Below are 72,089 nucleotides of genomic sequence, written 5' to 3' on the forward strand. Positions count from 1 at the left end.
GGTTGAGCTACTGAGTACTTTGCATCTGTCTTCACTAAAGAAGATAATGTTGCTAATATAACAGTAAAAAGTTGTTAATGCAACAGTAAAGGTTGAGGTAATAGAGATATTCGGTAGGATAAAAATAGATAGAAGTATTTAAAAGATTGTGATCTTCAAAGTAGAAATGTGATCTGGTCCAGAAGGGATGCATCTAGGTTACTGAGGGAAGTAAGTGTGGAAATTGTGACGGCTGTGGCCACAATCTTCCAATCCTTTCTGAGGGTAGTGCCTCAAGACTGGAGGATTTCCAAAGATACGCCCCTGTTTTAAAATAAATTCATCAATTACATTCCTAGTCCATCTAATGACATTCATGGGGAAACTTTTAGAGTCAATAATCTGAAACAAAGTTAATTGTCATTTGGAAAAGTATGAGCTAATAATTGAAAGTCAGTGCAAATTTGATCATGGCAAATGATGTTTTACTAATGTGATTGAGTCTTTTGTTGAAGTACTGGAGAGTGTTTGTGAGGTTGCTGCTGTGCATACGGACTTTCGAAATGTATTTGACAAAGTTCCACATAATAGACTGAAGTGAAAATACTGTGGATGCTAGAAACCTGAAATAAAAACAAAGTGCTGGAAAATCTCAGCAGGTCTGGCAGCATCTGTGGAGAGAGAAAAAAAATAATGTTTCGAGTTCTGAAGAAGAGTCATATTTGACTCAAGACACTAACTTTGTTCCTCCCTGCACAGATTCTGCCAGACTTGCTGAGTTTTGCCAGCACTTTCTGTTTTCATTTCGCATAATAGACTTGTTAGCAAAACCATTGGGATTAAATGAACACAAATGGACAAAGGGACAGAAAATAGAGTGAAGGTTGTTTTTCAAACTGTTGGAGATGTACAGTGTTATTCCCCAGGGGTCATTATTTGAGCCACTACTCTTTTTGATATATATATTAACAAACTAGACTTGGGAGTATACAGTGAATACTGTTAATTTCAAGGTTTGAAGATGACACAAAAATTGGAAATATAGCAAACCATGAGGAGGATAGTAGCAGCATTCAAGAGGACATAGGCTGGTGAAATGATAGATGAAATTTAACACAAAGGTGTGAAATGATACACTTCGCTAGGAAGAATGAGGTGAAGCAATAGGAATTATCTTGTAAAATTTTAATGGGGATGCAAGGACAGAGAAACTTGGGGGCATATGTATACAAATCTTTGAAGGGGACAGACCTATTAAGATTAAAGGCTATTAAAGTAGCATATGGGCTCCTTGGCTGTATTCATAGAGGAATAGAGTACAAAAGCAAGGAAGTTTTATCACACTTTTATAAAGCATTGATTGAGGTCCAGCTGGAGTATTGAATTCAATTCTGGACACTACACTGTAGGAAGGATGTCAAGGCTTTGGCAAGGGTGCAATGGCCATTTACTAGAATGGTACCAGAGATGAGGGATTTCAAATATGTGGAGAAACTGAGGAAGCTGGGGTTGTTCTCCTTAGAACAGAGAAAGTTAAGAGTTGAGAGAGATGGTCAAATGGTTTTGATAGAGCAAATAAGGAGAAACAGCTTCCAGTGGCACAATAATCAGTCAGAGTACACAACTTTAAGGTGATTGGAGAGGTGATATGAGAAAACATTTTCTACACAGCGAGTTGCTGTGATCTGGAATGCATTGCCTGAAAGGGTGGTGGAAGCAGATTCACTAGTAGCGCTCAAAAGGGAATTACATAAATAATTGAAGAAGAAAAATTTACAGGGCTATAGAGGGTAGGATTGATTACATAACTCTGCCTAAGAACTGGCACAGGCAAAATGAGCTAAATGGCCTCCTGTGCTATGATTCAAAATGTGTGAGTGTTGCACTGCTCAGGCAGGAAACTATACCATTTGACAGTCAATTGGACACTCTCTGCAACATTTATTTTTGGCCCTGAAAAGTGTCCAGTCTACCTCAGATTAGCCTGGAAGGGCAAGGTCTCTCAAAAAATTGAGCAGCAGGTGAAGCTAGCTGTATTCACCACTAACAGGATGTTACCATCAAGCCAAAAAGACGTCCTGCCCATCACACACATGAGTAATGAGGTATGTGAATTTCAGTCCCAGTTTGATGTTAGGTATGTAGGCTGTAGGTCCCAAAGACTGGCAGATCGTATCAAGCTGCATGTCTCAGCTGCTGTTTGCAATAGGCCAGGTACAGGCCATACCCAACCAGCTCGTGCTTGCAAAACTCAAAACACAGTGTCCAACATTAGATTTGATTCTGCGATTGGACAACATTTGCTAAATAATCCTCAGTGCGCTAAGAATTACACTCATGACTGATTTAAGATTGTCAATCAGGCTCACAGTGTGGTGTATTTCCGTGTACTGGAAGCTACAAATATTAACACACAGGATCCTGTCCTTTGCAGACAAAACATATACACGCATTGTGCCTATTTCAGCTAAACAAAATAAGTGATGGCCATTCACTGGTTCATTCCCCAGGGCATTGCCTTGACCAATCAGAGCCAAGCTGCCTAGTTTAAATTTTGAACAATGCTTGGCAGTTAACAGTCAGTCACCATCAACTGGTGCATTCTCCATGGCACCCCCACTTGCCAACCAATCAGCACTATCTTCTCATACAGTATAAATGTGTTGTTTCCCCAATATTGGCATTTTCTTGCAAATTGCCCTGATGAGTGCGAGATGGAAAGCTTCGACAAAAAATGTCTCTTTCTTTCAGCAGTACTCGTTCTGTACTACCAAACAACTATTTGATCTCATACTTGTTCACATTAAAATCCATTTGTCACAGTTTTGCCCATTCACTTAATCAATCAATATCTCATTTTAATGTTACATTTACGCCTACACTGCTTGCTATCCCATCACCCAACTCATCAATAAATACACAGATCCTTGTGGGACACCAATCACGTTCTGCCAGTAAGAAGACCTACCTATTATGTCTAATCCGTCTCCTGTGCTCAACTAACTTCCAACCAGGTCAATAATTTTACTTCCGTTCTATGAGCTTCAACTATAGCTAGCAGTCCCTTAAGAGGGACTTTCTCAAATGCTTTCTTGAGGCCCCCATAAATGGCATCCATAGGCATTCGTTTGTCCAGTACTTCAATCAACCCTTCAAAATATTCAATCAGGTTCATCAGGCATGACTTATCCTTTGCAACACTGAAACGCCTGGCTCTATTCACATGAAACCTCATATGGAGTTTCCTGGTAAAGAAATTATGACCAGAGTCTTGACTTAGTCAAGTTCAGTTCTCAGACAGGCTTCAGATGTATCAGTTTTGAGTCATCCTATTATGCACATGGTCATTTGTATTTTTAGCTTTGCTGTATGCTAGGGCAGAATTTTGTCCTCGTCGGGCAGGCTTGGCGGGAGAAAGTGGGAGTGGTCAGGAAGACCACTGCCGCCCGCGATCGGGCCGTGACCACAATTTCACACTGGTGGGGGAATTAAGGCCCACCCAGCATGAACGCTGGCTGTGGAACACCCAAGAAGGGGCGGATGGAGGCAGGGGCCTGTTGCCCACCAGGTCCAATGGCGACCCGACAGCTGGTTCAAAAACGGCGCAGGCAGCCCCAGGGAGGCTGCCCGCGTCGGAGTTCCTTCAGCGATATGGCTGCAAACAAGGATACAGACACCTGGTGGGAGGTGAGGTCGGCTGGGCACTTGGCGCCCCATTTTTCCAATGAGTGCCTCGCCACCCTCCTGGAGGAGGTGGCTGCCGGAAAGGATATCCTTGCCACTGCACCTCACAAAGAGGGCGTGGGAGGAGGTGGCAGCCCAGGTGAGCAGCCACGACATGGTGCGGCACACATGGGTGCAGTGTGGGAAGGGCTTCAATGACCTGCTGCGCTCAGGAAGGGTGAGTACCATGTTGGCATGGGTCAGTGTGTTGAGTTGTTTTGGGCTGGCCATCACCCTGTGGAGCCTCAGGGGTGTTAGAGCCTGAGTGCCAACTGTCAATGATGTGAGTGCTGGCCAAGGGGCTGAGCCCTGGCTGCTTTGACTGAGAGCCTTGTGCCTCGAGGGCCACGACTTGGATGTGCCCTGCAAGATGCTCCTCAGGCGGGGTTGGCCAAGCTGCAATGGTGCTGCAGGTAGAGACTGGACTAATCAATACTGCTCTGTCCTTTCAGGAGAAGACATCCCACAACAATGCTGAGAGGTCGTGGACTGGTGGGGGACCCCCAAACCTCCTCATCCTGTCCAGGTACAAGCAGGAAGCCTTGGAGCTCAAGACGCACCCCATGCACCTCGATCAGCCGGCCGCGGTGAGGCTGGGGTGTCAGAAGAAGGTAAGAGTGCAGTGCACTGAGGTGAGAGTTTCAGATGCTGCAAACAATCTTGTGCAGTCTCTTAATTGATGGAGCCTCCAGACTGGATTCCTCATTGATCATTGAAAGATAAGGGCACCATGATGAAATCTCCATTGTCTCACCAGGGTGCCTGGCATGCACAGTGACAGTGTCATGGCTTAAACTAATGACATGTCCTTCTTCTCCCTTAGATCTGCCACCAAGTAGCCAAGCACAGGAGCTACCCCCAACCCCAGAGGACCACCATGCTCCCGAAGTACCTGCATCACACCCACCCTCTGAACCAGGCAGCAGTGCAGATACCAGCACCTCTGTGGGCATTAGTCTGGCAGCTAGTATCTCAGTGTACATTGGTGAGGGCACTTCACAATCAACTTGAGGTGCAGGCAAAGGCAGAGAGTGCCCAGGGCACCGGCAGTCAGAGGACTGCTGAAAACTATGATGATGCTCAGTCAAAGGCTGATGATGAGCTTCTGAAGTCGTCCATTAGGCAGCAGATGCTGGACGTCCAGTGGGATGTGCGGGAGGATCTGGCAGAGATACATGAGGGAATGCATACCATGGTCTCCGTCTCTATGGGTTCCTCTCAGGGCGCTGTGGATGATGGCAGCAGCTCCTCCGCCCTTCTGCCAGTGACCATGGCATCTGATGAGGCTTCGATGACTGCGGAGATGCCAGCCATGGCACTGGCCACTCCCTCCCAGCTGGGGCCAGCACAGGCTCCACAGGCCAGAGGACGACTGCCAAGGTCACCAAGGCCAACAGGACAGCAGAGTGAGGAGGCTGTCTCCAATGCCGCTGCCAGCAAGGGGGGAGCACCTACATGTAGCACCCGCAAAAATAAGCTTAAATCACCTTAAGCATAAGAGGGACTGGTCACAAGTGATCTTTTGTTCTCCCATTTTATTTTTATATTTTTAATGGTGTGACGATCAACACCGGATATTGTTCTGTTCAATAATCTGAGGTCTAACATTAAATTTCATTTGCTTTTGTATTATTAGCCTGACTGTGCTTCATTTGTTTTGTAGGTTCAGGGTACGCCAGTATGTAATGCTGGATGTGAGTGACTCAAAGTTTTATTGCACAGGCGATAAAGGGGGCAAAGGAAAGGGTTAGTTCTGCAATCCAGGATGGAGGTGGCAGCCATGACAAGAGGTGATAGCTCTTATTTGGCAGCCTAGCTGAAGGAGCGTTGGATCAAGGCATCCCTGGTGTCCCTGCCTCCCTGGAGGTGACTGAGGCCTGACTCCACGCTCTCAGCGTTCTCCTCACCGTGTTCCTCTTCCGACTCACTACTGGATTCATCAAATGAGCCCTGTGCAGCTGCCTCAAGATCCTCTTCCTCCAGTGGGTCTCCCCTTGCCAGTGCCAGATTGTGGAAAGGGCAACATGCAACCACTATCAGTGACACCTGCTCTGGGGGGTATTGCAGTGCGCCTCCTGATTGGTCCAGGCATCAGAAGCACATCTTGAGAAGACCGATGGTTCTCTCTGCCACCGCCCTTGTGGAGGCATGGCTCCTATTGTACTGCTGCTCTGTCTCTGTTTTTGGGTAGTGGAGAGGTGTCATGAGCCACCTTTTCAACAAATAACCCTTGCCACTTAGCAGCCATCTATCCAGTCAGGCTGGAGCACTGAAGAGCCTCAGCACCTGGGAGTATCTGAGGATGTAAGCGTCATGGGAGCTGCCTGGGTGCTTTGCATAGACTTGCAGAATCTGCACGTTCATGGAGTGGAAGCCCTTCCTGTTAATAAAGGCACCGGGCTCACCTGCTGGCACCTTGATGGCCACATGTGTGCAGTCAATTGCCCCCTGGACACAGGGGAAACCAGCAATCATGGCAAAGCCTCTGGCTCGCTCAGCCTGGCTGGCCTCATCCATACAGTAATGAATAAAATCAATACTCGCCTGAACAAAGCTTCTGTCACCAGTTTGATGCAACTGTGGACAGCTGATTTGGAGATTCCGCAAAGATCCCCCACTGACCTCTGGAAGAAGCCAGAGGCATAGAGGTTGAGGGCCACTGTGACTTTCAGAGCCACTGGTATGATGGGGTGTCCACCCACACAGCCTGATCTCAGGCCCAATCATCTGATAAACGAAGATCATGGACTCCCTGGAAAGGCGAAGCCTCCTTCGGCATTCCACCTCAGACATGTTGAGGTAACTGCATCACCACCTGTAAATACTCGCAGCAGGATAGTGGCGTCTTCTTCAGCTCCTTACGCCTTGGACTAACTGCTGGCCCTGCACCCCTTGTGCCTGTGCCTCTCCTCCCACAGGTCGCTACCTTGGAAGCTGCATTGGGACTACCTGGCCTCCTCTCCCTTCTGCCCCTCTCTTCCTCCTCAGAGGAGTTGCCTCCAGCGGAGACCACAATCCCCATTATCAGGGTAAGGGAAGGCTACCTGATAACTGGAAGGGTCCACACAGTTTGAATTCTTGGGCCCATGAAGACACCAATGAGTCCAGAAATGAAGCCTAGAAATACTAAGAATGAAGCCCCGAACAGAGATGAAGCTGCCAAGTACCAATAAGCAACCAGCAGCAAACTATCTCCAAAACTCCTCACCACTCACACTGGCAATGCTTCTGACTTTTTATCCTGACTGTGGATGAGGTTTTGCAAATTGTTGGCTACCCACCTGCCCGTTTTGCCTGTGCAACGAGTGGAAAATCACACAGGCTGCATTAACTCACCGTCAGTTGGGTTGTCAAGGGCCTTAACTGGCCTCTTAACTAATGACAGGTGCAGCTCTGACTTTTGTGCGTGCCCGCCGACTGAAATACACACGAGTACGTGATGGCGCGGGATATTCGCCCATCACCATCGCACATCATTTTACGTTCGCTCGGGTGGGGCGCGTGCCCGCCCAATGAGTAGAAAATTCTGCCCATAATGTTCACCATTACATTATCAATTATTGCCAAGTTTTACTCAGCATCAAGAGAATGCAGTGCCTGATTTAAAATTACTTTGAAAGAAATGTCATTGTAAGAGGGGATGTGAGAGTGAAAAAGCAATGTCCAAATGACCAGCATGTGATGAGAAACCTAGAAAAAGGGGAACCACTTGCACATTCTAAGTTCCTACTTCTTGAAAAGATATTCAGTTTTCCAATATTTTTGTCTTCATCTCATGAATAAGCAGAAAACACAGGATGAATTTCAATCATTATTCAGACATAAGGTTAATCGTAAGATTCTTTTGTTTGTTTGCATCAGCATTGGTGAAAATTTTCCACCAACAGCTTTCATATGAAAAAAAATGGGGACAAAGTTTACAAATGAAATTGTTGAAGTCAATATTGTTCTATTCCACTCTCACAGTGTCTTCATCTCCATTGCATCCATTCTGACAAGCCACCTTCCATTCCAGTATTTCTAACAAGTCTTCCTTTCTCCTCAACCAAGGATTTCCCTCCACCCTCATTGACATGGTCCTCAATTCTATCCATTCCATTTCCTGCACCTCTAATTTCACCCTTACCCCCTCCTCCCAGAACCACGATCAGGTTCCCCTTGTCCTCCCTTCCATCCCACCATTCTCACACTCAACAGACCATCCTTCACGACTTTCACCACTTCCAGCGTGATACCACCACCAACGCAACTTCTCATCTGCTTGCTTTTCAGTACTCCGAAGGGATCGTTCATTGCGCAGCACCCTTGTCCAATCCTCAAACACCCCCAACACACCATCCTCGAACCATGAGACCTCATACAGGCACAGGAGAAGGAATATCTGGCCTTTTTTTCTTGCATTCCCACTATCTAAGGCCCCAAACACTCCATCCAGGTGAAACAGCAATTTACTTGTACTTCTTTCAATTTAGTATAATGTATTCGCTGCTCATGATGCAGCCTCCCCTACAATTAGGAGACCAAACACAGATTAGGTAATCGCTTTGCACAACACCTCCGTTCAGTTTGCAAACATGACCCTGAGCTTCCTGACATTTTAATTCTCCGCCAACTTAAACCTCAACGTCCTACACGGTTCCATTGAATTTGAACATCAGCTCAAGCAGCACCTCGTCTTTCAATTGCACACTTTACAGCCTTCCAGACTCGACATTAAGTTCAACAACTTCAGATCATAACCTCTGCTTCCGTTTTTCTTTTGTGTTGCAACATCACCCCGTTTGTCACTTAATGCCTCCATTTTTCCATTAACTCATTGACTTTCCTTTTAGTTTTCTCCATAACACCTTTTCCTCCTCCTGTACTTATTTAAAACTTGTTACATTGCTAACTTTTTCCAGTTCTGATGAAAGGCTGTTGACCTGAATTTAGGGCTGATTTTAACTGGGACTGGAGCTAGGGATTTGTTGGTAGGGGGGTTGGGGGGGGATGGTGGTGGTGAGATGTCAGAGCATCAGTACCTACGACAACTGCGGCAGCCCAGCCAAGTGGTGTTGGAGCTGTGTACAGTGTCGGAGGAGCACTTGAGACCACTTGCATGTGATGGCCACCCATTGGCGTTGAGAGTCACCGCAATCCTCAACTTATCGTCTTGGCATCCTCTGGAATTTCCCAGTCAGTGGTCCCTCGCTGCATCAAACTAGTCACAGATAATGCAGACCAGAGGGCAGACCAGTACGCGTGCTTTCACACAGATCTGCCTGAGGGGGCTGCTGGATTCGGGGCAATCACTGGATTCCCTCAGGTGCAGAAAGTAATTGACTGCATACGTGCAGAGCAGCCAGGAACCTTCATCATTGGGAACGGTTTACACTCACTGCATACACACCTCATGTACAACCACCACAAACAGATCCTGCAGGTGTGCACAAGGCCCCCAGGAAGCTGTCGCAACTCTTACATCCTGACAGAGTCCCAGGTGTCTTAGCTTTTCAGGACACCCAAACGTTCCCATGGATGGATCCTGAGTAACAAGGGCTAAGCTTCTAAGATGTGGCTCTTTACACCTGTGCAGTATCCCGACACAGACAGAGTGCACATACACTTGATGCCAGTGCCGAGTGCTGGTCATAAACCAGCTGACTGCCGCCATGTTGTGGTACCAGCTGGTCACTTTGACCCTTCCCCTGGATTTTGTCAGAAAAGTCCAGAGAAAACTCATCGACTTCTCCTGGGACAAAGGACTGCACTGGGTCGCTGCTGATGTTCTGAGTCTCCTGCTTAGGGAGGGCGGTCAGGCGCTGATGTGCCTACGTACCCAGGTGGCGGCTTTCCGCCTTCAGGCCCTGTAGCGATACCTTTACGTTGAGCCCCCTCCGAGATGGTGTGCCCTGGTGACATATTTCTTCTGCCAGATGCACGGCCTGAATTATGATGAGCAGCTGCTGTTTGTAGACCTGAGAGGCCTTCGTGGCTCCTTGCAGGTGTTGCCCGTCTTTTACCAGACCTGATCAAAGTCTGGAACATGGTCACCCCGCAACTCAGCTCTCCGCCGTCAGGAGTAGCAGCTTTCGTCAGAGAGCCGCTGCTCAGGAATCTGCACCTCCTGCACTTTCATTGGCTGGCAGAGAGGAGAGCTGTGGCCGCTGGGGTGACCAGGATTGGGGACATGCTGGGTGGCAGAGGAGTGGGCTGGATGCTCCCGCAGGAGTTGGCGCATCGCGTGTTGGTGGAAGTCCAGCTCCCAGCCAATGCCGTTCAAGACCTTAGGAGGGCCATGCTCGGCCCAGACGTCATACTAGGGCTTGAAGTCGCACAGGTGCGCGGTGGTCTTCCATCCAAGCGTGCCCCTGTTCGGACAGAATTCCACATTGGTCCCAAATCCCGAACCCTCCCTCAGGAGCCAGAGCCCCACAACCTGAGTTGCCTCATGGAAATGCCCTCCATGTCCTTTAGCATGGCATAGAGGGGTTTCTTGTATGGGCTGCTGCAGCACACCCCTCACATTCTTGCCCTCGCACACTGCCCGGACATGCCTTGGCATGCCTTGTTGCCATCTGGCGGCGGATGTCCCAAGTGGGGAGCCTCGTCACAGGAGTCCTCTGCCTTTCCATCGGGGATCTGGGGTGGAGGGTGTTGCACGCAGCATTCCCAAACAACTGTAGGATGTTTCGGTTCACAGAGTCCCAAGATGTCTGCATTTTGAGGCCTTGTAGAGTCCATAGAACCTGCTTATATAGGTTGTTGCAGGCTGCACCCCATTTTCAGTTATTTGAAAAACTTTTTACAGTTGTTTTGTTTGCACTTCAGTCCAACGCCCCTGATCCACGGGCACCTGGTGCAGAGGGGGGCCAGGAGAGAGGAGGACCTCCTCGTGAACCTGCTCCTGGGCCTGGCCAAGTTGGCCATTAACAGGTCCAGGCAGCGGGCGATCAAGAGGATCGTCCGGCCTGACTGTCTGTCCCTCTTCCATGGCCACGTTCACGGCCGGGTGTCCCTGGAGACGGAGCATGTGCTGTCCGCCAACACCATTGAGGCTTTCCGAGCTCGGCGGGAGTCATGGCAACTGGGGTGTTTTATGGACCCTTTTGATCACATTTTGGTTTAATGGTTGCAAGTTTCCTTTAAATGTTAAGTTTTGTTTTCGCAGTTTCCCTTTAAAGGGCTGCCTTTGCTTTGTCCCTGATTTTGTTAATTTAGTTTGTTTGTAACCCGAAAGAGTTACACCTGATGCCACACAACCACAAGGGCCATCAATGAGAAGCCTACAGGCTTGCTGAAAATCAGGTTCCAGTACCTGGATAGATCTGGTAGAGCTCTGTAGCATCAAGAGTCTAGTGTATCATGGGGATATGCTACGCTCTGCACACCTTGATAGATGGGAGTAGCCTTGGACAATGAGGATCTGGAGGGAGCTGCAGACCAGGTGGACAATGGCAGCGCACCCGCAAGGCCAATGCTAATGGGCATTGACATGAGTGTCAGGGAGACATGAACAATAGATGCATTTCTTCTGAGCCTACCGTAAACATTTGTTTCCATCACACAAGCTTGTTGGCCTTTCCTTCAATGCCTTACCATTTCACTGGGCGGTCATGGCAGCACATCAAGACATGCACTCTTAATTGCTCTCATGCAGTGCAAACCTTCTCCTTACCTCCTTCTCAACAGCTCACAAGCTGGCACCACCCAATGCTACAGGAATGAACATTCAAGACCTTAGCTGAAGCAAACATCACCTTTCCTTTTACATACTGATCCAAATCTTAATCAGTACAGAATAAGCTATCACCCAGTGACACTCAAGCCCAACTAAGTAGTTTTGCTGTCCCACTACATGTAGCCAAAGTGGAGGTGGGCTGCTTGCTTTGCTGCTCTGCTGTTTTAGATGGCCACTTGTCCACTGGGTGGCTGAGGCCTTGAGGGCCCTGGCACCTGGGGAGGTAGATGGTTGCAGGGGGCAAGGAAAAGGAGCCCAGGATCTTCAAGGGTACCTGCATCTTTGAAGGACTACCTGTGTCATCACAGCTTTATGAATCATTGCTGTCACTGTGAAAGGGTCCAAGGAGCCATCATTGACACCAGCAGCACCAAGAGAGGATCTCCTAGGGGTTTCAGCCAGCCACTCCTCCACCCTTTCAGGGCCAAACTGTCCTTCTCTGTGCTCCTGGAGTGCTTGAGGCCCTGGAAAGGGCTCCATGTATCTCCAGTTCATCTCACCCACCACTGAGCTCATGGATGAGGCGATGGTATCTAGGTTGCTTGCTGCATGAGGCTCACCATGAGGGCAGCCGCTGTCTCACGGGAGGAAGCCATGTGCTCAAACTCCAAAGACATGGCACCACTCATGGCATGGATATTCTCCTCCATGGTCCGACCTTGGGAGTGAACAGCTTCTGAGAACTCGGACAAATTTTCAAACATTTCATGTCGCTGTTCCAGCAAATGCCACTGTGTTGATGATTCCAGAGGCTCATCATCTGTTTGAGGCTCAGCATCGCTGGGTCCTTCCTCAGTCATCCCATGGGGATTGGCCACAGAATTCACTGCCTCCATTTACTGCTCACACACTTCTGCAGCTGGTGCCAACATTTTTAACGTCGCATCAATGCCCACTGCTGTGCAAGTATCTGCAGCAGTGGAGGGTGCGTGAGAATGATGCGATGCTGCCTCTTCAGATGGTTGTTCCTCCTTTGAGATCTCGTGTGATTGCCTTGCACATTTTGTATCGTCTCCTGCAGGAGAGACAAGACATGTCAGGATGTCAGGACATTGCGCTTTCCACCAAATCCTCCTGCCCATCAGTCAGCTGGAGCTCTCTGTGTTCAACAATGGCCACAGGTACGCCATGGGTAGTGCATGTCATAAGGTTCAGTAAGCACTTCCATGAAGCAAATCAATCTTTGTGGCCTCCACATCACTTCATCGGCAGCAACAGGCTGACATGCTGAAACCCCTCCTAACTCCATTGTCTCCTCCTCCATCAATGTCAAAGCAGCGAGCAATGGAAATTCTCCTCTCCTCCTGTTCAATTCCGTTCCCTGCATTGTGAACTTACTTCTCCCGTAAACACAAACATGCACCCACAATGCTCATTATTCTGTTCCAATTTCAAGGTCCAGCATTGCTCGACGGGGTGGCCTGTAGCTAGGGGCAATGTAGTATTGGTAATGCAGCAATCAACATAGATGGACCAGGGACTTCTGCTGTGAGGCTATTATGCATCTGTCTGTGAACACTGGTGTCTGGTTTTGCCCAGAGCCAGGATTGCCAACTTTGTGTCACGTTCCATTGGTGCCTTTTGTGACAACCAGGGCTGAGAGCTTGTTATAATGAAGCCCATTCAACCTGCCAGACCTCAGCAGGTCATTGAATCACTTGAGGCACTGCAGCTATGTCTGTGTGACCATCCTCTGGCTGCTAACGTCATCTACAACCTCCAACCATGCCTGCTTGATGAGGCTTACTAGCCTCTTCCCCCTGTTGACTGAGAAAAGTACTCTCCATGCCCTAATTGCCTGGAAGAGCACTTCCAGGGAGGAGTCACTGAACTTGATAGCTGTTTTTCCTCTAACTGCAGACATTTCTTGAAAGCAACCCATGATCACTCAGTACTGTCTGTGTGATGCCTTTAAACTGAATGTGCTGTCCCTTTAAATACGGTGCCTACATTTCAGCTATTGGGCCTTTCTCCCACCCGTCAGTTGTTATTGGCCAGTTCCCCTACCTGCTGACCAATAATTGGACACGACTAGCAACATCTGTTTCTGCATCCCACCTACTGCCTGACCAGCCTTGCCACCCAATTTGTGCACCGACATTGGGACATCTCCTGTCCCATTAGGATCCTACCCGTTAACATTTTCTCTTTCCACAAATATTGTCTGACATACTGAATAGTTCCAGTATTTTCTGTTTTTACGTACATTCTGTTCCTACACATCCCCCATGTTGTTGTTATTCCTCCTCTACTTTTCTTGGCATCCTGTGGCTTATTGACGCTGTCTCAGAAATCACGGCTAGAAATTTCATCAGAGCTGTCCTTGCTCTGCTGCTGTAACTTCACCAGAAATGTTTCAGGAACTTAGTGCACAAGTTTAAACAAAGCTTGGTGCTATACATCTGCAGTAACTGAAGACATTCCCAACTATGTTGATATGAGACTGTGTGGCACAAGGAATCAGGACACTAACTTCTAACTTATGGAACAAGGCCAGGCAGATGTGCTCAAAAAATATACTATCTCTGATAAATGTTTTGAATGATAAATAACATGAGTTTAAGCAGATTTGTGAAAATTTCTGGCATCAGCTGGCGGATATGCATCAACAGCATAATATGGTCCAGAATTCAGCAGTTTCATTGAGCCAGAATGCTGATTTAGGGTATTATAGGAGAACATCACCAGAACAAATGTAAATACTATCAAAGCCTGGAAGAAACTATACTTATTGGAGATAATGCATGGAAACTAATGAATGGGATTGACAGACGTAACTAACAACATTAATACATGTTGTTATAAAAAGAGAAAATGCTGGACATATTCAACAGGTCAGGCAGCAACTATGGAGAGAGAAACAGCATTAATGGACTGGACTTTCCCCAAGTTCCAGATTGTCCTACTGCCAGGTCCCAAGCTCAAGTGGAAACAGTGGGACCCTGGGCAGAATATTACCTGGCATGGCTAATTAACAGGCTGCCCTCAGCACCACCATCCAATGAAGGATTTTGACCCCACCTCTGAGCCGCCACCCCCAATCTTAGGACCACTGGTAGAGGTGGCTGTTGCTGAGGCTGCAGGAAGAAGAAGAGGGTGCTTCCAAGTTGAGGCTCCCACAAAGGCTAGGGAATTTTTTTAATTTAGTGTGCCCATGGCCGGGCAGGCAGGCCCCTGCGATCAGAGGGGTGAACCATCCAACGGCAGCGTCGCAGCTTCAGAAGTAGCCATTGCTGCTAGGGGGGCCATCCTTTATGCAGCTATTAAGGAAGGCTGCCCCCCTGGGGACCCGCTGGGAGGCCTTCACAGTTTACCTGGTGGTCTTCCCATGTGGTGGGGACTGTCTAACTCCAGTGAAACGCCAGCGGAGGTGGAAGTGGCTGTTAATTAGCCAATTCATTGGTTAATTGGCTGCCTGCCTCTGGTTATTGGGCAGCCATGCTGCTGCTGTCCCATCATTCAGATTACCCCACAGTGACAATGAAACATTGGACTCTCTTCCTTCCGCCTTCCACTGCCATTTTATTACCCACAAGGGCATCTCCAGAGGGCTGGGAAAATCCAGCCCAATGTTTCAGGGAAATGAAGGGTAGTTCTGATGAAAGGTCATTGACCTGAAACTCCTCAAATGCTGCCAGATTTGTTCAGTATTTCCAGCAGTATCCACAGAATTTTGCTTTTTCATTCATGTTGTCACTAAGAAAAGGATTTTACACAATCTGACAGTTTCCCGGTTGTCTGAGCCCAACGGCTTTAAAAGCACAAAGCACAGGAACAAGGGTGGATATAGGGATTACACTAAGTGACCAGAAAAGCACCTTTATAAAATATTGCAAGTGTGGCAATTCAAATGAGCACTCTGTCAGAAAGAGGAGGAACCTTGCAATAAAGTATTATTGTGTAGGTTTTGGTTTATGATGCCAAAAGGAACAGGAAATAGTTGTTTTTCTGCTGTATGGGTGTTCTTTTCCTTCTAATTTTTGGCCTGTCCTGATTCGATTATGGTTGGATGCATTTTGCTGGGTGCTTCTTGTTATGCAGTATCTCACTTCAGTGGCCATCCTTCAGGTGAAAACAGGAATAATGGACATTGGCAGGCTAACTGACCATTTTAGGACATCACAGCCGAATGATCGAGCCCTCACCAAAACCCACATGCATGCACTTTCCAGCAGAAGTCACTGGATTGTGATCACGAGTGAGAACCTGGCTGATGTATTTAGCCACTCCCTAGCATAGGAATGCTGAGCTCAAATGTAAAATCTCTGTTGTTGCCCAGCAAAGACCAGCTAGCTCAGCAAAGATTAGGGATGAAACTGAAACTTCAGTTTTGTATGTTACACTTCCCTAGTAGATAGGGAATTTACCAATTGAGCCGGGGGGCAGGATTTTACATCCCGCAGGCAGGCGCGTGCCTGACCCGGTCAGGCGTACAAGAGTGCCCAATGACATCGAGCTAGCATCCCAATGTTATCACGCACTTGCGCAATATTTCGGCCTGTGGGCACACGCAAATGTCGGCAGTGCACCCACCGAAAATTAAGAGGCCTATTAAGGCCCTTAATCAATTAATTAAAAGCAATTTTTCGCTGCCCGTCCAACCTTATGGATGTTGGGAACTCAAAATTTCCCCTTCTTATGCGGAGCACCTGCAGACTGTATAGACTACTTTAATGTACAGAATGTACATCGGCCAGGCGGCCTTTGGATTTTTTATGAAACCTCATCCACGGGCAGGATGAGGTTTCCAACAGTAATTTATAAAGAAAGTAAAAATTTTTAGACATCTTTTTAATATGTCCCTGTTCATGTGACAGACACATATGTGGCGAAATGTTTCTCTCATTTTCGAAACTTTTGTTTCTGTTTCTACAAAACTTCAGCTTCCTGAGGCAGCTCCCTGCCTTCGGGGAGTTTTCAGTGTGTGCTCCTCCGCACATGTGCAGATCTCTGTGCTCGTACACCTCCCGCCCCTACCCCGGCAGTGCTGAGATTCTCAGCGCACGTTTCACGCTGGCTGGCTGTTAATTGGCCAGCCAGTGTGAAATCGCAGTCGTGAGCCGATCGTGCTTGGCGGACCATTTCCCGTCTGCTCCCAGGCCCGCCCACCATGCCCAGCCAACAACCAGAAAATCCTGCCCATGATGTTTAACAGTAAAAACAACACAAAATATACCACGACAAATAGCTCATTATTTTAGCAACTTTTTTATTTAGCAGTGCTTTTAATTTCAGAAACTGTGGCTTTGGAGTGTTTAGTACATGTATAATTTTCAAAAAGTTCCAATTTTCATCCAAGAAAGTGGTAAAGGTATGAATATATTTTAAAGCATTGGTTAACACACCTCTTTTAACAATCCAGGAATTTAATTTCAAATTCTAGTACAACTCATAAATATTGACTATAAAAAAATTTTCTGAATCTGTACTTATAAAAAAACTTGGGAATTTTAGGAATTTAAATTCAAATCTATACCCAGTCTATGATTCATTTCTCATTATTGTTCAGAAATCACAGCAGCTGGAACTGTACTTAACAGATTTTCAGTTGGTCTCACTGTAGCACAGGATAGGTGTCCAGGAGCTGCATCTAGCAAATGATTCACCTGCACCAACGCTATAATGTCAACTTTCAAATAAGGACTATCATAGCAATGAAAAATGTACTGCCTTCCATTTAATTATTTTGAGCATAGGGATCTCAAACTTGTGTTAGGCTGCTGGGTAATATGCTAGGGAACAAGACCACCTTCCCTGCACATAATTAGGTGAAAGATATTACTCTAATCGCCATGCTTGGTGAAATTTTTTTTCAACTATATTTTTAATTTTGCTTGAAGCAATGACCAGCGGAAACCCTCTTGAACGTAGTGATAATGTCAACATACATAGCAACCACTGCAATTCTCCCTCCCTGTGATTATCACCACCCAGATTCTAGTGGGTTAGATCAATACCTGAAAATTAATGATTTCTCATTTAAAAATTACTCATTTTCCAAATGCACTATGGAATTTAGTTTGAATGGAGTAATATGTCATAAAACAAAAACAGAAAATGTTGGAAAGACTCTGCAGGTCTGGCAGCATCTGTAGAGAGAGAAACAGAGTTAACATTTTAAGTCTGTATGACCCTTCTTCAGACTGAAACGTTAACTCTGTTTCTCTCTCCACAGATGCTGCTAGACCTGCTGAGTTTTTCCAGCATTTTCTGTTCTTGTTTCAGATTTCCAGCAGCTGCAGTATTTTGCTTTTATAATATGACATAAAAATGTCTCAAGCATTTTGGTTAAAAAGAAATCCATTTTGAAGGTATGGGAATCCACTTGTTCTATCTTTACATCAACATGAGAAAGAGCAGTGTTACAAATTGATATTAAACTCATTTGTTAGCTTAAGGTTTTCAACTCTAGCATAGCAATGTTCGCTGCAACATTCACATTTTCTGCACACCCAAAAACTCTCGGCAAATCACTCAGTTAATTCAGGATATCTTCTATGTTTAATATCAAGACGTAATTTAGTTGGGAATATTTATTGCTCCCTTTAAATTATAATATTTTTCATTTTTGGCGTATTAAACCACCCATTACTTTGAAAAACATTATTGGCACTTTAGCAAACATTTTTTTAATGATATTAGAACCAAGAAGGTAGAAGTCAAATATGCATATAAATGTTAAAACGATCATATACCCTTTACCAGATTTATGAAACCATGTTAAACGGTTAACCCAAATGACATCTCACTTGACATATTTCACTCTAGTTAAGATGAATACAAATCATGTAATATGTACATTTAAACCCGACACATAGTGGCACATTTCCCAGTTAGCTGTTCACTACTGAGACCGCAAATTAACCCCAGTGCGATAAAGGTCATGCCATAGAAGATACCTATTTCTGCTGTATTTGCAAACTTTTTCTTTCTATAGTAACAGAATATACAGAAACTAAGGAAAACCTGGCCATTGTAGGATTCTGTACATTACGTGTGATGTCTAAACTACTACAGAAGTAGATATCCTGAAAATATAAGCCTAATAGTTATAAAGCATATGTCAAAATGAGGGATATTTTTTCTAATTATTACTCAAGTGCTAACTGCCACACAGTCAGTTATTTTGTGATTGCTGGTCTGAATTGCTGGGTCTTTGGAGGTACATGCAAACAGCTGTCTTCCTAACAATTTGTATGCAAATCTGAAATACATCAAGTGCCCCATAGCAACAAAGGAAGTCGAAATGATTACAAGAACGCCAAATGCTTCTGGATTTGGAGCTAATATTACCATAATAAAATGCACCAGGTCTAGAAGATAATTCATAGAATCCTGTACGCCATTTATGATTCCCCGTTCTGATTCATCCACGTTTTCTTGAATGAGCTGTGTGACTGTTAAATCAAAGGACCAAAGCCCTGGGAAATAAACAAGAGTCACTATTAGTTTCATAAATTTAAAGAGGTGCTCAACTCTACATGAAGAAGTGCATCTGATAGAATAAGAAGAAGCCACACAACCTTTGATTATTTATTATACAAACAAGAATTTCCACAATGTATAATGCTTATATAATAGATCTCTTTCACACATTTCACATTCATTAGGTTCCTGTGGCTTTACCAATTTTTTGAGAACGCATCGTAATTCAGCATTGTGTGTTCATTTTGATGTTTTTCTCTTAGAAGTTTTAACTGTCCAAATAAAATTGTAATAAAAAATAAAATGCCTCCATTTGTATGTTAAGAGCATTCTTTTTCATTAGGCCTAAATTTGCCTCCCTTCATACTTTACCCAAGTCTTTCTTTCTTCACAGTAAAACCACCATTCCTTCTTTCTCCACAAACATTCCTAACGTCCCTCGAACTTATTTTTACAATGATTCCTATGATTAGATGACCAGAATCACATAAACTTCCATATGACCAGTACTTTATACAGAAACAATGCAACCTATTTTAATTTGCACTTTGTCCTTCTGTTAACACAACTTTTTTTTATTTAATTGTTGCTAACACTGTGCTGATAATTTCACAAAGTTATTCACTGTGACTTCTAGATCTTTATCACCTTAAAATTACATGGTGCTAAAATTTGTGTAAAATTAGCATTTATTTCAGCATTTCATCATTTCAGCAGACCTTAAACTGTTTGAAATAAAAGGACTAGCACATCATATTAAAATAGAACTTCATATTTTCACATGTCAAATGTTAGTATACTAATTAATGCATAGCAATTTCAAAAATTTTTTATCAATATTTTCTATCACTTTCAATGTATTATGCATTTGTTTTCCTGGGCCTTTGCTCTTGTATTAATTGCTTATAATTATTTTGTACATATTCACATTGCATGGGTATCCTAATGACACACTAGATCGAATGGTTGCACTGTTCTTCATTACTGTATTATATTGAGTTGAAGTACTGTCACAAACCAAGTGCATTATACATACTTATGTAATTATAAGGCCACAGTCAAGCAGCCTATCAATTCAGATATTCCTTGATTTCCGCCCATGAGTTTGAATTTTTGGGATGCTTCTTAATTGAACATGTTTGTTTCAAGTGGTTGAATTATCAATTCTCAACCAGTGTTAAATAAGACATTATATAGTAGAGACACACTCTGGTCACAAAATTCAGGTGTTGCTTGTCTCTAAAGTGGTAGTTGTGGTGCCTGCACACAGTTCTGGTGGTAGCCACATGGATGTCATTTTGGTGAGGGCATTAGCGCACACGTGCAGGGAGTATCTGCTGGAGGTGCAGACTAGATAGATCATGATGTCAATCAGTGTGTAAGGCTGATTTGCTGCTGATGTTGCCATTTTGGAGCACAATGCTTCAGCTAACTCCCTCTTTTAACCTTGTACAACTAAACCTGTGTTCAGGAGCAGGAAGTACTTCCTACCAATGTTATTTAAAGGGATCACCGATTTCTTTCAGGTCGTTAATAGCTTTTGCTGCATTGTGCAAGTGTTTGGTGATTTCTAGATTTCTCTAAAGCTGCTAACATCTACAGGGAGTGATGGCTCATGCAAAAGGACTACATCCTAGCTTCAAGGATCCTGCAGCAGCCACTTGCTCCCAGGCATAGCTGCAGTAGTTGGCACTCCTTTGGACTACAGCATGACCAGCTGCTGTAAGGGGAAGAAGGGCTCTTAGTAGCAGACTATGGGTGGTATTTAATGGAGACAACAAGGATCTCTTTTGCCAGCTGCAGAGCCAGCGAGAACCCCACATCAGCTGTTTAAGAGAAGGACTGCTGAATGAAGTGCCATTCAGGCATTTGACTGGATAGCGATATGCCTTCTCCGGGATCAAGCATTCCAGGCCACAAGTTCCGCCTGCTGAGAGCTGCCGGCCAGAGGCCAGCAGTTCTTCTAAATAGAAGTACCACCAGGGAGGAGGTGGTTGCTACTGGTACTACACTCACCCGAGGCCAAGTATCATTGCTGGATCCCAAGTGAGTGATGGTGGTATGGGGGTCACTCGGCGAAGGTGGGTGGGGGGGAACCAGGGAGGGCCAGCAGCAAGAGCCAGGGAGTGACTGTCAGCAGTGGAAGCTGAAATGCTGGCTATTAGACACTGCATCATGATTGGATCCACAAGTGTTTTGAAGCAGTTGGCCACCACTTCAATGACAGAGAAGTTGGGATCCAAATCTGCGCAAAGCTCTGTGCATGTTGGTGCTGGATTCCTCCATGCACCTTGACATTGACTGCAGGTTTTCTAGCAGGCCTGCCAATCACCAAGCGTTTCATTGTGCATACCCATCAACAATACTCTTTCTAAATTGGCCAGCAGCGTGGCAACCCTAAAGTATCAGCGCAGGCTATGCGGAAGTCAGCTCCTTTAAATTACCGTGGGTGCACAATCAAATACAAATATTTTAAGAGATTGTGCACCTAAACAAATCACACTCACACCCCAACAAAAAAAAAATTCAAGGATGTGTTGCCCATCAACCTTTTTCCATTTGTGTCCCATTGATGTCCTCATCTGGCTCCTTTGCGCTGGAAATCTTTAACATCTTCACTCTCTGGTGAGCTGGGACCTATCTTATCCTTGTTTCACATTCTGACTAAAGCTCACTGACACCCAGTGCCTCACCGCATGCAGATTCCGCCTCTAAGCTATCCAATGAACTGTACATTGTCAGTATCTGAGCTGGTGGCTGTGAATGTGAGATTAAGTGACCAGGTTTCTTCTTCAACAATGCCTTCCTCCTCTTCCATTTCTTACTCTTCCACCACTGTCTGAGCAGATTGCAGTTTATGTGTACCTGAAGGAGAAATGGCACAGGGATTGTGATGGGGGAGGAGGGAAAGCAAGAGGTGCAAACTTACACTCTCTGTAGCTTGTAAATCAGAAGAGATTTGGGATGAGGCGGAAGTGGGATGTGCAAAGGAGGATTAGGAATGACTATATTGTAACCTCATCTTTGATGGCTTCAGCCCTGCCACTGGTCATGGCCTGCATTGTGACTGCTCCAATGATGGTGACCACCTGCTCCTCCATGAGGTTAAGAACATATCGCCATGGTCCTGCTGCCAGAAGCTATGTGCCACTTTGTCCTACAAGAGAGAGGGAAGTGTGCCAGGCAGTGTGGTTTGCGTAATGTGCCTGTTATGATTGAATTGCTGGCAATTGATACAAGGTAGGGACTGTGTGTTTGAGGCTTGTAGCAGTGCTAAGTGGGTGAGGGTGAGGTGAAGCTATGAATATTATGTATGAGTTGTAGTTGATAGAGATTGTTGGTAGGTGAGAGATGGAAGTGTGCTGCATGGAGTAGTATATAGGAGGCTATTGGTACAGTTGGTGGGATTGGCATTTGAAGATGTATCCTTTGATCTTGAGCACCTATGTGAGGTCATTGAATTTCTTGAGACAATGTATGCATGTCCTCAGGGCTAGACTCCTGGCACTAACCTCCACAGCTCGCATTCTCATGTGCAAACAATTCCAACACCTGCTCCAGCCAGAATGCACCTCCTGTTTAAGCTAGTGTAAAGTCACATGAACCTGGTCCCCCTGCTGGGGCATGCAGCCACTAAGCAGTGCATTTAGTGAAGACTGCACACATCTATTATGGAAATCAACAGAGCACAAAATTTGTGTGCTGCCTGCATTAGAGGCAACATCTGCACCCATTTTTGGGCAGTGTCCAATTTTGTGACTTTTTTTCTCTAAAAGAAGTAAAAGCTGATCTAACTTATGTTGGTTTCTACTGTCGAATCCTGGCACAAATCCTGAAAAGTCCAGAGTTTAGAATTCACAATATCCTAAAGCAAAAGTTAAAAGGTAGAGGCAATGTGATATAAATAATTTAGGTTCAAGTTTGGGCCTTAGAAGTAAAGTTTTTGAAGTAAAGTTTGACTAACCTACACATCTCTATAGTTAATCTTTCAGTTAAGTTTCATACTTACCAACTCTTGCAGCAATGATACCAGCAAAGAGCAAGCTCACAGAGATGTAAGATTCTGGTTGAAATTGCTCATCTCTTGGGGATTCAGTTGTTGAGTTGGTAAATCCGACTGTAGTGACTAGCTGAGGTTCTGCAGTTGTTAGAGCAGGTTCCATCAAGGTATTCATATCCAAATATTTGCTGGCGAAGTTATCGAAAGGTGATACAGATAAATCTAAAGGGCTTCCAGGCATGAAGACGGAAACGACACACAAAAGCAGACATGAAAACTGAGCCACACCGGAGATGAAGCCTGTTTGGATCAGGCCACATTTTCGGCGAAACCATGTGAATGCTATAGTTCCCATGATTCCAGAGATAGCAGAGGCCCCCATCAGCAGACTAAGTAAAAATCCACTCAAACCTTGGGTGTAGGCATATCCAGTTGTGATACAGTCAAAACCAAGCACTGTCATGTAGAGGAATGCGAGGCCCAAGCCAGCCCAGAATACATTTTGGTTGTAATAGGCTACCCACCCATCCCTTAATGTGTAGAAAGGCTCAAGAACTTTATCACCACAACGTTGCTCTTTTTCTTGTTCCAGTGTCTTCACTTTCATCAGTTGAGCACCTTCTGGACAGACTAACCCTGATTTTTCATCTTGCTTTGTTTGGCCACACTCAATATCTGGAAACACATAACACCTCAATTAATAACCAGTGGCAATCTCAGAACAGCGTAGTTGAAAGTAGTGATCAAACTTTTCAGAACACACAGCAGTTTACAGATTTAAATTTCCTGAATTTATCCAGTTTACTAGGCTAAACAGGCTCTCCATCCAATATGCAAACAATTCCCCTAAGTTAGTAACATTTGCAAATTTAAAACTGAATGAACCTTTCCCCCCAAGTTACATGGATAAGGAGAGAATACTAAGTTTCTTAATGTGTATTTTTCAGCTGACAGTAATGGACGTCAAAATGTTTCTGATAATTCAGCTACAGTCTTTTAGTTACCAGAGCTCCATTGAATAGCAAATTATGTAACAAATCATTCATGGCTGAATTAAAAGAGTAATATCAAAATGAGGAACAATTAGAACTTACTTCATGCAAATAAGCCTCAGGTATTGATAAACGATTACCTTTGTCAGTATTGAATATAGTTACCTTCTCACATTTTGTAAATTATAACAGCAATGGACACTTACTCCCATGTTAAATCCAGCACAGGTTTAATGAAAGGCTCTCTCTGCTATGCCTCAACAAGGCCTCTTGATCCCAATCTCTTCACAAACCAGCCAATCTGGCAACTAATTTAGCGTCAGTCTGTGGCACATTATAGCCGTACACATTCGTTTCATGTGGAACTCTCACAGTCAACACAGAGAATATTATCATTTCACTCTGACTGAAACTGAAATTTCAGGAGTGCACTTAACAATTGGAATACTGTCCTTTTAATAACACAAACTATTTATACTTTAGAGGTTTTACAAGATAACATTGGAAGATATGACATATATATCTACTTCATTTTAAACAATGAAATATTATAAAAATGTGCACACAGGAATGAGGAGGAGGAATGAAAATTCAAGAGGTGGATTCCACAAATATTCAGCATCTGCAACATTTATGTCAATTTACTGTACAATTTATAGGGGTTGTGGGGCTTTTATGATATTACATTAGCTCACTAGAAATGCACAAAATGTGTTGATTGTAAATCTGATGGCTAAATATCATAATATTTTGCTTTGTATTATTTCATGTTTTAAATACCAGCATAATTCTATATTTATTTGGCTGATGTAATTAATAAAATGGTCAGACATGTAATTACAGTAACTCAAATCAAATGGAAAGACAAAAAAAGAATGGTATTGTGTTCCTAGGCATCTGCAACCCATGAAGTAAAAAATAAGTGTGATGATAAGTTGAATCTCCCTCAGATTCCATTTCTTTCATTTGGAGAGGTCCCACAACATAATCAAATCCCGCCACTTAAATCCCAGGAACAGCAGGCAGGCTGGGCACAGGATGGGAAGAAATTCCATCCTGGAAACTCACTGATGCACCAATAGACTGTTTATCATTTTATTGTTCCTAACCCTTCAGAGATCATGCTGATAATATTGGATATTTATTTTATAAACCAGAGTTTAAATCTCCTTTTAAAAAGTTCGTGATGTGGAATGTAATTGACTTAAACATGTTAGATTGGAAGAAGAGTTTTTGTTATATCTAGCTACAGAAGAAAGACTAGTACTCAACAACAAATTACAGCCTCCACAAACATGTTAGGGAAAGAGAATAGCTCACATTAACGAGTATCCTCTGTGCAGTTATAACAGAACTGTCTGACGTCTATCAACTTACTGCTCATTTGACATTGAGATGTATTGTGTACCTTTTTGTTTGTTCAGTGGTTTCATTTCCTGGTCAGCCACCTTCTGTCCTGCTTTGATGGCCAGTGCAGGTGTTCTTTGGTAAATTTTCCTTAACAGATAATATTCAAGGCACATGGAACAGAGATTCCAACCAGAGATAAAACCGCAGCCAATTACAGGGGAGCCAAAGGTCATTATTTGTCCAACTGCCATTGGAGCCAAAATATTTGTCACCTGGTCAATTCTGCGAACCGTAGCGTTCATATCTACAGGGGCAAAAAAAAGATTCAGGTGTTTGTATTATCTGGAATACAGTTTGTACATTTGACATCCTTTCATTAAGAACAAATGGGTACTCTTAATAATTAGAATTGTAAACTTCATTTTTGTTTTTATTTCACATGAAGTTATAAATGCATTCTTTAGTATTAACAATATTCAATAACTTGATTATAGTTTCTGTTAGGAAATAGAGATAGTTCAAGTAAGTTATATATGTATTTAGGTGTGTTAAGAATACGGTATAACTTTAATGTTTAATGTTTGATTTGTATTTCTGTATTTGTCGGTTAAGAAAAGGAAAAATTGAGTTTTAGTTTCACTCCAGAGAGAGCAGATTTCCCAGAAGAACTGAAAGGTCCCAAAGCCAAGGAGTGAGACATTAAGGAGGCATGCCAAAAAGACCTTCTAGTCAAAGGAAAAACAGGAGACTGGAAAAAGGTCCTGTTCTGTGGAATTGACAGTAAGGAGCAGAGAGGAAGGCTCCAAGCTTCAAGCCTAAAGGGAGAAAGCTACAAGAAGCAGATTTAAAGCGACATAGGTGTGTGAGAAGCAAGAAGGTCCAAGGGGGCAGCTGATAGTCTGTAACTCTTTACTATGGGCATGTGAAGTAGTGATGTACCGTTGACAGCTGAGTCAGTGAGTTTGCGTGTGGTAGAAAGCTTGAATACACTTGGTGATCCAGGGGAGAGGAACATCGGAAGGAGAGTTCAAAAAACTCTGGAGGTGGACCCTTGTGGAAGGCATCTGAGAGAAAGTATCATTTGGGAGAAGATTCTAAAGTGAGTTCTTCGATGTGGAAATTGGAAACCTTTGTGTGAAAGATGGAGTTCAGTGAGACTGGTTGGCTCATGCAGTGACAAGCGTCTGGGGGGACTTGATGAGAGATCCATGGCATCTGTTTGGTGTGGCATCTTTCACATGGTTTCAGGCTATGGTGCGTCTGACCACAGGTTTCCTATTGGTTTACACGGACTGTGTACTGATTATGAACATTAGACAATAAGATAGTTTTTGTAACTTGTTTTATCCTTACAGCTCTGTATATATCTCTAAATATATATTTGTGGGCGAAGGAGTTTTGTAATATAGTTCAACTTTTCTTGTTTAATAAGTGTTTTATTCTTTTGTTAAAAGTTTATCAGCTGACTCCTGTGACTCTGTTCAGTAGCCAACCTCCACGTATCCAAATAAAAAATAAAAGTTAGGATCTAGTTTCTGCCCTGAGATCTGGCTTGTCCATTCGTAACATCAGCTGGGATCATAACATTTATATGAATATTTTGATAAACGTATGAAAAAGTGTTTTATATTTCATAAGTGAAGGTCAATATGAAAGAGTTCTATTTAAAGTCAGTAAATGCAATTACTTTTTGTGACTTAAATATGAATCACCTTTTTATTATAACAACAGATAAGATGGTTGCTGCTGAGGAATAAATACCTAAAGTATTTAGGTCATTCCTAAAGTAATAAAGTTTATAACTATTGGAAAAGGCTTACTCATTGAAGGCCTTTATATAGATCAATAATTGCGTAGTCATTTTTAAGCAGTAAATAATCTCATTGGTGCTGATTCTTACTAAAGTTCGATCTCATCTACAGTTCTTCTTACTAATATATCAACACTTAAAAATTCCAGCAGTATGTTTACCCCAAAAGCCAGCCATATGCTAATCCTCTTTATCTAATCATAGCCACGAAAAGCCACCCATATATCTCAGTAGAACTCCTGTCCCTGAGTTAGAGGTTTGTGGGCTCAAATACCATTCCAGGATCTGTATGCATTAGATCAATCATTCAGGCCATCATCGTTGGAGGTTTTGTTATTCACACCCATTCAGGTAAGCGTAAAAGACCCTACAGCATTATTTAAAGAGTAAGAGGTTTCTATCAAGGATTTCTTCTTGAACCAAAATCATCAAAAAGCCTAACTGACCTGGTCATTCATCTCATTTACTGTTTGTGGGAATTTACCTGTGTTAAAATTGGCTGGATTTAGTTGCACAACAACGGCAGCTGTACTTCAAAATAATTCAACGATGCAAAGCTTTTAAGGATGTCCTGACAATATTTTAAGGTCCTATATAAATGCAGGTTCTTGAAAAAAAAAACAAGGAGTTGGAGCTAGCTGGATTGTTCCTGTTGGGTCAGAGTTATTGAAAGGTCACAAGCTGCCACATGAGGCATCAATGGTGGTACTGGGAGCTCAGGATCTGGGAGTCATTAACGGTGGTGTAGGGAAACAGATTTGACAGCATTATTGGACCAAAGGCTAAGGGAGGCTTGAATTAGCAGCGACAGGGTAGCAAGGGAAGTGAGGTGCTGTAAGGACAGGAACCAGAAGAGGATTGATAGAAAGCTGCAGGTCATAGAAATCATTGATGAGTTGAGAGCAAGGCAAGGCTGCAAGCAACACAGAATAGCCAGCACAAAATTTACGTGCACCCAACAGAATTAACTATGTAAATATACACAAAATTCCAGCCACAGCCTCAGCCAGTGAAGGAAGCTTATGCTCACCTTTACCTTGTTTAGAGGAGGTGGCTGTTGGAAGATTGTGTGATGCTTGATCTGCTAAGACTGATGCTTCAAAGGAATAAGCAAAGGAATAACCTCTCTGTGGGACACCACATTGGTGTGGCAAAGAAGCATATGTGCTCCAACAATCTCTTAAGCGATGCCGCCAAGAGCTCCTTGTTCCTGGTAGGGCCATCCATGGTGGCAAGGTCAGGGGGAGGAGCCAGACAAATTACAGACCAAAAATGCCCTCGGCTGCAGAACAGGTGAATAAAGACAGTGCGTCTCACCAGCTGTGAAGGCGGTAGAAAGTTGCAGCATGAAAGATGGTCCTGGTCATCATGATTCGACATGTCACTGAAATTTAACCACCAATTCGTCAAGGCTGTATGGACAATGACAGCATACCAATGCCCCCATGTTAAACAAAGTCACACACAGGCCAGGCTTCTACAGGGGTCCATTTGCCAAGCCCTGTGTCAATGGGGAATTGTAACTGGGACAGGGCAGTGGACTTGGGAGTCCCTAGTCAAGAATCTGCACATGGGCGATAAATGCCTGAAGGTTGTTGGACACCTGTGTTGGGACAGAGGTGTCTTTGGGCAACAACATCTTGACTGAACAGTCCCCTTCAGGATATCCTCTGCTCACTCCAAATGGGGAGGAGGCTAGAAAAGGTATCCTAAAAATAGACTGTCCCACTTCCCCTAGCTGGGGAACCACATCCTTCGGGATCACCATCTTTGTGGCCAAAGAAAGAAAACTTTAAATAAGTACGTACAGCTCACTATAAACTGCAATATCTTGTGTCAAACATTATGCAACTATTTTTGAACTTCGTCAGATTGCAACTTCCACAGGCCATTTTTTCTTGTGATGTCCTCGGCATTTGCTTAGTTTGATTATGCTTTAATCTAATTGTGAATTTAATAACTGCTCCCTCGAGTACTCTCCAATCAACCTTAAGCATTGAGAAACAGCAGAGAAACTTTTCCTATAGCCCACTATGTACTGCTCTCAAGATTGGAACTGAGTCAACCCTTAGTATGCTCTGATACCTGAGCAAGGCAGCTCTATAAGGATCCAGGGAACTGCTAACAATTGACTAACTAGCCTGATTTAATAATGGGATTTAGGGGAACTCAACTGTCACCATGGGACTTGTGTCCTTCCCACCCAGTTCCAGGTACCTCTATGAGCCAATTAAATAACAGATAGGCTAGGATTTTCACCCCGTTGGGGGGGAAGTTGAAGAGTGGGTGCACACAGACGCACTTCTGGTTGGCGCCCCCAATCGGGAGCTCTGCCCGCGTCACCGCGCATTATTTTATGCATCGGCGAGCAGGCCCCGCCGCCCCCCCACCAACCTCCCCCAGCCGAAGGGAAAATCTTGGCCATAGGGTTGCTAAACAAGCAGCTGGAAACTTACCAGCTGACTAAAATGCTTTAATATGCTTTAAATGTGGATCATTCTCAACAACAAATTTGAAGAAGCCTCACAGAACTAGTTGTTTGGTGAACACTTTTAGTCCATTTGCCTATGTCCCACTCTTTGACAGCAAACAATTCCAATGGTCAGAATTTTATGGCCCCATTGCGGCAGGGGCGGGGCCTTAAAACATGGTGAACCCTTCAAAGTCCATTGACTTCTGCAGGAATGTAAAATCTCTCCGGTGTAAGATTCCGCCCATGAGTTCACAATGAACTTCACTCCTTGTTAATTAAATTCCAGTGCCTGTAGTGTAAAGTGGTGTGCACATATCACCACAAGATTTTCACTGGGCATATTCCAAATTTTTATCAGTCATATGAGGACAAACTACAAGTTAGACAGGAAGACGTAACATTGCTCTTACTATGAAGTCTTACCTACTTCTTAGAAATGTTACCAATGATTGCTCAACTCCCAAAGGAGCAGACGAATCAGAAGAAATCCATGAAAATGCATATTGTACATGGGCTGTTGGGTGAAGTGGAACTGACAGGCTGATTAATCATTTCTCATTCCACATTTTTATATCCTTATTTGCAGAATTAAAAATATCATGGAACTTGTTTTTTAAGTGTGTCTTGGTACCTTTCTTCACAAAAGAATGAAGATCAGAAAGAGATTGTAAAAAGCATGAAATAAGTTCTCTTTACCTTCTAGTTTCAGTTCTTTTTACCCATGCAAGATGTTACTGTGCAGATGAAATTCAATTTCAGAAAATCAGGCTGGGTGTATTTTGTGCCTCCACCCAAATTGAACTTTATTCTCTGTGAGTCTGAAAATTAATTATGACTAAAAACCTGAGTCATTTTCTGCTACCTAATGCCTCTTTAAAAACTGCCTCACCCTCTCCCACTTAGATGTTTGAACCGTGAGCTTATTGTTCTTTCAATAATAATTCATATCAAGCCTCATCTTTCTCAACTACACTTCATACATTATTCTTCCATATGTAAAATCAAGTTTTTCTAATGCACAAAATGATAAAATGGCAATATTGAGCAACTCAGAATTCATGACCTAATCCAAGAAACAAAGACTGTAAGAAAAAATTTTATGCATTTGAATAGAATCCAAACAGTCCAGTTAAAACATATTGCGGCCTTGGCATATTCACTGAACTCATATCAAACAATGTCTATCTTAGAACTGTAGTAAGCTGATCTGACGCTATTTCTGCCATACAGTCCTACACTTAAAAGGACCGTACAAGAGCATTTAAATCTTACCTCATTTAAATAAATTAATATGGGATGTTTCATGAAGTTGGATATGTTGTAACTTTCAAACAATTTCCATATTACAACTGATTTGTCAATTGTTTTTCCTCTTCCAACATTCCTCTTTTCTGCAGTGCAGTTACATGGGACAAAGAGAAATGCCTCACAACCAAAATCCTGTCCTCATCTGACATCTGCATGAATGCGCTTTCCAGCAGGTTTCACAGCAGTATGCCCAAAAGCAGGAGTCATGCCTGATTTTGTGCTCTTTAGCTCTGGAGCAATAGGTCAATAGCTGCCATTTCTGCTATTAGATTACTCAGTTCCAGGAATCAAACTTGGCCTTTATGGCTACACTATATTCTGACTTTCCTAACTAAGTTGTTGTGCAGTGATGAAAATTGAAGTTTAAAAGAGGCTTCCTGCTCTCTAATTACCAGCTCACCTGCCAACTGCTTCACACATTGGCCTGAATTTTCAGGCAGAAGGAAAGGCTCGCACCCAGACCCAAACCCAGGTTCCACCATTTTTGCAGGGGGCAGGGGAATGGGAGCAGGTTCTAAATTGCATAACCATGTTTCCTGGAGGCACTTGACTATATAAATCAGCAGCTGCCTCCACTCATGTGTTATTTTGGTGCGGTAGATGCCTGAAACTCAAAGTGTGAAGATTAGACATGGTAGGAGCAGGTCAGGACCTTGTGAATTTGTTTGAATAGCCAGAGTACCCTTTTGGATAGATAAGACACCCCTTTGGATATGGTCTCAGAACACCTTTGGGAGAGGGCAGGTGCCCTTTGATGGAGGTAAGGCACTCTTTGGGATTGTTAAAAGTAGGCATCAACGTACATAAAAAGCTCATAAATATATCAGAACTGTCAAAGCTATCAAAGAACTGTCAAAGCTGTCAGAGAAATGTCAAGCCATCAAATAAGTGTCATAATTCATTTTAATTGTCAAAGCTCATTAGAACTGTTAAAACTGTCAAGGGATTTTACTCTGCTGGACTTTAATTTAAAAAAAAATCTGGTGTTTAAAAGAAAATCAATGCTTCCTATTTCACTCTGTTTGTTAATATAGGCCTGAAGATTATCATTACAAAATTTGTGCTGCACAGCTGATTTACAACCAAACATCAACAGTGGAGTGCCTAAGATTGCAGTTTTATTGACAGCTCCAAGTGCTTATAGGATAGAATAGATTAAGTGAAATGTTTGTTTTCATAAGAGATTAGTTGAAGGAATTTTAATGTATTGAAAATTTTATTTAATCAATGACAGTTTTTTTAAATAGTAACATCAGCAAAAGATGCATAATTTTATTTTATGCCAGCATGGCTCCTGTGTTTTGCCCATGGTAGATGCTAGATGAGTTGGCACAGAAGGGGTAAGGGCAAAGGGTAGTGGGTGGGGGCATGGGTTGGCATGGGCAAGACTAGGGCCTTGACCTGGCATGTAATTGATTTATTCTTTACAAAGGTGCCAGATAAAACATAGAACAGCCGTAAACAGGACATAATGTCAACTGTGCTGCATGTAATGTTATGGTAACATAAGGTTATGATAACAGAAGGGCTGTGGAGGATAGGCAGAGGTGCATAGGGTGGAAAAGGGAGTATTAGGGGCTATGGGGGAGGGTATAAGGTCATAGGTGTGCATGGGGGGTGGGTAGAAGGGATTGCATGTGTTGGCATGGATGGCAAATGGGGAATGTGTGGCTGTGTGCAGAAGTTGAGGAGTGAGGTCTGGTGGTGGGGGGGGGTGTTTTTTGTTTTATTGCTTTTTTTCAATCTTTTACACAGTGCAGGTGCACAGAAGCAGTCCTTCCGCCCAACCCACCTTCACACCCAGCAGCTTCTGCACTCGTTCCAGGGTTGTCAGGCCTGACTTGTAATCCGGCCTGACCGCAACTGAAAATCCCAATTTCTGGGCCTCTTTGTCCTGGGTCGGGCTTGCGGAGCTGGGAAATGTCTCGACTCTGCTCACCCAACCTAGGAGCGAAAATCTGGGCCGTTGTGTGTCTGGTACAAGCTGATATACCAAGCTGCCACTTTTAACAATTCTCTAAACAAATTCATCAATGATTATCCTTGAGTAAATCTATTGGGAAAGACTAGGGCCTTGACCTGGCATGTAATTGATTTATTCTTTACAAAGGTGCCAGATAAAACATAGAACAGCCGTAAACAGGACATAATATCAACTGTGCTGCATGTAATGTTATTGGTAACATTAGCACAGGTTGTTTGTTAACAGACGATCAGATCTGTAAGAATTGCTAATATATATTGTCAGGAATATAATAATTACCCGACACGTGCATTCACTTACGAGATTAAGTTGACCTTAATTTGTCTTTTGACTTGTACGGTGGGGTAGGGCATCACAATCTGTCTTTTTGTTGCAATGTGAGCAGTTTTCACACCCAACCAGAGTACCTCAATTCTAAACAAAGAATGAACGAACCTGCAGATTCATCAGCAATGACCAAATGTTTCTGCGCAGTTCCAGGATGCATGCTCTTCATATAGCATTGGGATTAAAGAGTGCAGCATTGACTCTTACCTGCCAATCTGCTTCTGTCTTCACCTGCAACAACAACAACCCAGTCTCTCTGAATTGTGATTCCCGTAGCTGTACTTGCTAGATTTGCAATGTTGGCAATGGTAATGACAAATATGTAGCAGGCCGTCTATAAAATGAAAATTAAAATGAAAATAGCATTAGAAAAACAGTTGATTAATAGACCAAGATTTATGTTTTAAAAAGAATAACATCAATATTACACTCTGGTTTTCTTCATGGGGTATTATGTTGGTTTAAATTAATTATATCTTTGCTAATGTGAGAAAAATTGACTCTTATCAAGAACTTTGTGTAAACAGGTCAGATATCTGATGCATCTACTTTTGATGTCTCTCTTGGAGTTAACAGGAATTGGTACCTGTTCTCTGAACATTGCCCCCAAATTTAGAAGGCTGGGCACCATCCTAGGGAGAGGGAGCATGATTTAGCTAACAGAACAGAGTGGTCTGACCCACTTACATCAGCAGTCTATACAATAACAAAGACAAGTAGACTTTTGGATCAATAATACGGAAGACTGTTAAAAATATAACTTTCATCTGAAACTCATCAAATATTCTTAGTGATAGAGGCACATTAGAATTCCTCCTACTCTCTTTCCGAATGCAATTTTGACTGCAATTTGAAAATGTGAAATAAGTCTCTGACAGCTATGTATGCCCTTCGATTTAATACAAGCAGAGTAAGCAAGAATGACTTTTTTTGTTAGTGTAACCTCTCTCATGACCTCCACAGACAGCATTTTGTAATGACTGGGGAAACTGCTAGTTTGCTAAAACACTGGACAATGGACAACACATAGTTGTAAATGGTAGCCTGGAATTGTATTTACTATGTTGTGAAGCAGTACAATAGTCGAAAGGAAGTTGATTCAAAACAATAAAACAAATGTACTGGAAAACGTTAGAAACAATTTACATTATCTTCCATGCAAACAACATGGTCAACATTGATGTCATTAGGGCAAAGATTGGAGTCCAGATTTTAACCTGGGGTGGGAGTGCAGGGGCCAGTGTGAGGTCCAGGTTACCTTAACTCCTGGGTAACATTTAAATTGATCTATTCTGAACTCCACCATAGCTGTTGTAGATGGTGTGGAGGCCTGCAAGCAAGAACTGAAATTATTGTAGGGTCTCACTGGGGCTTCAAGAAAATGAGTACTGACAAGGTAAGTTGGATGGTAAGTGGGTGAGATGAAGGGGATCTAAGATGATCATGGTTGGTGGAAGTTGGAAGGGGTGGGGGGATGGTGGTGAGGCTGGCATGCAGGGGTGAGAGGAACCTGGAGCCAAAAATGCTCAGGGGAGCTGGAATGCTCCTCATAAACCAGGAGGAAAGAGAAGGACGTTCTGAAGTGACTGACAATGAGATGGATGAAGGATTGATTCTTCTGTCACTTCGATGGTTGAGCATTTAACAAGGAAACCAGATGTTCATCGACTGGTTGGTTTCGCCTCATATGTGGTGTTAAACCAAATTTTGATTTGCAGATCTGACTACAAATATTATATATGAAGATATTGTTGGAGGGGTAAGTGAAGGTACTGGCTTTGCGGTGGGGACTGTGGGGACCTGACTCCTCCTCAAATGTTGAGACTGCCAGATGACAGAGACTTCTTCATTGGGAGAAGAGTTGTTTTTTTCCCACTGTATTGGGGTCCAATTTAGAGGCTCTGAGATTGGTTTTCAGAATGAGGGACATCTTATGGCGAGGGTTCTCACACTCAGCTGGCTGTAGAATACCATCTTTGGTGTGCGGGACTCTTCTATGCAAACAACATGGTCAACCCAACAAAGCTGAGTGCTGATGACCAAACTCTTCATACCAGTTATGTGGCATCCTGCAAGGACTTTGATGTTAGAGATTTTGCCTTGCCCATTTGACATTGCAAAAAGATCTAAAGCAGTGAAGATGGAATGGATTGTGTTGCTTCATGCTCTCTCCAAAACCTGTGGGTGAACCTGCTGAATGCTGGGCTTGCTTTTGCCAGGCAATGGGTGATTTCAGCATCCAACGTGGTGTTGTTGGAAAAGGAACTTTCAAGATAGTAGAATTTCTGAACTGAGTTGACAGGTATATTCTTAATTGTGACTGCAGCTGTTCAAGAAGGCAGCTTATCACCTTCTACTCAAGGACAATTGGGGATGGGCAATAAATGCTGGCCTTGACAGCGATGCCCACATTCCAAGAATGAATTTTTTAAAAAGAAACACTTACAGTGCTGTATGGGAGAAAGTCCCATGATTTTGACCCAAGGACAGTGAAGGAACGGTGATATAGTCCCAAGTCTGGATTGTGTGTGACTTGAAAGGGAACTTGCTTGTGCTGGTGTTCCCATGCTCCTACTGAGCCTGTCCCTCTAACTGATGTTGCAGGATTGGGAGGTGCTGTTAGGAGGAGGCTTGCCAAGTTGCTGCAGTGCATCTTGCATATGGTACATGCTGCTGCCACTGTGTGCTGGCGGTGACGGGTATGACTGTTGGCAAATGGCAGATGGGATGCCAATCAAGTGGCCTGTTTTGCCTTGGAGGTGTTGAACTTCTTGTGTATTGTTGGAGGTACATTCATCCAGGCAAATGAAGTGTATTCCATCACACTCCTGTCTTGTGCCTTGCAGATGGTGGACAGACTTTGGGGAGTCAGGAGGTGAGTTACTAGCCACAGAATTCACAATTTCTGATCCACTTGTAGCCACAATATTTACATGGCTAGTCAATGGTAACTCCCAGGATGTTGATAGTGTGAGAATCAGTGATGGAATGCCACTGAATGTCACGGGAAATGGTTAGATTCTCTCATGTTGGAGATGATCATGACCCGCTAATTGTATGACTTGAATGTTACTTGCCACTTATCAGCCCAATTAAATATTGTCCAAGTCTTGCAGCATGCAGGCATGGACTGCTTCAGTATCTGAATGGTACTAAACACTGTGCAATCATCTCCACTTCTGACTTTATAATGGAGGAAGGAACAACATTGGCATACATGTGTCTATATTTTAGTAAAGGATTGGCATGGTTGAAAATATCAGAACAGAAGCAGTGAACAACTAATAATGAAGACTTACAAGTAACCATCCATGGAACATGGTGCTAAGAGGAGATTTAAACAGGAAAACCACCATCAGGATGACACCACAAATGATGACCGAGACATTCTGAACAATCAAGGATGTTTGGGCAACTATCACAGGATGGAAAAAGGATTAAATCAGTTATATTCAAATTCATTACAATTATTCACAACATAAGTTTTGAAAATAAAAACCTACGAATGTCGGTGTTTTCCACAATTTAGTTATTTATACCATGTCTAATGCTTCACAAATTTTATACACAGATCAACAAGTGTAAAGAAAATATCTTGTAAGTCTTCAGAAAAATGCAAAAAGAAGACTATTTGGGAATGAACGTTCTCTGGTTAGTAATTATTCCAGAGTACAGAGTGGGATTTTATAGAGATGGAATTTTACACCCTTTAGGACTACTTGCATTGAAGAACTAATTTTATGAAATCATGCTACCAGCGGAGAACTTTACTGGAATATATCAAGGACTCGTGGATACACTTCCCCTCCAGCCCCACCTCCAGATATTCCATTAATCAAATACCTGTAATTTCCTGGTATGTGCTTTAAGTAGGTGAGGGCCAGGATTTTATGGACCCTCCCGCTCGGCGGGATATTAGGGTCCCACCAAACTGAATGGAGATTTAAAAGGCTCACCACATCTGCTAGGGGAGACATGCTGCAGTAGGGCCATAAAATCCTGGCTGAGAATCTATTTCAGCAACTCAATTTACAAATGTAGTCCTGATTTATCTGTTCTTTGTTTGCAAGAAAAAAAGTAGGCTTTGTTCAACACTGCTCAAGTAAGATCCCTCTTGCTTGGTTCTTGAGTAACTGAAAAGATTGCAACAGATCATCTGGCCTCTTTATTTATGCTTTCACAATAAATATACAGGGTGAGACTTTACCATTTTTGTGTTTCCCTTGTCTTTTCACTGCTTTAATTAGCAATTATATGTCCTTCTGTGTTGAGGGTGATTTCAAATTTTTCTGATAATGTAACTGTGGTGATTTTTCTTACTATACACCACGCCTGATTTTTGAAAACTAAGGTTTTCATGACACAAATAGCAGCAATTGCAATGAGGGGTGGAACGTTCAACTTTGACTGGTTTTAGAATCAAAGGTATTCTGTATTGAAGGGGTGCTCATTATATACTCTACCCAATTCCTTTCCATTGAATTCAATTGACTGTAATATATTGTGATAGCCAAGCATTTTGTTATACTGCCCTATCTGCTGTCCTCTCTAATGGCAAGGTGTAAATAAAGTTAGTTCAATAATGGTTGCCTGAAATTGAGCATGTGTTAGTCACTCAGAGCAATGCACAACAGAAAGATGGCAATGCAGATAGGATGGAACTTTTTTTTTACATTTCGTTAAGAAATTAAAGACTGAAGAACATTGTGACATTTTTTTGTAACTCCTAAAGTTGATTTTGAGGAAGTTTGAACAATTTGAAAGATTATTGTGTGTGCACATCATAGTCTGGTAAATGATCAGTCAGCACTGTACGTAATTGAAAAAAATAGTACTGAAGGCATATTCAGGGACAATGGGAAATTCAACTTTAACAAAGAAGATATGATGGTATAGTGGTAATGTCCAGAAGCCCAGGATAATACTTTGGGGACACAGGTTTCAATGGCGCCTGGTGGAATTTAAAGTTAATTGATAAAATATGGAATATAAACGGTGACCATGACAACTATCATGAATTGTTATAAAAAAAACCATCAGGTTCACTAATTTCCTTTAGGGAAGGAAATCTACCATCCTTACCTGGTCTGGCCTACATGTGACTCCAGACCCACTGCAATGTGGTTGACTCTTAGGGCAAAATTTTCCCCTCGTCGGGGGGAATGTGCGGGAGCGGGCATGGGTGGGTGGGTTCCTGATCAGCACCCCCAGTCGAGGGCACGCCGCCATTTTACATGGGCGGGTCAATTAAGTCCCGCCCAGCGTGACATCCGCTTGGAAGCGCTGTGCGCTCCCTGTGTGGACGGGGTGGTGGAATCCCTGAGCCAGGAATGCGCTTTTCGAGCATGCGCATTTGCGCTAAACAGCGCACAGATCTCCCTGAGGCAAAGTGCCACCTCAGGGAAATCGGTGGAAGTTGTGAAAATTTTTGGAAGGGTACAAAAAAAATTCCTGACATGTCCCCTCACGTGACACTGTTACATGAGCTGGGACCTGTCAAATTCTTTTATTTCAACATTTTATAAACATTTTAAATCCCTCGTGAAACCTCATCCCACCCGTGGAAATGGTTTCACGTTTTTTCTGAAGGCCGCCAGGGCTCTTTGCCTGCCCGCCAACCCTTAAGGTTGGACAGGCAGATCCATTAATTGGCTTAATTACTTTCTTAAAGGCCTTAAGTGGCTGCTGACAGTTCGGCAGGCTTGCAGCTGAGTCGGCGGCTCGCCCGCCGAGTTGAAAATCTAAATGACGCGGGGTGACATCGGGTCGCACGCCCAATGTCACCCCGTGTCATTTTACACGTCAGCGAGTGGGCCCCGCCACCCCCCTGCTCACTAACCAGAAGATGCAGCCCTTAGCTGCCCTCTGAAATGGCCTAGCATGTCACTCAGTTCAAGGGCAATTAGGGATGGACAACAAATACTGGCCTTGCCAGTGACTCACACATCCCGTGAAAGAATGAAAAAAAAAGAGGACTGGTGCAACTATAAATGCAGGCTATACATCTGGCTGAAAACAAATGAAATAGAAGATGCTTTTGAGGTGATGTCCAACCAATGTTGTCCACAAGACCCCAGTACCATGGATTATTCTGAAATTAATGAGACTTTGGACTCATATCATGGCACAACTAAGATTGAGGTTACACTGAGTGTTGCATTCCATGAATGGACGCAATTGCCAAGTAAAACTGTTGCAGGTTACATTGTTGAATTAAAGAATCTCTCTCATCGCTGTGGGTATGGTGCAAACTTAGAAATTAGCCTTAGAGACATGTTCATAGGAGGCATAAAGAACAATAGAATCCAGGCCAAGCTTTGAGCAAAACAATAAGCTGACATGGTGGGAAGGCCTTCGACAAGAACTCAGCCATGGAAAGGCTGAAAGAATAGCTGCAGACCGCACGGGAGATCTTTTCCTGAACCAGCAGGCAGGGTCCTTGTTGTTACTGCAGATGTGTCTGTTATCCCAGAAGGAGAGTACAAGAAATCCCTAAGTCATATTCCTTTACACAACTAGTTATGACTAGTTATTCCAATAACAGTATCCTTGTGTTAAATGAACTTAGTGTTAGGTTGAAATATGATGCTGCATCCGATTACTTGCCATTGATGGTAGTAGAAGGGAACAAATTTCCCTGATGGGAAGGAATTGGCTTAAGAAGATATGGTTAAACTGGGCTGAGTTATTTACAGTAGGATCGGTAAGAGTATGTCTATAATTCAGGAACTGCTAAGAGAGCACACAGTGATCTTTGAAGAAGGAGGTCCAAATGTAAAATTAAGCATCACATGGCTGAAGTTAAGATAAAGGACAACATACAGCTGACATTTTGCAAGGCAATGCCAGTACATTACGCACAGTTAGAACCAGCAAGTAAAGAGTTGAATAGGTTGGAAAGAATGGGGCAGTTAAGAAGGTGAAGAGCAGTGAATGGCCACACCCATTGTGGTTGCTCAGAAAGCAGATGGATCCTTCTGGATTTGTGCAAATCATATACAAACAGTAATTAATGTGATCAAAAATAATGCTTAACCACTACCTACCAGTAAAGATTTGTTTTCTAATTTAGCCAATAGAAAGGTGTTCAGTTAGATAGATTTGTCAACTGATTATTTGTAATTAGAATTAACTGACAAGAGCAACACACTGCTTACCATTCAGACACACTAAGGGTTGTACCAGTATGACAGGTTACCATTTGGATGTCTACTGCTCCTGCAGTATTCCAGAGCTTCATGGATCAAGTACTAAGTAGGATAGAAGGAGCATGCTAATTCTTAGGTGACATTCCAATTAGCAGTAAGACAGAGTATGAGCATATTGTAACATTAAACGAAGTCTGAGATTGACTTGAAGCGTATGGCATCAAAGCTAAAAGCACTGGTGTTGCTTCATGATGTCAAGTGTAATACACCTGGGTCACCAGATAGATGCTGAAGGTATCCACCCAATGCAGGAGAAGGTTGAGAGGATTTTGAAAGCAGAGACCAGAGAACAAAGAAGAATTTGAAACATTCATAGGGAGCATTGTGTATTATTCTAAGTTCATCCCCAATTTAGCTAATACATTCACTCCACTGTATATACTGCTCAAAGATGGAATAGATTGGAAGAAGTCTGTGGAGTGCCAGAAAACATTTGATGAAGTTAAGTACTGACTATGATCCTAAGAAACAATTGGTTTAGTGTGCGATGCATCACCACCAGAGTTAGGTGTGGTGCTATCTCACATAATGGAAGATGGTGTGGAGAAGCCTGTAGCATATGCGTCACATACTTTAACAACATCAGAGGAACATTATTCACAAGTTGAGAAAGATGGATTAGCAATCATATATGGTGCTACTAGTTTCCACAAATACTTGTACAGCAGGAAGTTCACTTTGTTAACTGACTATCAAGCCTTTATATTTAGTTCAAGAAAGGGAGTACCATTCCTAGCGGCAGCACGAGTTCCGAGATGGACATTGATTTTGATGACCCGTCAGTACGATATTAATGTCAAAAGTCAGCAGATCATACAAATTTGTGGGCTCTTTCAAGATTTCCTGTGAAGACTGGTTCATTTTTAGTTACTCATTTACCTGTGAATTATTTTACCTACACAAATGCCAGTGTCTGCTAGAGAAATTGGTGTAGAAACTGACAAGTGCTCAATTACGTCACGAATGGCCGGGCTAAAGGTGCGAAATTGGATGAGGATTTTGCATGTAGAAATAAAATGAGTGTAGGTTAAGGCTGTCTCCCATGGGATTTAAGAGTAATTATTCCACCAAGGTTTTGAGAGGGATTGTGAAAGGAATTTCATCATGAAAGCAGTAGTAAGAAGCAATTTTTAGCATACAAAGGCAGAGAGTTGGTGAAAAGAATGAGAGCTTCTTTCATTCCATGGTCAAATCAAAGAAAACCATGGGAATGAGTACATGTTAATTTCTTTAATGTGGTTGGGAAAGGGCACCTTGTTTAAGTTGCTATTTATAGCAAGTGTATAAATATTGAGTCTTTTTGTATTTGTTCATAGGATGTAGGCTTCACTGGCTGGGCCAGCATTTACTGCCCATCCCTAATTGCCCTTGAGATGGTGGTGAGCTGCCTTCTTGAACTGTTGTAGTTCATATGTTGTCGGAACATCCACAATGCTGTTAGCAAGGGAGTTCCAGGATTGTGACCTGGCTACAGTAAAGGAATGGCAATATGGTTACAAGTCAGGATGGTGTGTAGCTTGAAGGGGAACTTGCAGTTCCCATGAATTTGCTGCCCTTGCCCTTCGAGATAGTAGAGGTCTTGGGTTTGAAGCCTATGCACAATATGCAGAAGTGCAGAAATTATTGGGGTTTTAAGCAGTTGGTTTGTAATATATGGGTTGCCAGAGGTGCTGGCGTCAGATAATGATCCACAGTTTACAGCAGAAGAGCTTGAAATATTTCTGAGTAAGAATGGAGTCAAACATACACTAATATCACCATATCATCCAACATCGAATGGCACTGCAGAAAGAAGCGTACAGACAATGAAGAGGTCTTTTCCACAGTATTTGCCAGGTGACAGGTGAGGCAGTAATATCCATGTTTCTCTTCAACACAGGCTAGGCAATTTTCTGTTCTCTTACAGAATAACCCCACAGACTACATGTTACTCACCTTACAAGTTAGTGTTTAAACATGCTTCTTGGAAAAGATTTAGTTTACTTAAGAATAACATCAATAGCAAAGCAAGATACAGTGAAGATGAGTCATGGTACATGAGGCATGAAACTTAGAGGGCAGAATTGTGCCCTCGGATGGCGTATCGGCCCCACCAGCTCAGCGGTGGGCAGACAGCCGAACCCCACCACCGAAACGGGGTCCACCGCCATTTTGAGTGGGCAGGCCAATTAAGGCCTGCCCAGCGGCCTGCCCAACAGGAAGCGCTATGCGCTTCCTGTTCTGGGAGGGAGGGAATCCCCAATTGTCAAAGTGCGCTCTTTAGCACATGCGCACGAAAGAGCGCACTGCTCCCAGAGGCAAAATCCTGTCTCAGGGAGATTCATGAGAGGTAAGTAAACTCTAAAAATAGAAAAATATTAAAATTATTAAAATGTCCCCCTCATGTGACAATGTCACACGAGATGGGACATGTTAATAATAAACACTTAAAATTTATTATGTTCTCAAAAAACGGATATGAAACTTCATCCCGCCAGCGGATGAAGTTTCATGAATAATCTGGAGCCTGCTGGGGCTCCTGGTCTGCCCACCAGCCTTAAGTCTGGACAGGTAGGTCTTTAATTATCTTAACTAGCCTGTCAATGGCCTCAATTGGCCATTGACAGGTCAGCGGGTGGACAGCTGATTTCGCTGTCCGCCCGCCTTCCTAAAAATTTAAAGGGACTGGGATGACATTGGGGATTCCTCCCGATGTCATCCCGCGTCATTTTCCCCTCGGCGTACTGGCTCCACCTCCAAATCACTGAGGGGAAAATCCTGACCAGAGAGTTCAGTGCTGAACAGCAGGTCATGGTGAAAAATCACCAAGGTGATAAGGGGAAGTATGTAATTGGAGTTGTTATTAAGAGATTAGGTGCATTCATATTTCTAGTGAAACTTGGAATGCAACTGCGTCAGTGTCATGTAGACCATTTGCTTGAAAGAGGAAATCTGACAAAGGGAGATCATGATAAACCTCTTATAGTCCAAATTCCTCCTCCGGTCCAAAGTGAAAGTAAGAAGGAAAGTGAAAGTCACAAAGGAGCTGAAAGTATGCCAGTGCCACAGAATCCACTGCTAGAGCAAAGTGAGCCACAGTCTTTAATTAAGACAAATCATTCAATGACACAGTCCCAACCATTAAGTGGAGTTGATAGTCAAAGTTAAAATTCAAGGTTGACATAGTCAGAAATGTTCAGAGAGCAGAATAAAGCTAATGGAAGTAGAAGAAGATATCCAGATAGAAAGAGAAAGAATAGATTTATTGAAAGGTTTTAGGAAGGAAGAAGAAGGAAATTGTTCTTTTTGTCATTTCTTGTTAAAGGCATATTGGTGTTAAGTAAAGACTTTAAGAACAAATAAGCAACCCAACCTGTTAATTTTCCAGGTTTTGTTGATGCTCCCTTAGCCATATTGAATTCTGGTAAATGATGTGCATATATCATTCTACATTTTAATGTCTAAGTTTTTTTTTAAGTGGAGAGGGAGTATAATATATTGTGATTTCTGAGCTTTTTGAAATACTGCCCTCTCTGTTGTCCTCTCTGTTGGGGAGGTACAAATAAGCTTGTTCAATAATTGCCAGCTGCATTTGAGCATGTCTTAGTCTTACTGCAGACAAAAAGAATTTCTCATTGAGAACCCAGCAAGGTGTCATCAGCTTCCACCTCACCCACACCCCCCAACTCATGTGCCACGATTTCTTTCTGTTCACTCTCCTCAAAAATGCTTTAGCCTCTCAATATGCCTATTCTCTGCAGAATGTAGTACACCACTAATATTCTGCCAGCTGTCTCTGGGTCACACTGTAGAGCATCCTTGCTGCAGCCAAGAAACTGGAATGAATGTTTGAGCTCACAAAATGACTGTTTGCTGATATCTTAAGTCTTGAATGTGCTTTATTGTATCCTGTTTTCTAGGGCTTTGCACAGACCAGGTTTTGAAAGGGTAATTAAATTTCTGAGGAGCCACCCAATTAACTTGTTCTCATTCTGAAATAGCTGGGAAACTTTTTAGCTTGTTATTTCCTTAAGACATGGAAAATAAGAACATTTCCTTGAAAAATCGTTCACACGTTTAATTATTTAATGGTCATTACAGACTATTTGGCTATTCATTAAGGGACATAATTCCCTGTTGATGTGCACCGTGGTCAACTTAATGGCCAAATGAGTGCAGCTGATACCTTCTTATCCCTTAGGAATGTCACACCTTTTGAAAATTCCTGTCACTCTCTCCTCCCACTCTACTACACTAATTTTAATGTCAAAGCAGGACATTTGTGCCCTGGCTAATATAATAATGTGCCACAAACTGAGTATTCAGGCTAACATTATAACCATGGGCAGAATTTTGCCGTCAGTGAGCAGGGGGCGGGGCCTGCTCACCGACACGTAAAATGACGTGGGATGACATTGGGCAGAACCCACGACGTCATCCCACCACACTTAAATTTTCAGGAAGGCGGGGGCACAGCAAAATCAGCTGTGCACCCGCCGACCTGTCAATGGCCAATTGAGGTCATTGACAGGATCATTTAAACAATTAAAGGACCTGCCTGTCCAACCTTAAGGTTGGCGAGCAGGCCAGGAGCTCCGGCGGCAAATAGAAAAAACATGAAACCTCATCCAGCGGCGGGATGAGGTTTCATGTAGGGTTTTAAAAAGTGTAATAAAGTTTTACTGTAATTTATGAACAGGTCCCACCTCATGTGACATTGTCACATGAGGGGGACATGTTAGGGAATTTTGTTTTCTATTTTTTATCTTTTTAAGAGTGTAAGCGATCTCCCTGAGGCAGCACTTAGCCTCAGGGAGATGTGTGCTCTTTCGTGCGCATGTGTGAAAGAGCGCACTCTCGCTTTTGGCAAATCTCTCCCCTTCCCGCACAGGAAACGCATAGCGCTTCCCACCGGACGTCACGCTGGGTGGGCCTTAATTGGCCCATCCATGTAAAATGGCGACGGGGCCCGCTTCTCTGGCGGGGATCGGCTCCCCGCCCGCCAGAGATTGGGTCGGGCCTGCTCGCCAAGCAGACAGAAAATTCTGCCCCATGTCTTAAAGGAAGCTGTGGCAAAGATATCTGAGTGCTATTGGCAATTTTGCCATCATCGCCAACGTCAGGTTAATGCTGTATGTTTGGTTCCAGGAAGTGAAGCAATTTCTTTTTCTTTAGTGAGGCATAATCTCCTACACATTGATCTTTGGCCAACTCAAAGTAGCACTGTTACCAGTCAACATGGTACCTGCAGCAGTAGGGAATCCTGCTCTTTCTGCTATCACCTTTGAGCACCAATTCTACTATGCTATTGGAACTCCACCTTCAACATGTTCTACAAATGAGGACTTGCCTATAGCATACCGATTCTGCTGTCTGGGGCAAAACAGTTAAGCTGCTCTTTCAATGCGTCATCCTTTGTAATTGTGGTAACTGAGGGTATAGCCCCTCGTGCTGTCTATTAGGGGTCATGTGATGTTCTGTTAAGGCTCCAACCAGTGAGCGCTAAGTGCAGACAATCCGGGGGGTGGGATTTCCAGATGAGAGTCCTGATTGAACCTGTAGCACCTGAAAAGCTCTCTGTAATAAAGTTTAACTGTTTCTTGTTGAAACCTGTCCACTCCATTGAGTCATTACAGCAACATGGTCGGCTTCTGCTGACTCTCCCCATACTTTAATGCCCACCTTTAGAGCATGTGCAAATAATGCAATGTGGAATGGAAGGTGAACATGAGCAAATTTGCACAATAGCCTTCAACTCTTGTTTAGCAAATTCAAAAATAACATGAATGCTAGATCTGTTAATATACACTAAATCTTTTAGAAATTTGGGAAATGTGAGCAAAAATGCACTAATTGTTTGTTAACACTAATTCGCTGCACAATAATGCACATTTAGTGCAACTGTTGACAATAGCACACAGAAGAATTTCATCCCCATGATGACTGAACTGGATCGGTGCAAAAGCCAAAATGGAGATATAAACAGAGACAAAAAGATTGATTCATAGACCCACAAAGATGAAAAGGGAGAAGCAGAGTGGCTAAGTTGAGGAGACACAACAAAAGCTGAGACAAAGACAATAAAAACTAATTTAGAAAGTTGCAAAAAAACAAATTTGAATCATAGAGGTCGAAAAAAACTGACAAAAAGACTGCACCAATAAATGACACACAGCAACCCCAAGTAACACCAGAAAACAAAGAGCAGTGATACACATCCACATGTTTAGCTTCTGAGCTTTCTATCATACTTCCCCTTATATGTACTAGCACCAGCTCTTCCTCTACCAGATACACATTGCCAGTATTTGTGCTGGATGAAAACAAGGGTCCCTCCCTTTATTTTCAAGCTTTTTAATGTTATACAACAAGCTTTGAGTTGTTATAAGGTAAGATATTCGTATTACTGGTTCCATTCTTTTCTCGATGAGCATGAATCTTCACATCAAAGATTCCTGGATTAATATGAAAATTCCATAGGGATTTTATTGGACCAGAAAATTTGTTTCAAATGCCTTTATCAAGCATTCTAGGCAAAAATAAGCATAAAAATGTAGTTTTTTAATAATGAATTTAAACATTTGGAAAATATAAATTTAATATAAATAAATGTATAGTAGACAGTTGTGACAAATGCAGTGAATTATGAATTGTAAATAGACATTAATAGTTCATCCCTGGGATATGTGATCATTGATAATGTGAGTGTGAGGTAATCTGCTTTGGATCTGAGAAAGAAAACTAGAATATTCCCTCAATGCTGAGAGATTAAGGGGTGATTTCCAGCAACACGTTCAGGGTCTGAAGATCCTCCAAGATGACCAAGATGGTGATTTGTGCTGAAATAGCAGATTAACTCTTAAGAACATAAGAAATTGGAACAGGAGTAGACCATTCGGCCTCTCGAGCCTGCTCCACCATTCAATAAGATCATGGCTGATCTTCTTGTGTTTCAATTTCCACATTTCCATCTACTACCAGTAACCTTTGATTCCCTTGCCTAACAAGAATCTACTTACCTCTGCCTTAAAAATATTCAATGACCCCGCCCCCACTGCCTTCTGAGGCAGAGAGTTCAAAGTCACACAATCCTTTGAGAGAAAAAAATTCTCCTCATCTCTGTCCTAAAAGGGCGATCCCTAATTTTAAAACAGTGTCCCCTAGTTCTGGACTCACCCACAAGAGGAAACATCCTCTTGACATCCACCTTGTCAAGGCCATTCAGGATCTTATATACTTCAATCAAGTCACCCCTCATTCTTCTAAACTCCAGTGGAAACAAGCCCAGTCTGCCCAACCTTTCCTCATAAGATAACCCACTCATTCCAGGTATCAATCTAGTAAACTTCCTCTGAACCGCCTCTAACGCATTTACATCCTGCCTTAAATAAGGAGACCAAAATGGCACACAGTATTTGAGGTGCAGTCTCATCAATGCCCTGTATAACTGAAGCATAACATCCTTACTTTTATGTTTAATCCTGTTCGTAAAAAAGGATAGCATTCCATTAGCCTTCTTAATTAATTTCTGTACCTGCATACCAACTTTTTGTGACTCATGTACTAGATCCCTCTGCACCTCAGAATTATGCAGCCTTTCTCCATTTAAGTAATACTCTGCTTTTTTGTTCTTCCTGCCAAAGTGAACAACTTCACATTTTCCCATATTAAACTCCATTTGTCAGATCTTTGCCCATTCACTGAACCGTCCTATATCCACCTGCAACCTCCTTATATCTTCTTCACAACATACTTTCCTATCTATCTTTGTGTCATCTGCAAATTTAGCTACCATGTCTTCGCTCCCCTCATCTACGTCATTGATGTAAATCGTAAAAGGTTGAAGACCCCTGAGGAACCCCACTTGTCACATCCTGCCAATCCGAAAAAGACCCATGTTTAGCACCAGATAGCATCTCAGTAAAGGGGTTGAGGCCTGCGCTAGAAACAACCACCTAGAATCTCTTTAAGAGCCTCCTAACACTTAGTAAAGAGGCTGAATAGCATTTAGTTGCCTAGCAATTGCCCTAACCACCCACCTCCCCCCCACTAACAGCCACCAGCTGTTTGGGAGCAAACAAGGTGTTGGTGTGAATTTCAGGTGCTGCTTAAAAGGATAATCACTGTTAGTGATGAGTGCAGGTATGCGCAAAAGAACACACTCTCGGCTGAGGGACTGCCCCCATCCCCATCCGCACAGGGATTGCATAGCTCTTCCTGGCAGATGTCACGTTGGGCGGGCCTTAATTGGCCCGCTCATGTAAAATGGCAGCACGCCCCCGATTGGAGGTGCACCCGCTCCTGAACTTCCCCCCCGACAGGGGGAAAATTCTTCCCATTGTGTTCTGAGTCGGGCACCAACCACCGGGAAAGGCTCACAAAATGAAACTAGGACTTAAATGGTTAAGTTCTGAGGACAGGTTTCATAACCTTGGCTTGCGTTCCTTGAGTTTCAATGGTTGAGATATATTCTAATTGAGGTCTTTAAAATGGTAATGATAGAAGGATAATGGTAATTTTAAATGATAAAGGTTCATTAACATAATTACAGAGAAACAATTTTCTCTGGTGGAGTAATCCAAAACGGGGTCATAAACTTGGATTTAGGCCATTTAGGACTGAACCGAGGAAACTATTTTTCACATAAAGTGTTGTGAAAAACTAGAATGCACTCAGAATCATAGAATCATAGGGCAAAATTTTAACCTTGGCGGGCAAGGTCAGTGGGGGCAGGAATCCGACCGCTGCACATGAGAGGCTTCACACCACGATTTCAGGCAGACGGCCAAATTAAGTTCTGCCCAGCATGAAATGCGAGCGGCAGTGCTGAGCGCGCTGCCTGTATAAGGGTGGGGGGGCTGGATTGCGTGCAGGCCAATTGCAAACTTCGCGCAGGCGCAGAAGTGAACGCTGTTTCGTGCCTCAGGGAGATGAAGAGATATATTAAAAAAAGTAAAGAAAATAAAAACGTAATAAAACATGCCCCCTCCTGTGACTCTGTCAAATGAGGAGGGACATGTTATTAATGAAAAATTAAAGCTTTTATTTTATTTTTATTTGCTTTTGGAAACCTCATCCCACCCATGGATGAGGTTTCCAAAAAAAGGCAAAGGCCGCTTAGCACTTTAGCCAGCCTGCCAACTGTTAGGTTGGATGGGCAGCAAAAAATTTACGTTAATTAATAACTTAATGGCCTTAACAGGCCTTTTAATTGTTGGCGGGCGTGCATCAGAGCTGGCTTGCGCCCGCCAACTGAGCCATCGCGCAACTGCGTGTTGACATCGGCTGAGCGTGCCAACGTCAACGCGTATCTTTTCACGCTCGAGCAGGGCAGGCACGCGCCCGCCTGCCAAGCAAAAATTTCTGACCATAGCATCTTTACAGTACAGGAATGAGGCCATTTGGCCCATCGACTCTGCACTGGCTCTCTGAAAGAACATTCTACTTAGCCCCACTCCCTTGCCTTATCCCCGTAACCTTGCACATTCTTTCTTTTCAGATAGCAAACCAACTCCCTTTTGAATGCCTTGATCGAGCCTGCCTCCACCACCCTCTCAGGAAGTTCGTTCTAGTCTCCAACTCTCTTAAGGCTGTAGTTAGTGCATCAATTGAAATTTTCAAGACTGACATTGATAGATTCTAGTTAGATGAGGATATCAATGAATTGAGGTACTGTTCAGTCATGTTATTGAATGGCAGAGTAGGTTCAAGGGACTGAACGACCTAGTCCTGTTTCTAAGATCCCATAACCAAATACTGCAGTGTTATTTAAAATTATCCCCATTATTCTATACTTTGTACAACTTGGTCCCATACCAGAAACAAAATGGATTTTGTAATAAGGTGTTTATTTAAAAGGATATACCACAGAGGTAAAGGTGGGTTAGGCCATACCTTTAAGCCTGGGGGTTCTGTCCACCCAGTCACCAATGATAGCTCCAAGCAATAGGACAGATCCTGCCACGACCAGTCCATAGACAGCAGTCAGAAGCAGGCTGTTGCCATATAGCTCCACCAAAAACACTGACACAGCAAAGTGCCACATCCTATCTCCCTGTAACAAAACACAAAGTCCATTTAGCATAAGCCAAACATTAAAGGTGCAGTTTTAACACGTGTTTATTCATTCAGGTTCCAGCTAAAGGTCTTCAAACGTTTTAGTTAAAGTTACTTCTTAAAATTTAAATGTATTGAGGTATTAATTAGCATAGTGTGCTCTCAGTTACACTAATTTGGAAATTGCCTGCAATCAAGGTGGGGAGGTGGCGGTACAGTGGTAGTATCACTGCTTTAGTATTCCAAAAGCCCAGGGTAATGGACTGGGGACTTGGGTTCAAATCCCATCTATGACAAATGATGAAATTTGCAAACAACAAAAATCTGGAATTATTACTTATTACAAAAGCCCATCTGGTTCACTAATGCCCTTTAGGGAAGGAACAGCTGTCCTCACCTAGTCTGGCCAGCAATGTGGCTGACTCTTAAATGTCCTCTGAGCAAGGGCAATTAGGGAAGAGCAATAAATGCTGGCCTAGCCAGTGATGCCCACATCTCATGAACAAATGAGGAAAAAAAGTGCGCATTCAGAAAACAAGTTAAGCCAGCTACACCTGAAACTGACTATATATTAAGGGAGGAAACGAGGGCAGGTATAATCAAAGGCTGTCTCTTCCCAAACTCAAAAAAGATTGAAAGTCAAGTCTGAAAAATGTTTCATCTTCATTTTAATTTTGGGAGCAGGAAGCTCTTTTATTAAAAACATAAACAGGTTTGTTTGTGGTGGTTTAACTTCTACTAACAATACTCAAGGGAGAAGAAGCCTTTAATGAGGCTTCAATGGCAGCTGTTCAATGGAGAAAGCACTGCAGAGTAATTAATTACAATTGCCTCCAATAGTAAACTTGTCTCTGACCCCTGGTGACAGTGGAGATTGAGGTGTATAAAGTTACAAGAGCCCTAGATAGAATGGATAAGGAGGACCTATTTCCCTCAGCAGAGAGGTCAATAACTGGGTGGGTGGGTGGGTGGGAGCGATAGTGGGGGCACTAAAGGTTTAAAGGATTGGCAGAAGGATTAGAGGGGAGTTGAGAAGAGTTGTTGTCACCCAGAGGGGTGATGAGGGTCTGGATCTCATTGTCTGAAAGGGTGGTAGAGGGAGAAACCCTAATTGCATTTTAAAATTCTTGAATATGCATTTGAAGCGCTGTAACCTAAAGGGTTACAGAGGAAGAGCTGGAAAGTGGGACTCGGTAAAATGGCTCTTTTTCACTGACATGATGGGCCCGATGACCTCCTTTGTATGGTAAATTTTCTATGTTTTGACATTTCTATGTTACAAAATGATTATGCTTTCAGGCCAACCACCTTGGCCTTCAAAATAATTGGCCTTGATCACACTCCTGCTGACCTCTATATGCACTCTTCCTCACATCAGGGGCCATCCTTGCCAGATTCACAAAATGTTCTAACAATCCATGCATGTCATCTTGCACATGAGCAATTGCTCCACTCTTACTGAGTCTACCTTTCATTGTACATTGGCACTAACGAAATGAAATCAATTACTGTACCAGATATTGTCTCACAGACACTGAGGCTCAATGCAGGAGGTAGTTCTCCAAATGTCTCCATAAAGGGGAAAACATCATATGAGGCAAAAATAAAGGTCTAGCTCTCAACACCACTGGATCATACTGGCAGCCATTTTATTATTTGGATGCAGGTCAGGGGTATATTTTCCCACTGTTGTCATGTACAATCTTTCTGCTAAGTGTCAGTTTAGCATAATAGGAACACAGGAACAGAATTGGCCATTTCACCTCTTGAATCTGTTCCATCATTCAATGGGACCATGGTTAATCTGTGATCTAACTCCATATGTCCCCCCTCTGTCCCATACTCCTCAATATATTCAGTTAACAGCAATCTATTGATTTTAGATTTAAAGTTAACAATTGACCCATCATCAATTGCCATTTGCGGAAAAATGTTCCAAACTTTTACCACCCTTTGCTTGTGGAAATATTTCCTACCTTCACTCCAGAAAATGTTTGGATCTAATCTTAGGCTACGTCTCCAAGCCCTAGACTCTATAACCATCAGAAATAGTTTCCCTCGATCTATCCCATCAGTACTCCTTAATATCCTGAAAAGGTTGATCAAATCACCCTTTAACTTTCTAAATTATAAGGAATATATCTCTAATTTGTGTAATCGCTCCTCATAATTTAATCATTCGGAGTTCAGGTATCATTCTAATAAATCTACACTGCATTTCCTCCAAGGCCAATATATTGTTCCTAAGGTGAGATGCCTAGGACTGCTTACAGTACCCCAGCTATAACGGTAGCAAAGCCAACTTTGAGGCATAAGGCTGTGAGTTCAAGACTGACTCAGAACTTAGACTGAAACTTCAGTGCAGTACTAAGGGATTGCTGGATGGTAGGAAGTGCTGCCTTTCCAATGATAGACTAAAGTAAGGTTCCATCTGATTGCTTAGGTAAATGTAAAATATTTCAAGATTAGAGAATTCAGCCAACATTGTCAAATGGATCATTAATTTTATTGATATTTGTGGGACCCTGCTGTGTATAAATTGATTGCCATGTTTGCCTACAAAACATCAGTGACTACATTACAAAAACAATTAATTGACTGTGAAACACTTTGTGACATCTTCAGAACATGAAAGGTGCAATATGTAAATGAAAATCTTCCTTGTTTCCCCCAACTCTGAGCTAGATATTTGGGGGAAAGTTGTGATTGCTTTTGAATTTGTGGAAATGTAGGGCTGTTTCAGTGCTTCTGTAATGTTCTGAATAACTCTCAAGGCTAATTCAGAAAGCTTCATACAAATGTATTGTAAAACTGCTTCTCATGTATCCTAAATACGTTGAATATCTTATTTAACTCAAATGGATATCAGGTTATCGATATCAATTCAATATGCCAATATTACATTACCACTTGAATATATCAGATACCTCACATATTCAAATAATAATGTAATTCCTTTAGTGTGTTGCCTCCAGTTCAAAACAATAAACTTTCTTGACACAGTTTAAAATAAAATTATTGACATAATGCTTGGACAGTTGAACTTTAATCCAAATGATAGAACTATTTTTTATGCTACTTTCTTATTGTGTAGCGATTATAGGTATCAAGTGTAGGCAAAATATATGATTTGGATAATCTCACACATCAGGGCATTATTTTAAAATGCAGATTTTCAACAGGAGCTTATCCCAGCTGATGGCAGAATCTGGTTTTGCTGCTTCCAGCAGTGTATACCCGTCGGGTTTGTTTCTGGAAGTTATCCCTCAGTCAAGGCATGCAACTCAGATTAATGGTGAATATTCTGTTGCAAAGAACTATAAATGGAGCTCAACGATTAGACCTTCGAGAAGAGGTCCATAGTGTAGGCAGGCAAGGCCATTGGAACCACTAAAGCAGACAATATTATGGTCATAGCACTTCAAATGGCCTGCTTTATCTATTATATGAGTCTTTTACACCACAGAAAAATACTATTGCCAGGCATTTGCAATTGCGAAACATGAGGGCCCAGTTGCAACACAGTGTGCAGATTCTTACGTAGATAACAATACATTTTAAATAAACACCCACAAGTGATTTTTTTGGGGGGCAAAGACTGAGGAGCACAAATTATTTCAATGGAATGAAAAGTTTTATTCTCACTCAGTATGGGGTGTTGCATTCTGTATAATGTGCCTATTGTGCAAAAAAGCTAATCAGTCCCAGCTACATGTCTGGAGAGGAACAAAAAAAGGAACAAAATGTATAAAGTAGCGCAAGACAAGAATTTTGGTAAACTAGGGATTGCAAAACAGAATTAGACAAACACAGAAATAGAACAGTGCAGAAAAGATAGTGGTGGTGGGGGGAAATACAAGCAAAATATAATGTAGGCTTTCAAAAAGAAACTAGAATGAAACATAACGCAAAATTCTCCAAAATAAGAGAAAGAGAAGAGAATCCAAAAAAGCTATAATAAGAGAAAAAAAAAACATTTTGATGCGTAGATGAGAAACAATCCACCGAGTCCTGAGCATGTCCGTTCCCATTATAAAATCTTTCCTGTGCCTTGACTTTTGGGTCTGAATGTGCAATTAGGTTAGAATATGCTGATTCCTAAGGTAAGTCTCTTTTTCTCCAGTAGAGGTAGCAAAAAAGTAAAAGAACTTGCATTTTATAGGGACTTTCATGTTCTTAGGACTTCCCAAAGTGCTTCAATCAATTAATTACTTTTGAAGTGACAGTCACTGTTGTTCTGTATGCAAATGTGGCAATCAATCCTTGCACTGTAATGTTCTAAAAACAGCTTGGAGATGTTGGTTAAGAAGGGAATGTTGGCTGGGAACCCTACACTTCTTTGTATAGTGCCATGGGATCATTTACATTCACCTGAATAGGCAGACAGGCCCCAGGTTAACTTCTCACCCAAAAGACAACAGATCTGGTATTCCTCAGTGCTGCACTGAAGTGTCAACTTGAAATATTTACTCAAGTTCTAGAGTGCATGTTAAAACTACAGCCTACTGATTCAGAGGCAAGAATCAGCCTAGCTAATATTCTAGCCATTGCATGCTTATTGAATTAGTAACTGTTAAGATTAAGATATTAAGTTAAATATTTTTCAATCTCCTGCTCTAGGATGCTTAAAATAGTGGCTGATGTTCCTAACAATTTGCAGCAAAGTTCCTTGGAAATAAGATTGAATACTGTGCCAGTATATTCAGTTTCAGCCAAGATGATGGACATTTTCATTTCAGTGAGGTTGGTGAGCCCTCTCCTCCTGTGAAGCCTTTCTTGATCGCTCTTCAGCTTTTCATCCCAACAGCTGCCTCAGACGGTGGTTCCATAGACCAGTATGTACTGTATTTCACCTTTTCAGTTTCAGCTTACATATTTCATGGATTTGCCTAAGAACATCAGATTTGATGAATTGAAGACCATCCACTCCAGTTGGCTGATCCTGGTCTTTTGGCCCTTGTCCAGGAGCCCCCCAATGACCTTTTTCACGTCTTTCCTGCTTTAGGGGCAAGCTTATATTCATCTACTTCTTGATGAACAGGGAATTTCTATTCACTTTCTGAATGTGCATGGAGGCAGCTGTTTGATATGCGGAAGAGTGAAGTAATTCAGTTCTATGCTGTGAAATGTGACAAGGATGAGATTTCCTCCGGTCCCTACGTGTGGCTGCATCGTAACTGTGTTGGTGAAGATTCTCTCTGTTCACCTCTTCCAGAAACACAGTTAGCATTTCACTGGATGTACTGAACGGAGAAAATCTCAAAACCGCCACCAGAGGAACCCTTACCTAACTTACCAGTTACCATATGATGGGAGCAAAACAGAAATGAGGAAAGCTGCGGTCTGAGCTTACCCACGTAGACAATCCATGGCAAAGGTAAATAAGAAACCCGGTCGTCCTGAAGTATCCCACAAAAGAGGCTGTCGTTAAAGATGAGAAAAGTACATATGTCAAGTTAGTCAATTAAAAATAAAGGGCACCTATAGGTACCTATTAAAACATATCCAATATTGATGTATGCTAGTTGAATATATTAAATAGTCTCAAATAATTTCCAAACTGTTGCATTAAAAGTTGAAGTGTAAAACTGTCCAAATGATGTATAACCAAACCACTTACCGCTCTTATTGGACGTGGTTTCAGTCTTCTCCATATTTAAAGGTAGTTATTGTTATCTTTGGCAGTTTATTTTCAGTCCGATTCTAACTCTTAATTATACTTCTTTTTAAAATAATAATCTGATTTAGAAAAGCACCCTAAATAAAACAGTTTCTGAAATGGAAAGCTTCGCTAATTGTTTTGTTATTCGGTTTTCCAGACTTAGCTAGCACTGTAGCTGAAGTCGGAAAAGTGTTGTCGCTAAAATTTAATGTTAGGTCTAAAACCTAACACCCATGAGACCAGCCGCACGGTCCGGGTCCCAAATTCGAACAGTCCACATCATTTGGGAGTTTTGAAGGCTCTGTTCAAAGGTACTTCCTGAGGAGAGAGCCCGGCCCCGTGACGTGTATCTAGATAGAAAAGCCTTGCCAACTGATAACTGAAGCTATGCACACCCCGCGCTGGAGCCCCAGAGCTGCGCTGAACAAAATGTACACCCACTGGAACAGACCGCTTCCGCTCTCAGCCTTCTGGCTGCACCAGAGAGGATCCTACCTTTCCTGTTCGTTCAGTTGCATTTTTACTCTGGAATATTAAGCGCTGCAAGAAAAAGACCCAGGACTGTACATGATCAATAACTTCGATACTTATTCACGATACCATAGGTGTAATAAATAAACCGATAGCTTATAGGAAGGATATATAAGATATAAGTTATCTACTCTAATATATGCAGATATATAGTAACCTATACTTTTACTAGCATAACCAAATGTAGCAAAATTATAAAATCAGAAATAGGAAACTAAAAACTGAAAATCCATAAAAGCTGGTCAGTATTTGAAAGATAAAGTAGGGTAAATGCTTCAAGTGTGATACACTAAAAGTTAAACCTCCTGCTGTGAATTCCTAACATCTTCCTCGGTGCAGCAAATGTTTTGGATTATGAGCACCATCTAGTCAAGCAGAATATGACGTTATTGGCTCCAGATAAACTGAACTGACAACTTTTTTCACATTTCACTAATATTTGTTAAATCCACTACATGTTGAGAAAGTGTTTCCATCATGCTTATGAGTTTTCAACAAGTCAGTGAAATACTTAAGTTAAGCCTTGAAATTTAAACATTGGGGTAGATTTTCAACATAATGGGCAAAAGAATTCAGCATTTCTAATAGGCATTCCAGATACGTGGACCATTAAAGAGGAACATTTATCCCATTATAGCCCAATATTGGTGGAGTTACTTAAGGTGCTTAGGAGAATTTTCAACTGATGAAAGGTCATCATTCCTGAATCATTAACTCTGTCTCTTTCTCCACAGCTGCAGCCTGACCAGCTGAGTATTTCCAACAATTTCTGTTTTTATTTCAGATTTCCAGCATCCATAGTATTTTGCTTTTGTATATATTTATAGTTCCTTTCAGGGCCATTCCAAAGTGTGCAAACTACTTGTTTTGATAGACAAATCCTGTGGCTTCTAACCTAGGATATTTGGGAAAAGAGAAATGCACAAATATAAGCAACTATTTTTGAAACAGAACTGCCAGAAGGAGTTTGACCACAAGAAATTCTGCGAGGCAACCTAGCTGCATAAGATTGTTCATTTAGTGTCAAACAGAAAGGGCCGTAGGATGTCGGTACTATCAAAATTTCAGGACTACTTTGCTGCTTTTAAATCAAGGCAGTATAGAGAGAAAGGGAGCACAGCAGCACTGGAGAGGATCGTAGGGATTCAATGCCCTCATCCCTATTTGAGAAGGCCACCCTGGACATTATTAGGTAAGACAATATTGTGGAAGTTGATCGAGGAGTGCGACACCAGAGATCTTCTTCTAGATCAGGGTTAATACTAATTCTATTCTTTCATGTCTCGTGCTATTTTGACTGACTGACATCTCAGGAAAATCATCAAATGTAATATGCAAGAACTGGTAGATGGTATTTCTTGGAGGTAGTATTTAACGTACATTCCTTTTCTGTGTTTGTAGGAGCAGAAGAATATAAAAGAGTACAGTCAAGGTCCATTAGCATACCAGTTTCAGCATACATGTCAACTTTCCATGTTTGACACAGACTGACAGCAGAACTTGGACACTATCTACATGTCTGTACTTGCAGATAAAAATAAATGCAGGTCATACTTCTCTCCTCAAAGTGCTGCTCATGGTTTTTTTCGTCACATGCCCCTCCCTCTCCAAAGTGCAGGCCCTGGGCACTTAGCTACTATCACTACTGCTGAAAGTGATTGAATGTAGCTGCACCCTGTTGGTGGATTTCTTGCAAGCTAATGGTTTCCCACCCATTAGTGTGCTACGGAGTTAATCACTTACTGCAGCAGTGATTATAGGAGGAAGGAAACTATGTTTGAGTCTTCTTAGCTTTAAGACCAGGGGAATGGAAGAGATTAGAGGCAAGAGGCACACTTTGTTAGAGGGAAGAGAGAAAAAAAGCTGAGACCAGTACTTTAGAGGAAAACAGGGAAGATCATGCCAGTTTTAACTAAGGGAGGAGGAAGGACAGTACAATGATTGATTGACTGGGAGAAAGGAAAGTGTCAAATTAACTGGGGAAGGAACTACAATGGGTGGAAGGAGCAGAAGAATGCCAGCATTATGTGGGAGGTTTGTATCTGTATCTGTATGATTAATATAATTTGGCAGTGAACTAATAGTTACTATTCCTATGACGATTAGCATGAAGAGTCATAATTTCATGCTGCCTTCCAGAAGCAACAGATACTTTTGATTTTGACTTTTGACAGAAGCAAGTAAAACAATTGGTATTACAATTTCATAATTTGTGGACAAGATCAAATTAGGGATTGGGGTGTAATTATCACAGTAGATGACCGTGATAAAATACAAGAAGGTTAAACTTGTGGAATGTGCATGACATTGGCAAATAAACTTCAGTGCAGATAAGTCTGAGGTTGTATATTTTGGTACGAAGAGTAAGAAGGCTCCTGGAATTCCCACCTCAACAGCACTGTGGATGTACCTGCACCACTTGGACTCCAGTGGTTCAAGAAGGCAGTTCACCACCACCTTCTCAACAGCAATTAGAGATGGGCAATAAATGCTGGCCTAGACAGTGACACCCACATCCCATCAATGAATTTTTTAAAATACCCCATTGGACAATAAGTGTCTAAATGGAATAAAGAAACAAAGGGACCTGGGGGCATAAATCATTACAAGTAGTAACACAGGTTAGTAAGACCATAAAACTAGCAAATATAACTGGGGTTCATTGCTAGAGAGATAGAATTGAAAAGCAGTGAAATTATGTTAAACTTATATTGAAACTTATTTAGACCGCACTTGGAATACTCAGCACAGGTCTGACCTCTATATTATGAAAAGGATATATAGAGACACTGAAGAAGGTGAAAAAACAATTTAAAAGGAGGTTCCCAGGACTGAGAGGTTAAGGAAAGGCTGAAGAGGTTGGACTCTTTTTCCTGCAAAGAGAAGGCTGAGGGAAAATCTGATAGAGATTTTTAAGATTATGAAAGAGTTTGGTAGGGTAGGCGTTAAAAAGCTACTTCCATTTGCAAGGGTGACCAGAACCAGCAGCCACAAGAGAGTCATTAATAAATCGAATAGAGAATGCAAGAGAAACTTGTTTACCCAGAGAATGGTTAAAATGGGGAACTCATTACTCAAGGGGTAGTGGCGGCAACTAGCATTGACGTATTTAAGGGAAGTTGGATAAACAAAAATTTTCTCCCTATTGGAGGGAAGTGCAGGAGTGGGCACAGCCGGGCGTGTCTCTGATTGGTGCCCCCGATCAATGCCCCCAATTGGGGCCGCACCGCCATTTTACGTGGGTGGGCCAATTAAGGCCCACCCAGTGTGAAGTCCGCCAGGAAACGCTATGCACTCCCAGTGCAGGCAGAGTGGGGGTGATTCCCTCAGTCGGGAGTGCATTCTTTCACGCATGTGTTAACTGTGTTCCTCTACGCAGATGCTGTCAGGCCTGCTGAGTTTTTCCAGCTATTTTTGCTTTTGTTTCAGATTTCCAGCAGTATTTTGCTTTTATCTTAAGGTTTTTTAATATTCCAGTTTCTACAATTGCTGCAATTCAGCATTACTGCTGATTCATTTTCTGGAACTGCAGTTAATTTATAAAGCTGCAACATCATCATGTATCAGATACTTTGGACTATTAATGAATTTAATGTTATGTTGTTTAGGTTTTAATGATACCACTGTTCCTGAATATGAATGAGAACACTGCAATTAAATGCAGATTTATAATCCAAATTTTCCATTCCACATAACCTGCCCCTTGTACAATGAATGAGTTACATTTGGATAAATTTAGAACTCAGTATCAATTCATTCTAAATAGAGAAGCTAGTATATGTCCTCTATTCCATGTGGCATTGAACTTACGAAGCTATCTGCTATTATAATAATAATTAAGAAAGAAAAAATAATTTGCATTTGTGTAACACCTTTTATCACCTCAGGGTAGTCCAAAGTGCATTAAAACTAACCAAGTATCTTTAAAGTGTATTTAAAGTTGTAGGGGAATGTGATAGCCAATTTTTGCACAGCAAGGTTCCAAAATTGCAATGAAATAATGGCCAGATAATTTGCTTTGGTGATTTTGGTTGAGGGATACATACCAGCAAGCACCCTGGGGGAATTATCCTGCTCGTCTTAGAATAATATCATGGGCCTTTTACATTCACCTGAGATGGAACACAGGATCTTAGTTTAACATCTCATCTTGAAAATGGTACTTCTGACAGTTCAATGGTCGCTCAGTACCACACCAAAATGTCAGATTAGAATATGTGCTTAGGGTTCTGGAGTGTGCCATGAATTCTTGAACTTCTGACTCAAAGGAAACAGCGCAACACTCAGTAAAAGCTGACACTATTCAAACAACTAAATATATAGAAAATAGTTATTAATATTTACACAAAATTCATATCTATCAGGACAGCTAATATAATACATCTTTAATCAAACTTATCTTACATATAATGAGACCTCATCCAATTAGTCCATTCATCATGCATCGTAGAATTCAAATATCTACAAAAAATTAATGTATCAACCAATGGAATATTTCTTTTGGCATCAATTAAAATCACACAAAAAATAAATAGTAGCAACATTCCTTTCATTCCAGGCTCGGTGAAAGAATATGATTCACAGTTAATATGATGAATTCAGAATCCCTGCCCATATTGAGAATTTGCATGTGGACTTCCCATTATAATGAAAAATCATGGAGACACAGTTGCAAAATCCTAATATACACTAATGCAAAAGTAAATTACTATGAATGCTGGAAATCTGAAATAAAAGCAGAAAATACTGGAAATATTCAGCAGATCAGGCAGCATCTGTGGAGAGACAAACAGGGTTAATGTTTCAGGTTAGTGACATTAACAGAAGTTCTGATGGCCACAAGTGGGATAGGTCTTCTTCCATTTTAACTACCCATCCCTGCTGGATTGTGCTAGGCAGATTGGTTGGGGAGTTAAAATTCCTCCCATGATACAACCTAAGATTTTCCTATCGAAAAATAACTCATGTTAATTATTGTATTCTCCCTTCACCGTTTCCATTTTGTAAGTTACATACTCAAGTCTCCATCCCTTCAATAAATTCCAATTCCCTGTAATACAATTCACATCATCTCATGTCACTTCATTTTACCAGGTAGAGTTAGATCCACCAATGATTGTTTGTTTGAAAGAATAAACTGAACCAGCCGTTCAGTTAATTCCTCCTTTCCTTATGTTTCTGAATCAATACAAGGCTTATATATTGTTTTATTTTCAGAACATAGGAACAACAGTCGGCCACATAAGCTCCTCAAGTCTCGTCCTCCAGTTAATTAGAGCATAGCTATTTCATTGCACTAACTCGATCAGATTGCCCCTCAATCTTCTATACTCAAGGAAGTACAGGCCATTTTTATGTAATCTGTCCTCATAATTTAACTCTCTAAATCCTGGCATTATTCTGATAAATCTCTGCTGGTCCCCTCCATGAAGTGCTGTGCCCAACGCTGAATGGTGTATTCCAGATGGTGTATGACCAAGGCTCCATATATTTGAAGTTTTTACAGCATTTATCAAAAATATAATGACAGTGCTGGGGAGGTGGGGAGTGGGGAGCCATTTTTTGCAAGAGGATGAAAACAGATGCTAAACAGGTGATGTGCTAGTAAGACCAGCATTTTGTTAAAGTCTGGATTTTACACAAGATTTTGACATTCATTGCTGATTGCCATAATTTGAACATGCCTGGAGTTGCTAAACTAGAACCCTACAGGTTTAGTACTCAAGTGCCAATTAGACCCAAATTTCATGGAGCAGTATAAATGGCTTTCTCACAATCATTTCCACTAAAGGTATGGAATAGCCTGGCTTGTACACAGTGACACATTGTAGGATGACTCAGAGACTGAGGGAGAGTGTGCAGAAGTTCTCAGGTGCAGCACTTACTCCCTGATGGAGGATGTCCATAGGGAAAGGGGGTCCTGTGCATGCAGTGGGAAAAGATATCACCTCAACCTACTCACCCTCCTCTCCCTAACCCTTACAGCAGTTGGTGCTGCGCTGCCTGGCCTCATGTCCTCCTCCATTCCTCATCCAGACTAAGGAGACTCTAGCAAACTGCCCATGAACAAGCACTCCCTTTCTCCTGATGATTCCCATAAGAAGGCCAATAAGTTGGAGTTGCACAGCACTTGCTCTTTTCAGGTGAAATACTTAGAAAATGTCTGGAATAATTGTTGCCCAAATGTTGGTGAAGTCTTGGCAAAATGCTCCACAAAATCTCCCCGAGGTGCTTCAGAGTTCCTCTTCACATTTCCAGCAACAATGAGTATGTAGTGGTGAGATCCTGTTAAATAGCATTTGACATCAACATCAATACCATGTTTACTCCCAAACAGCTAGTACTGTTAGGAAAGGGCTAGAGCTGAAGCATTAACCACCAAAAAGTTGTGCTCTTTAATGAGCACTTTTAGGCATGTTAAGTGTCAATCAGCTGTTCAGTGAGCCTGGCAGTAGCCGTTCCTAGTGCTGGCTTCTTTACCAAGACAACATCTTGAGCTAAAGGTGGGCTCAACCAGTTGTTTCAGCTAACACCCCAAATTGGACACCATGGAAGCTTTTTCAGCTTCTAAAATATTTGGTGAAAATCACCTTCTGAATGTAGTGCAATTATTTTCTTTTTACCATCTTCAAACTACAAGATTTGGGAGGAGAATAAACACCATATCAAATAACAGTATTAACGAGCTGACCTTTAGAAATCTGCTGTAGCAGGACAGAAATGGAAGTGATTTGAGAAGTCACTTCCTAGAATAGTCAATTCCCTAGTAACAAAATTAAATTTCCAGCTTCTTACAGCTTTTGAACATAAAGATAATGCTAGTTAAATATAATACAGTATAAAACACTGAGAAAGGAACAGAAAACAATGTCAATGTGAGATGATTCAGCAATAACTTAGAGAAGTGAATCTAAGATAGATTACCTCATTGGCAGTGCCTGAGAAATCATATGATAGATTCATTGGAAAAGATTACGTTGTTTGTTTGCTCCTCTAAATTTAAATAAACTTATTGTTTGCGGACAAAAATTATATTAAATCTCATTAGCGAAACTGGAGTTAAATTAGGAGATGAATTTACTTTTGCATCTATAGAAAGTTATAACAAATGTGGCTTAGAAAGCCAATACAAAATAGAAGGGAGAAAACCATTGTATTGTGGTGCACACAAAGAACAATGAAAATATATTTTTGTGTTTCCAGCTGATGTTAATACTGGACAAGTCATATCCCAGAATGAAACCTGGCTTGACAGATCCTAACTTTGTTTTTTGTTTTCAGAAACCATGGAGATCAGTTACTGAACACATTCACAAGAGTCAGGCAGTATACCTTTAACACAATGAATAAAACATTTATTAGCCAGCACTAGACAAAAAGGTTGGAAAGATTTCAATACAGATACCAGAAAGTGATTCAAATTCACACTATTCCTTTTATCCCAACAACCCCTATAGACTCAAAATCCCAGTGAAGATTTACCACTGTCTCAACACCAAGGTTTATTGCTTGGGTTAGCTCGGTTTCAAGCAGTTTTCTTCTGGCAGACTTCTGAGCAGTCACTAAATGCTTTTCTTCAGCTGGTAACCTCCCTCAGATACTCAGAAACCACAATCTAAACTCACTATTATTTCAAGTTCAAAGCAAACACGTGAGTTCACTAAACTCAGTTTCCCAGCACACTTGCAGGATTTCTTGTTAGAGAGATTAGACTTTCTGCCTGCATTCTCTGGCATGCACATACTAGCTGACCACCCTTCTGTGTTTCCCTGTCTCTCACTGAACTCCTGTCGCCAGACAATGGCATAGCTTTTTATACTTTGTTTTAACTTCACTAAACTACTATCACCTTGGTAACTCATCTCTTCACTTCAGGAGTTGTAAAACCTCATTAAGGTAGCATGTTTACAAACAGGGCCCCAGACTTCCCAGCACCCAGCTCACAAAAACCTCTAAAATAAACTAAAAACCAGGTTTCACCTTTCTTAACACCCAAATACAAAATCTAAATTAAGCTTACATTGTTCCTAACAACAGGGAGTGATTTTAACCACACTCACCTGATGAAAAATATATCTAGGGAACAATTTAAATGACCCTGGTTACTTACGCAACAGAAAGCCACCCAAATTCTACCAAGCATGATTTTTACTCAACTCCTGGATGGTACCTAGAGTTGTATCTTCTGGCCAGCTTTAACCCTAATATAATTAGGTTTACTCCTATTGGTCAATCTGAAGCTGTAGTCAATTTGTGCTTGGATTTTAAGAGGGCTAGCTTTACAAAAATGGCTGATGACCCAGCTAAAGTTGAGTGGGCATCTCTATAACCAATCACGTACTGAGCAAAAATGAATGCTATTTCAATCCATTCTCAAACAGAATGAAGTCATGTATGTCCCAATGGATAAAAGAAAAGCATATGACATGGTTGGCAAGGAATGTGCAGGGACACAAAAGATTGAAACAGAAGGCATTCCATACACTTAAGGGGCTGAACCTTCCTCTGGGTTCAGGAAAACCCGACCTGCATACTTTCAAGGCTCTCAAGCTGCACACTCGACAGATGTGTGTGACTTCACAGACCATTTTTGCCTTTTCACACCAGGGTTGAATCTATAGTGCAGTTGCAAGGCATGCTGGAATGCATGAGAAGTGTGGGTATGGAGGCAGCTGGTTAGAAGGCCCACCTCAATTCTCCAACATAGTATCCCAGCTCCCCCTAAACCTTGCCCCTCACCCTCCACCCCCATGCCAGTCCATGCCTTCTCAGATCACCCACACCACCCCATTCCACCTTTTTCACCCATGTGTCCTCCTTGCGCCCTCAGATCACCAAGGTCACTTCATGCCACCTCTAGGCTCCCAATTTATCCTCCATGACCCTCACATCACCCATTACACCCCATACCATCACTATAAGCCCATGTATCTTCCATAATCACTCACCCTGTATTCACTATGTGCATTTCTCAGATTCCATGCAATATAAATGAAAAATGTTTTACATTCCTTGGGAAAAAATAAGCCTCTCACCATCTAATAAAGGCCTCCATATCTTTGATCCTGTGGAAAAAAAAGTATCCTTCCATGTGAAAAAAACTTGTAACATTTGTAATTTTATTTGCTTGTGACAGCCACATCAAAGGGACAACCTGTTTTTACAACTTTGTGAAACTACCATTCATTCTCAGATGAATGGAATATCCATTGTGCTGAAACCAATTAACATTTGAAACTCAGTGAAGCATTGATAATGGCCACAGCTGTCCAAACAATAGAGTGCTCTCTGGGAAGGAAAGAACAGTGAGTGCCCATTTCAATTTCAAAGCAGAATGCCTGTCAATGTAAGGGATCTGCTGGTTAGATTTCTTCAAGTGACAAAACCATGTTGTATTTTATCGGTCATTTAAATCACAGCAGAAAAGATGACAGCATAGCTGACAGGATATTTTGTAACATTTTTTCTCTGCATTATGGTGCTTTCTCCTTTGGAAAAGTACTATAATGCATGTAAACAAATACACAAGGATTCACAATGTAAGGGTCAACTAACCCTTTAAGGGCAGACCCCCATCCATACCCAAATGAGAATTTCACTCCAGGCATTCCTGCATACTGCATACTCCTGTAAATGATACTTATGTTTCAGTTGATGGGTGTTTTATATTGAATAGAATTATTAACATTAAATAGAAATCTCATCTTTGATAAATTGGGAAAGCTCAAAAGGATAGAGCTTAGGCCTGGATAATTTCCATCCAAAGTTGATTAAGTAGACGTGACAAGTGTTTCCTTGGATTGGGAGCTAACTCACATGTTTCCTATTTACAAAAAAAGAGTCAAATGAGAGCCAGGGAATTACAGCCTATCATTTGGAAATCCATTTTTGGGAAGATGCTGCAAGGAATCAAGGGATGTACTTTATAATCACTGGAAAAGTGAGGGGGCATTAGGAATTCACAATATGGCTTCAGAAAAATAGGTCTTACAATTTTCATGACATTTTTTGAGGAAACCACTAGGGCAGTAAATGAAGGAAATCAGGTAGACACTGTCCACTTGAATGTTGAGAAAGCCTTTGATAAAGTATGTCATAGTTAGTTGCTTCATAAAATAGGATCTTGTGGCGTCAGTAGCAATTTGAAATGCTGGATTAGGAACTTGCTTCAATCCTGTAGCCAAAGGTTGTAGTTAATGGATGTGATTCAGCCTAGAGGCACATTGCCAGTGGTGCTGCCAGGGTCAGTACCAGGTACACTATTGTTCACTGTCTTTATTACTCACCTGGATAGTATGTTGGAAGTAGTAAAGTCAGTAAGTTTGCAGATGACACCAAAATCTGTGTAAGGGTTAAGACAGTAGAGGAGTGCATTCAAATGCAAAAAGATTTAATTGTGCTAGGGGAGCGGGCCACCCAATGGCACATGGCATTTAATTGAGATAAATTTAGTGTCATACATGTTGGTAGAACCAACACAGATTACATGTGTCATTTTCAAGGTTCAATACTGAAACAAGTTGAGAAATAAAAAGATCTAGATGTTATTTTACACAGGTCACTGAAGATTCATGACCAATGCAGAGAAACTTAGCTAAAGTTAAGAGGACATAGGTGTATTCAGTATGAATTGAAGGACACCACTTTCTCACTTTACAGGTTGCTGGTCAGACTACAGCAAGAGTATTGCACCCAGTTTTGGTTGCCCCCACTGGTGGTGATATATTTGCCTTGGAAAAGGCCCATTGGGGAACTATGAAAGTGACTCCTAATTTAAAGACCTCAGCTACTCAGATAGGCTCATGGACCTTGTCCAATTTACTTAAGAGCAGCATAAACTTCGAGGTGACCTAATAAAGACCTATAAAATAATTACAGGGTTGGATAGTTTGCCTATTCAACAGATTGGGGAGGACCATGGGACATGAGTTTGAACAATGTAAACTTAAGAATAAACTCGATATTAGGCCATTCTTCTTTTCCCATGAAGTAGCTAGACTTGGAACACAGTGTCAGCTGATGGGGTGGGTGTGAACTCCCTGTTTGCCTTTAAGAGGGAGGTGAACCAGTTCTTGATTGGAGCAGAGGTCGCATTTTACAGGAGGTAAATACTTTATCAGTAACACTTGGCCTGTGTCATCTCTTGGACTGGCTTTAATTGCTTTAGGGAGAGAAATTTTCCAGAGTATCTGTTCCCTCTTTTTGCCTGTCCCAGGAAATTGCACAGGGATTAGGGGATGGGGTTGGGGGGGAGGTTAAATGTTTAGTAACAATTCCAGCCATCATGTTGTGGCACAGACTTGATTGACCAGATTGCCTTTTCCTGCCCATAAATTTTGAATATCCATAGGATAATTATAAAATGTCGGAACATATTCAGATTTGAAGTAATCTCCACATACTTTAAAAGGCTTGATGCCTGGTCAGACTACGTTTCAGTTTTGGAGGATTTCCAAAGTTTAGTTGACAGGAGTTGGACATTAATTTTTGTTACTTTATTTATAAAAGTGTTTATGTTCTCAAGAAGGAATATAACACTTGCAACCTGAAAGGCATAAGTAGGTAAAGAGATATTTTTGGCATAGTGGATTAGCAATAATTTATGATAATATCAAAGGGTCCAGTGCTGGGCTGCTCCATTTACAGTCTCTGTTCTCTCTTTTTGGGCACCTTCAGATCATAATATTGCCATCCTTGGAGAAACAGGAGAAAACAATTATAAACTGTCTTGAGAAAATAGAGTAAAGAATGTAGTGATAAATAAAATGAAATGTTTTATGTCTTGACTCTATGAGTTCACTAGTCGAGTAAACTCGAATTGCACGCCTTCATATACACTTGTTAGTTGATGCTCGCTATCAATAATGGAGAGAGACTGACATATGAACAAACTGTGATTGTTTATCGCAACAGAGGGCAGAGCACTAAATCCTTGCATGCTTCCACAACCACCTCCAGCTCTAGACTTCCAGTTAACCAATAGCCCGCACTGTACGTTGATTAGTCAGAACTGTCACATAGTTAGTCCACTTGCATTCTCTTAAAGGTATATGGTACTCCACTTTACCACAAAACGTCAAAGAAAACTAAGCAAAGAAACAAGACAGCAACCCAGGGACCAAGAAAAACTTTCTTCTATCTTATCACTTTGCTCAGAAGCATCCCAAAACGCTTGGGGCTGAATTTTAACATTTGGACCCATATGCAGTGGAGGAGGCCAGCAGCAGATCAGGAACCCAAATACTGGTGCAGATCTTTAATTAAACCACAGCACTGGCATCCAGTTTCCAGGTTTCCTGACTCATTGGATCAGGCTGACATGATCACAGCCTGTACCTGGCTGTTGAAGCCTCAGTATTTAAAGGGAACTGAATGAGGGACAGAATGGAACCATTCTACAACTGGCAAGTGAGGGACAGCAACTCAATTGATGGAGTTTCAATGAGGGGATTCGCTGAAGCATCTCTGGAGATAATGTGTCCACAGAGAAATTCTTTCCTAATAGATGGGTAGAAGTAGCCTGCTGCAAAGATCAAAAAGGTGTTCCACTCTTCCGCTCCAACAACTCATCGACACCAACACCCATCTAAGACCCTCCACCCCTGCCTGTCCCTCCGTCCCCACCCCATCTTCCAATCCCAGCCTCGGCCGTGTATTCACTATACTCCCTAACCTTCCCCTCTCCGAAGCTGAACGTTCAGTGCTCAGCAAAGGACTTAGTTTCATACCCTTACGCACTCTCAATGAATTTCGGGCTTGGCATGCAGCTGAACTCTTCTTCCGCCATCTTCGTCTCCCGTGCTCACTTCTTTGGGCAGGAGTCCTCTCGCCGTTCAATGGATCCTTTTACCTACCTCCAATATTCTCCCTCCACCTGGACCCCTCCCTCTGGATTCTTACCTTCTCTTGATCTTTTCATTGAGAACTGTCGGCGTGACATTAGTCGTCGCAATTTCTCTGCTCCTCTCACCCATTCTAATCTGTCTCTCTCTGAACTTACTGCACTCCGTTCTCTCAGGTCCAACCTCAACATTGTCATCAAACCCGCTGACAAGGGTGGTGCTGTTATTGTCTGGCGCACTGACCTCTACCTCCCGGAGGCTGAGCGTCAACTCGCAGACACTTCCTCCTACCTCTCCCTGGACCATGACCCCACCACTGAACATCAAGCCATTGTTTCCAGGACTGTCACTGACCTCATCTCCTCTGGAGGTCTTCCTCCCACAGCTTCCAACCTGATAGTCGCCCAACCTTGGACAGCCTGCTTCTACCTCAAACCCAAAATCCACAAACAGAACTGTCCCGGTAGACCGATCGTGTCAGCCTGTTCCTGCCCCACAGAACTCATTTCTCGTTATCTTGACACCCTTCCCTCTCCCCTTGTCCAGTCCCTTCCCATCTACATCCGTGATTCCTCTGACGCCTTACGTCACATCAACAATTTCCAGTTCCCGGGCCCCAATCGCTTCCTCTTCACCATGGACGTCCAATCCCTCTATACCTCCATCCCTCACCAAGATGGTCTGAGGGCCCTTAGCTTCTTCCTCAAACAGAGGCCCGAACAATCCCCATCCACCACTACTCTCCTCCGTCTGGCTGAACTTGTTCTCACACTGAACAATTTCTCCTTCAACTCCTCTCACTTCCTCCAAATAAAAGGTGTGGCTATGGGTACCCGCATGGGCCCCAGCTATGCCTGTCTCTTTATGGGGTATGTGGAACATTCCTTGTTCCAGTCCTACTCCAGCCCCCTCCCACAACTCTTTCTCCGGTACTTCGATGATTACTTCGGTGCTGCTTCACGCTCTCATCGGGACTTGAAAAAATTTATTAATTTTGCTTCCAATCTCCACCCCTCCATCATTTTCACATGGTCCATCTCTGACACTTCCCTTCCCTTCCTTGACCTCTCTGTCTCAATTTCTGGTGATAGACTGTCCACCAATATCCATTACAAGCCTACCGACTCCCACAGCTACCTCGACTACAGCTCCTCACACCCTGCTTCCTGTAAGGATTCCATCCCATTCTCTCAGTTCCTTCACCTCCGTCGCATCTGTTCTGATGATGCTACCTTCAAAAATAGTTCCTCTGACATGTCCTCCTTCTTCCTTAACCAAGGTTTTCCACCCATGATCGTTGACCGGGCCCTCAACCGTGTCCGGCCCATCTCCTGCGCATCCGCCCTCATGCCTTCTCCTCCCTCCGAGAAACATGATAGGGTCCCCCTTGTCCTCACTTATCACCCCACCAGCCTCCGCATTCAAAGGATCATCCTCCACCATTTCCGCCAACTCCAGCATGATGCTACCACCAAACACATCTTCCCTTCACCCTCCTGGTGGCATTCTGTAGGGATCATTCCCTCCGAGACACCCTGGTCCACTCCTCCATCACCCCCTACCTATGGCACCTCCCCATGCCCACGCAAAAGATGCAATACCTGTCCCTTCACTTCCTCTCTCCTCACCGTCGAAGGGCCCAAACACTCCTTTCAAGTGAAGCAGCATTTCACTTGCATTTCCCCCAACTTCGGCTACTGCATTCGTTGCTCCCAATGCGGTCACCTCTACATTGGAGAGATCAAACGTAAACTGGGCGACCGCTTTGCAGAACACCTGCGATCTGTCCGCAAGAAAGACACAAACCTCCCTGTCACTTGTCATTTTAACACTCCACCCTGCTCTCTTGCCCACATATCTGTCCTTGACTTGCTGCATTGTTCCAGTGAAGCCCAATGCAAACTGGAGGAACAACACCTCATCTTCCAACTAGGCACTTTACAGCCTTCCGGACTGAATATTGAATTCAACAACTTTAGATCTTGAACTCCCCCTCCATCCCCACCCCCTTTCCATTTCATCCCCCTTCCTTTTGTTTTTTCCAATAATTTATATAGATTTTTCTTTTCCCGCCTATTTCCATTATTTTTAAATCTTGTATGCCCTGCTAGTCTTTCCACCCCACCCCCACTAGAGCTGTACCTTGAATGTCCTGCCATCCATTCTTAATTAGCACATTCATTTAGATAATATCACCACCTTCAACACCTCTTTGTTCTTTTGTCTGTGACATCTTTTGATTATCTGCTCCTATCACTGCTTGCTTGTCCTTACAACCACACCACCACCCCCCTACTTCTCTCCCCCCACGAACCCCACCCCCCCCCACCACCCCCGCACCTTAAACCAGCTTATATTTCACCCCTCTCCTAATATTCACTCAGTTCTGTTGAAGGGTCATGAGGACTCGAAACGTCAACTCTTTTCTTGTCCGCCAATGCTGCCAGACCTGCTGAGTTTTTCCAGATAATTCTGTTTTTGTTTTGGATTTCCAGCATCTGCAGTTTTTTGTTTTTATCAAAAAGGTGTTGTTGGAAATAGCGGAAGAGTTGAACAGCAGAGAGATGTGTGCTTACTCGCTTATGGACACAATACTGCAAAAGATTTAATTACCTCATCAGGGCAGAAAAGGTGAATGGTGTGCCACATTCAAATGCCATCCCCAAACCCTTGCTTTCTCCTGCACAGCACTCCTTGGACCAGCACATCTTGCAGGTTAG

General features: G+C 42.4%; 1 protein-coding gene across 2 annotated transcripts; it reads right to left on the bottom strand.

The window, feature by feature from the left end:
• Positions 1-16,614: 16,614 nt before the first annotated feature.
• slc40a1 (solute carrier family 40 member 1) lies at positions 16,615-56,402 on the bottom strand. Of its 2 annotated transcripts, none has more exons than XM_041201118.1 (8): positions 55,955-56,402; positions 55,688-55,755; positions 50,173-50,332; positions 36,391-36,506; positions 33,299-33,425; positions 25,248-25,493; positions 22,857-23,522; positions 16,615-18,843 (listed from the first exon to the last, which is right to left on the bottom strand). In XM_041201118.1, exons 1-8 carry the CDS (start codon positions 55,986-55,988, stop codon positions 18,518-18,520), a joined length of 1,743 nt encoding a protein of 580 aa, XP_041057052.1. In that variant the 5' UTR covers positions 55,989-56,402; the 3' UTR covers positions 16,615-18,517. The 2 variants fall into 2 exon arrangements, with proteins under 2 accessions (XP_041057052.1, XP_041057053.1); XM_041201119.1 differs by having other exon boundaries at positions 55,631-55,755.
• Between the last annotated feature and the right edge of the window lie 15,687 nt (positions 56,403-72,089).

Source organism: Carcharodon carcharias, chromosome 12 (assembly GCF_017639515.1).
Source record: "Carcharodon carcharias isolate sCarCar2 chromosome 12, sCarCar2.pri, whole genome shotgun sequence".
Classification (NCBI taxonomy): domain Eukaryota; kingdom Metazoa; phylum Chordata; class Chondrichthyes; order Lamniformes; family Lamnidae; genus Carcharodon; species Carcharodon carcharias.

Bases quoted from the DNA above. Each gene is read 5' to 3' on its own strand.
- slc40a1 (XM_041201118.1), bottom strand. From the start codon at position 55,988: ATGGAGAAGACTGAAACCACGTCCAATAAGAGCG. The intron at 55,756-55,954 runs GTAAGTGGTTTG...CTTTAACGACAG, and splicing joins AACCACGTCCAATAAGAGCG to CCTCTTTTGTGGGATACTTC. The intron at 36,507-50,172 runs GTATGGCCTAAC...ATCCTGTGATAG, and splicing joins CAGAACCCCCAGGCTTAAAG to TTGCCCAAACATCCTTGATT.